This window comes from Anguilla anguilla, chromosome 3 (assembly GCF_013347855.1).
Source record: "Anguilla anguilla isolate fAngAng1 chromosome 3, fAngAng1.pri, whole genome shotgun sequence".
NCBI lineage: Eukaryota > Metazoa > Chordata > Actinopteri > Anguilliformes > Anguillidae > Anguilla > Anguilla anguilla.
This window is the reverse complement of record NC_049203.1, coordinates 2,990,424-3,060,661: the sequence shown is the minus strand read 5'-3', so window position 1 is coordinate 3,060,661 and position 70,238 is coordinate 2,990,424. Positions and strand designations below refer to the sequence as shown.

General features: G+C 48.7%; 3 protein-coding genes and 1 long non-coding RNA gene across 5 annotated transcripts in view; all 4 read left to right on the top strand.

The window, feature by feature from the left end:
- LOC118224325 overlaps positions 1 to 7,719 on the top strand; it is a 26,067-nt gene extending 18,348 nt beyond the window's left edge. The window contains exons 1-3 of one of the 2 annotated variants that reach the window (XR_004764622.1): positions 2,661 to 2,696; positions 3,461 to 3,663; positions 4,712 to 7,719. This is a non-coding gene — a long non-coding RNA (uncharacterized LOC118224325). Of the gene's footprint in view, positions 1 to 2,660; positions 2,697 to 3,460; positions 3,664 to 4,711 lie in introns of those variants that run through there. The other variant, XR_004764623.1, reaches the window with a different exon arrangement.
- A 5,105-nt stretch (positions 7,720 to 12,824) lies between these two features.
- Positions 12,825 to 17,140, top strand: LOC118224370 (formin-like protein 5). Its single transcript, XM_035411849.1, has 2 exons — positions 12,825 to 13,205; positions 15,536 to 17,140. Exons 1-2 carry the CDS (start codon positions 13,065 to 13,067, stop codon positions 17,123 to 17,125), a joined length of 1,731 nt encoding a protein of 576 aa, XP_035267740.1. The 5' UTR covers positions 12,825 to 13,064; the 3' UTR covers positions 17,126 to 17,140.
- simc1 (SUMO interacting motifs containing 1) lies at positions 17,073 to 24,306 on the top strand. Its single transcript, XM_035411850.1, has 8 exons — positions 17,073 to 17,434; positions 18,353 to 18,422; positions 19,885 to 20,030; positions 21,593 to 21,703; positions 22,046 to 22,174; positions 22,917 to 23,073; positions 23,566 to 23,650; positions 24,031 to 24,306. Exons 1-8 carry the CDS (start codon positions 17,262 to 17,264, stop codon positions 24,240 to 24,242), a joined length of 1,083 nt encoding a protein of 360 aa, XP_035267741.1. The 5' UTR covers positions 17,073 to 17,261; the 3' UTR covers positions 24,243 to 24,306.
- A 2,838-nt stretch (positions 24,307 to 27,144) lies between these two features.
- cnot6a (CCR4-NOT transcription complex, subunit 6a) lies at positions 27,145 to 49,125 on the top strand. Its single transcript, XM_035409788.1, has 12 exons — positions 27,145 to 27,294; positions 40,028 to 40,149; positions 40,805 to 40,991; positions 42,776 to 42,861; positions 43,118 to 43,222; positions 43,747 to 43,815; positions 44,431 to 44,588; positions 44,988 to 45,142; positions 45,827 to 45,981; positions 46,202 to 46,435; positions 47,059 to 47,261; positions 47,721 to 49,125. Exons 2-12 carry the CDS (start codon positions 40,038 to 40,040, stop codon positions 47,931 to 47,933), a joined length of 1,677 nt encoding a protein of 558 aa, XP_035265679.1. The 5' UTR covers positions 27,145 to 27,294; positions 40,028 to 40,037; the 3' UTR covers positions 47,934 to 49,125.
- The last annotated feature ends 21,113 nt before the right edge of the window (positions 49,126 to 70,238 follow it).

Genomic DNA, 70,238 nt, shown 5'->3' with positions numbered 1-70,238 from the left:
GGCTTTTTTTTTTTTCTTTCTTTTTTTTCAAAAAAACTTTTCTGGAAAAAAACTAAATTAAATTTTTAAAAGCCAGAACGCAACAGGAATTAAAGCAAACATTCTTTCAGCTCAGCCAGAGAACAGATGTTGCATGAGTCAGATATTAGTACATTATTTTTGGAAAGTATAATTAATTACGGAAACCTTGTACAGTTATCATTCTTGTGCGTAGACTTCACCGGGCCCATTCTAGCACTGCGTCCCTGGATACATACTGAGCTTCAAAATATTGCCAACGTTCAGCCTGAACATTTTTTTTGGCTGCCTCTGAAGTGTTGATTTTTTGTTACTTTTTTGCATAACTAACAGAATAAACCATGGAAGAACACGTAGGCCTACTCCAGATGCTGTTGTTCATGGGAGAAATAACTCACAGATAGAAATGAGGGCACCCCATATAAAGAGTTATCCATTGTAACGATGATATGATCATTTTAGGAGACAATAAAGGTGGTTATGGTCACAGACTATAGATTCGTCATCTGGACACAGATTACATAGCATTATGGGTTCAGGACCTGGGATCGCAGCTCCACAGTTATACTGTAGGTTCAGTTCCCTAACTCCAATATTATGGGTTCTGTTGCCTGGTGGAGAACTACCACAGTACCCTTGAGCAAGGTAAACAAAAATTTGATTTTGGCCGTTATACTGTTATAAAGGGGATTATACTGTTTGAAAAAGAGTGTAGGCCAAATAGAACTGTTTGTGTTTCCAAAACGGTGATGTTACGAATGAATGTTGACATCGAAACTATGGTTGCCAGTCTGCAATCGAGATAAATTGCATGCTTGTGCAAGCGTTTTACCTGGCCAAGCAAGTCGAGTTTGCTCTGTTTTCCCCCGATGGCTCTGTCTCTCCATAAAATACCCGACTGAAGTCTTTCTGAGATCAGGGTGGCAAGGCAAGGGGAGTACCTGGCCGCTGTTTAGGAGGGGTCCCCAGAATCACCGAGACTGCCGTTGGGTGACACACCCCCCTCCCCCACCCCCCACCACCCCCCCCCCGGAGTGCCTTCAGGGCAGCAGCTAAGACACCTGCTGGGCTCTTCATTCCCTTCAGCATCCGAGTCAGCTTCTCCCTGTCAGCCTCCAGGTTTGAGGGGATTTTGCGTTTTAAGACCTGTCAGATGGCGCCAGTGCTCGCTGTACACCCTGCGGGAGGCAGAGGGGGGGTGGGGGGGTGGGGGGGCCTTTTGGGGGTTCTCACGGCATCTCCAGGATCGGCTTGTTAATGCAGCCAGATGCACGGGGTCCGTCTCCATGGTGACTCGATTACCGATCCAGCTCCTCCTTCCCGATATATACCTTTCCCAGGGGCTGTCACGTCCATACATGCATAAGCTCACTCTACCTGGCGGACAGGTGAGGGTACGGAGTGAGAGGAGCGAATAACGGTCCCACCCCCACACCCTTATAAACCCCCAATCCCCCCCACCCCCCAACCCCCGCTGTGGGGATTAATGCCGGCAAACACACGTGCAGCCTGGCTCTCAGCTTTAGCCAGCAGGATCTGTCCAAGCAGACGATAGTGTGCCTCACTCTTACGCCCCCCCCCCCCCCCCCCACCCTCTCAGGAGGGGCACCTGAAGGCTCAGGCACTCAGCTAGAGGGGGGGGCGAGGGAGGGAGGGGGGGGGACTTAAATTATTTCACAGGGAGGGAGGGGGGAGAGGGGAAGAGTAATCTCTGTCTCCGTGTGCTCACGCGAAAGGGAGACTCGGAATGCGTCCTTTTGTGCCGCTCTCTGCCGGCGCCCGGGTGCAAGTGGAGAGATATGGCGGGACAGGAAGCTGGGCGGGGGCGTCCCGGAGAGGCTGCCAGCTGGGCACTTCGGTACCCAGAGGCGGGGGGGAGGGGGGGGGGACGGGGGCAGAGGGGTAGCAGGTTCGGGAACAGGGTGCATCCTGGTCCCGCTCCCACCAGCTTTCACAGACGGCGCGGGCAGGAAGGGATGGGACGGGACGGGGCGGGGCGGGACGGGCCCGTCTGTCGTCTGCTCGCAAAACGAAACGCTGGCGCTGCGGACGCGGAGAGGCCCTGCTGCCGCTCTGACCGCACGCGAGCTCTGCCGCCGCACGCGAGCGCTTCCTGAACCGTCAGCGGCAGCGGTCTTATTTCTGCTCGGCGTGAGCGCCTGCCGCGTGCACGTGCGCAGTATGTGCACGTGCGCAGTACGTGCACGTGCGCAGTATGAGCGCGTTGACGCTCGTCTGAATGCTTCAGAGAACCGCAGCAGTAAAATCCATCAAATGCACTCGTGTGCCTCGTGTAGGGTAATTTCATACAGCGCCGGGGTGGGTTATGCAGCTGGATATCGACTGGAGCCGCTCAGATTACACAGCTGGCGGTCGCGAGGCAGTTATGGCGGCGGCAGGGGGGGCGACTGCGGCTCTGATCGTGAATTGCACGGGCACGGGCGGGGGGCAGGAGACCTGAATCAGACAGCGCGGTCAGATTGGGCAAAGCCCCGTTGACTGTGGTTACCAACAATGCCCTTGCGCTGCGGGGGGCGGGGGACGGGGGGCGGGGGGGTAGGTTGAAGGGGTACACCCGTTCGTGACCAACGTTCTTCTACCCGCAGGCTTCCATCCTGATGATGTTGGGCCCAAAGACATGTTGGGGAAACGCAGACTGGCGAACACCTGAAACCATGGTAACAGCTTCTGAATTGTGACCACAGGACTGAAGTGTGTGGCAGCGGGGCACAAGGCATTGTGGGAAAGCAGCAGGTGTTGTAGCAGTCAAGCTCAGGATCCGGAAAAGGACCTATCAGCTACTGGCCTTCCCTTTATATTTATAACTTTACCTTCCCCCCAACAAACACACACACACACACACTCACACAAACACACACACACACTCAGTTACGCACCGCCACCCTGACCCCACCTATCCAGTCCCCCAGCTCTGCATTAATTAGTGCAACAGTAAACACACGGGTGTGAATAAAGCTTGTTCTTTCGCGCCACTTAAGACTAAATCCATATTTGGCTCGGCCTTAGACAGAAACCGCGGGCGTTCGTTGGAAACTACTGCTTCTCCATAACCACTGGCTCTTTCAAAGCATGAAATACGATCGATAGTTGTTCAGCTTCGTCCCAGAGCAGTTCTCTCCTGATCAATGCAGACTTATAAACCTCCACGGTTTTCCCATCGATTGATCTGCTGCTGCCGCACTCTCTGGGTTCGAGCCCGTGTCCGCACGTTCCTCTCTGATCCATGAGGAGATCCTTCCACACAGAGACCTCTTCATCCCTTCTGCCGACAGTCTGCTCAAAGTGCACTAATTAATCACACAACTGCTTTACCTAATCCATTCATACAGCTCACTATGTACTGCAGCAGTGGAGGTTAAGTACCTTCCACAAGGGTACAACGGCAGTACTTGTAACTTTTTTTTTTTGTTCACACTCACAGAATCCAATCCGCTCGCAGGAGGATGACCAGGCCAAGATGGCCGAACGAAAGAAGAGCGACATCGATACAACCACGAAAGCATACAAAAAATTTTTTTTTTTTTTTTTTGCAAGAATAAAAGAAGAAAGCAACAAAAAAAAAAAAACACCAAAGGGGGCTATTGGGTAAACGGAACATTTAAATGTTCCGCTCTCTAGCAACAGGTAAGACACACTCACGGCTGAGGAACACAGTGTCTTTCCAGGTTTGCCCCGGGCTCATTATTTTTTTTACAAAGCGCACGGTGGTCTCCCCTGGGGGTGGGGGGGGCGGGGGGGGGCGGGGGGGGGGGGTGTTTGGGGTCTCACGCTGCCCCCGAAGCACTTCAGCTTCGGAGGCACAGATGTGTCTGTGCCGGGCGAGGTGAGAGAGCTCCGGCACTTTCCCATTTTCGCTCCGCGACGGACGGCGGACGGCGGACGCGGACGCGAGCCAAGCTGCCGGCTGTTCATCAGCGGCTTCATTAAGAGGCGATACTCCAGCGCGCAGCGCGGCTCGCTCCGTGCCTCCTCCTCCCATGTGACTTATGGGGGGGGGGGGGGGGGGGCAACGTTTCTTTTTCAGAGCAAGGAAATTAGTTTTTAGTTGTTTTTTTTTTTTTGTTTGTGTGTGTGTGTGTGTGAAACTGTGAAAGAAAAAGAAGAAAATCAGCCTGAAAATGAAAGAGGACGGGGAATTAAAATGAAATGATGAGAACGCTGGGAGAGAGGGGGTACCTCTCTGAATAAATTGTTGATATTCTTGCCTTCAGCCGGACTAATCTAATCCTGCGTTAACTCGGGGAGTCTTCATGCAAGGTTGCCTGGCCAAAGTTAATGAGCAAATGAATTAGTGAGAACAGTGCAACGTAATAGGGTCAAATTGCTCCGGTCTGTTTGAGATTCTGAACGCTGCTGTGTAATCGAAGGCCGCAGTCCACACAATATTAAGTCATTTTAGGGTTCATGATATGGAATAACTATCGCTGGCTATTAAGTTGATGAAGATTTCACAGACAGGGGCAGGGGGACAGGGTGGGTTCTGGGTAATGGCCATCTGTCTGTTGATGATTTTTGTTTGTTTGTTTGTTTTGGTTTTTTTTTTATTAATTGGCCCCCCTCCCTCCTTGACAGAGGACATCTTTATTTATTTTATGCAATTACAATACATGGAAATCATAGTGGCGATGTCACTGAGTCACCCCTCTCACTCGCCCTTGTGTTTATTTTTCAGTCGGAGAACAGATCTGGAAATTACAGTCTCGCCGAACTTTCCAAGCAGCTGCACAATGTGATTACAGTCGAATAAATGCATTAACCGTAGTGACAAACATTCAGGTAAGGTTATCCATCCTGCGATTCACCCGTCTGTCTATTTCCGTCCCAGATTAAACCCTACAGGTGCCAAATGACACACAGATTCATCGCCCTCGCACTGTTGCCCTGGATATACAAAACAGCCTTCGCAAATCAGGCGAGGCATCATCCAATGGCATCTCCCGATTTGCGACGACATCCTTCAAGTACCCATTACTGGCCTATGGAAGGAGAACGGAACTGTGAGCCTCGTGCAGTGATGGAGAGAGACAGAACGTTACTGCTACTGTTACATCATAATCCTGAAATGTTTAGGAATTTAACTTCCATTGTGATGTCATCAAACAGGGACACAGTCAGGGTGGTGCTACTCCTCTGATGTCCTCACACCGCGCCATTCCGAAGAGAGGGATGTGTCGATTTATGAACGAATCCTTTATATTGTGCGGCAAAGATAACAGGCACATCAGTCCTGAGTCATTTTTAAGCGTTAACTACACGTGGAGGGTGCTGTGGGTGTGACCTATCTGGTCCGTCAATCACTTTTGTGATTCCGTTGCCCTACAGGGAGCACTTCAGTGGAAAGTTGCACAGTCTGACAAAAATACTCCCAAAGTTTTATTAGAGATCAAATCTCTCCCAGAGAAAGTTTCAGTCACACTAAAGTAATACCAGAATTCTTAAAAAACCAACCCCAATGATATCTTTTAACTTAATTATGTCTCAATTAGGCATAATTGGAAGGAAGCTCCACAAACAACACAGCAAAGACCTGTCTGTCATCTGGGTGGATACTGTCTGAGGTTCTTGCCAGTGAAGTTTATAAATAAACACGTCTGATTTTTTTCAGTTTAGTACCTCACAGGTCCAGGCTGGTTTGCCTTTTTTGTGCATAACATTTCCAAGAAACTGGCAAGTGTACATGTTTTTCATAACTGCCTTAAAAAAGAACTAGCTCTGGCCCTCTTTCAACATCCTTACTTTTCATCGGAGATATTGATGATAATCAGCGCAATTACTCAATGACTAATGGGCCCACTTAAAAAATTTCGGGGATAAAACAAGAGAAAACTGCATCGCAGTGTGTGTGTATTCAATTAGTCGCGACTCTCTTGTCTGTCCAACTGCTGGGTGATTGCCATTGCCCTCAGTGCTCTGCAGAGCTGGGAGTGCATCTGAGGTTTACAGAGAAAGAAAGAGAGCGGAGTTCTGTTGTACAATTTGACTTCGGTGAACCCAGCTCAACCCGTAAAGAGGCTTTTATTGCCAGGTTTGGGTGGGTGTGTGTGTGTGTGCGATGAAAGAGCAGGTGGAGGAAAAGTTATAATGACACACTGACGCCCAAAGCGGCGTTCGGTCTACCGTTTCCACCCTCCCTGTTTTCCTACTTTGATGCCGTATTTGGACTTAGAATACCATGCCTGGCAGAGTCAGAGTCTTTCTCTGTCAGCTGTATATGTGCGAATGTGTCTGACGCTAGGCTTTAACCCTTTTGAGCTCAGAGCGGTCTCACACCTGATCCTGGAGGCCCCCTGTGTTTTTATTCAAACCGCACGTACATCCCCTGAGTAGTAGTGAGCTGTTAATTCTTCCTAATTAGACACTTCTGATGTCTGTTGAGGGCGTGGCCAGAGAAATGGCCGACACCCACATGCCACTGGCCCCACCCACCCGTGAAGGAGAAGAGCAAACTGTGAACTGTTTTTTTTTTTTTTTAAATGCTGTACGTCACGCTCGTTACTATGGAAACGCAAATATGGCCCTTTGATCCATATCAGTGACGTTCATTTATTATTTTTTCTTTTTTAAAAAAAGAAATTGTGTTACTGTGCGCTCGGAGAAAAAAAAATCAGAGTTTCATTCTCGTGGTTGAAAAACGAAGCGATAATTCCGCCAATGTGGCTGAAGAGAACAAACTTGTGCTTGCAGGCTGGGGAGGGACACTGTGATGGCTGAGGAGGCTCTCTCAGGTCAGCAGACAGACCTCAGACTCTCTTTACTCCTGTCTCCGGCGAGGGAGGGGGGCGGGAGGGAGGGTGCGCGGGGGGATGATCAGCTCAGCTTCTGGCAACACGGGAAGCTGCAAACTGCGGAAGGAGGGAGACCCACCTAAAAACCAATAAGGTGATAATGGTCCTGTTCCCGTTTTCTGCCATTAGGAAGCTCAGCAGGCTCACTCCTCGCATACGTTTCCTGTTCCTGTACTGCTGTACCATCACAACACCTCTGTGTCCATCCAACCGACAGACTTTCAGAAAAAGCAATGAGAAACTACACATACCCACAAGTGTACAATGCAACACAATAATCAGATGAAGTATTGATACTTAATTTATGGAATTTCATATTTCTAATTTGGCCTGAAATTGATATCAACAGAACAGAAAAAGTGCGGACAAGACACATTAGACACAGTCAAGGAGAAACAAAATCCACTGAAAAGGGGGATTCTGAATATTCTGGCATGCTTGTTAACCTTTTTAGTTGTCCTTGGGTCAAAAATCCCCCTTTTCAGAGTTTAACAGCTGTGTAAACCCCCCAAATTTAAATTTTTGTTAGCGTGAAATTTGATTACTTTTCCTGGAGTGACCCTATAATTAGAAAAAGTTCAACATCGCTCTATTTAAATATTTTCTATGAAAGAAGTACACCATCAGGGCACAAAGATTGTCTTAAAAGTCTTTTTTTTTTAATCGTGCAGTTAATGAAATCAGAAGTCATAATTAAAGTTGAGCGCCCACACGTCTATTACAGCAAAAAAAAAAAAAATCAAATTAATTATGTGTGCTTTGTAGTAAAAACGAGTGGTGCAGACTGAAGGAATACAGTCTCTCTGGACTGGGAAGCGGGAAGACACTGATATATTAATGAGTGACAGGTTTGTTTCTACATTTTAAAATATTGCAGTTCAATTAAGAGGCTTTATCACCGGGGGGGGGGGGGGGGGGGGGTCCGGCGAGGGCGGGTCATTTTGGACCCCGTGGGCATGTGGCGCGTGCGTAATGTGAGGACAGCACGAGGGGTTAATCGGGTGGATGCCATGGGAAACAGGTGGCCAGAACGAGAATGAGCCCCTCTGCCATCCATGGCTGTCGATCACCAGCCTACCAGCTTGACTCCAAATCAACAGTGTGCCACCGCAATCACAATCTCGGACATCTCCCAGCTTTTGGATAAAAAAAAAAAAAAGACGATGATTTCTGGGGGTGGGGGTGGGGGGAATCTTCAGAGCTTGGTTTAACAGCTGTGAAAAAAAAAAACATTTTTTCAGCATGAAATTTGATTACTTTTCCTGGAAGTGACCCTATAATTAGAAAAAGTTAAACATCACCCTATTTGAATATTTTCTATAAAAGCGGTACACCATCAGGGTTCACAGATTGTCTTAAAAGTCAATCTTTAAAAAGGGGGGGGGGGGGATCTTCAGAGCTTGGTTTACCGTTCTTTGCCTTTGATTTGAGAGCTGGTTCGCAGACGTGGCCAGGAGCCGCCGCCAGCTAGCGGGGTCAATCGCGGCGCAGATGGCGGGTGCGTCGGCGCGGACCTGACAGCTGCACCTTCAGACGTCTCTGGAAAGCAGCGTGGCGCGTCTTCAGAAGCGCGCGTTCCTGCGGTGGGGAAAGGAGTTACGGGGTCTGAAGAGGAGGATTTCGGGTAGGGATTAAAGCGCTCTCCGTGCCGTAAATCATCGGTTCGCCGTTTTCTCTCTGACGGGCGCGACCTCCTGCCTCTGTGGTCTCGGCCCGGGAGCTGGAGCTGTGGAGCTGCATACAGGGCAAGAACACTCCGCCGCTGATTTCTTCAGAAAAGCAGGAGCAATCTGCAAAAGCCATTGGCCAATGTGGGCGGCAGCGTAGCGTAATGGGTAAAGAACCTGGTCTCGTAACCGAAAGGGTCACAGGTTCGATTCCCGGGTAGGACACTGCCGCTGTACCCTTGAGCAAGGTACTGAACCTGCATTGCTTCAGTATATATATCCAGCTGTATAAATGGACGCAATGTAAATGCTGTGTAAAATGTTGTGTATGGCGCTCTGGATAAACACCTGTAATGTAATGTCCAAATCAGCACACTTGCCTGCTAATGAGTATACATTGCAAGTGGATGAGAACAATGGATGAGAAGGTTGTTGAGCAGGTGGAATTTTTCCATAAATTTAGTGTACTCAAAATCCCAGGATGATACGCTTATGTCTGGTGTTTCACTGAGTACATATTTGGGAGCACACTTTTCAGGAAGTAAACAACCAATTTGGTCCCATAAATGTGAGGCACTGCTTCCCTGCATTATTAAGAGGCTGAACAAACAGGCTTACACAGCCTAATTTGCATTTTATCCAGGAATTACCGCTGAATAATATCATTACTGGTTAATTATCTTGATCAGAGATGGTGCTTCTGAAAATCAAACCTGCAACTTTTAGCTTGCAGGCACAGATTCATAAGAATGTTGGCGCACTTAAAGTTTGTTTTGAAAACCTTTGTCTGAACTTTTACTTGGCCAAGCTCCTTCTGCAGGTTAACTTGCATATCATGGAATTTACTTAGCTATTTTTACAGCCTGATATTTGCAGAAAGCAGAAAAAAAGGCACCGCAGTAAGCTTGGTTATAAATACTGTTACAGATCTTTACAAATAAATCACAATCAGAAAATGAAGTTGCGTGTTTGTGTGATGCTGAGAAGAGAGAGGGCCAGGGACATGTGAATTTAGTTTTAACCGTTATTTTTAAAATATATTTTTCTATTTTTGGGGGGGTGGGTTAGAGACCTATCACAGTGGCACAAACACTTTTTTGACTCTGAATTTTGCCTGATTTCTTTCATTCGGTTTTATTCTGTAGTTTCCTCTGATCATTGACTGTTTGTTATTATTTTGTCTCGTTTTTACCTCACCACAAAGCACAAGGATTTTATTTGATTGACAGTGAGCGGTTTGTAACAATGCATCACAAGGCTCGTTTCTTACAGTGAAAAGGTCAGCTTCTGTCTCTTGTTACTGGTGCATGAGGCATTGGAGCACAGCACAGGGTGGCTCATACATTTCATGTCAAAATGGTGAGTGTCACATTCAGCGTGTAAATTTGGCTTGTCATCTTAGCTCATTATCATCACTTGGTGACTATTTCCCTTTCCACAGCCAGAAATATAAAATTTGCTGTTTTTTTTGTTTGTTTTTTTTAATATTTTTATCGGGTATATACAGTAGGAGTGTTGTCATGGCGCTGTATCAGGGAGGAGCAGCCCCTTCGTGCTGCACTGTCAGTGTGTCACTGTGGCGACCGTGCATCTCTCCTCTGGGTTTGACAACTGTTGCCTTGTCTTGTGAGGTCACCTGACCTGACAGGACCATCTGCACCATGGTGATGACAGCCGTTTCCTGCAACACCCAGCCGCCCCCCCCATGCCCCACTTCCTCCACCACCCACAACACACACACACCCAGTGAGTCTGCACGCATGTCAATATGAGCTCAGTCTTTGAATGTCACTCATAATTAAGGCCTCTAATCATGTCCTGTGTGGTGTGTGGGGGGGGAGGTGCGGCCTGGTGACACAGGGACTCTTTCTCCACATGGGTGCCCCCCCCCACCCCCCACCCCCTAAGATCATTACCTCCATGTCCCCACAGGCTTCTGGCCTTTTCAACACACCAGCAACCTTTTCAGAAGCCAGTGATGACTGCCTAGCTGATGAATGAGATCACTCGTTGCTCACATCGTTTTGAGGTTTGTAATTCATTATTTATTTATCTTAAATCTATTTATTTGTCGCTTGCAATCTGACTTGATCTAATTTTGGGCTTCTGTTTTTAATTTTTTCCCTTCAAAGGCTTCGCCAGGGCAGCCATACCACTCTGGACCATTTTGATGGTTGACTGCTCACGCTAAGCAGACGTGGGTTTGAGGTCAGCACACAGGCATCCAGTCCTATCCGAAAAAGGGCCGGTGTGGGTCCAGGTTTTTGTTTTAGCCCAGCACTAAGACACCTGATTTTACACATCAATGTCTTGACAGAAGACCATGTTAGTTAACCAGTTGAATCAGGTGTTGAGGGTATTGGGCTAAAAGAAAAAGGTTTTATTAGGTACACCACAGGTGAACAGGATACAGGGGTGTACAGAAAAGCCAGAAACAATGAGGTTTTGAGATAAACTGTGCACATATGAAATTTATGTATCAACATGTCAGCCTGTAAATATAACTTGAGGCGCTGTCTATAGAAATCTCTTTCATCAGTTAAATCGTCTGTCCAAGGTATTTAATCTCATGTCATACGTACCTTAAGTGCATTGTCACTCAAAAGAAAATCCAGGAAATGCTAATCTCCTGTCCTCTTTACATCTAACAATCATCATAATGCCCCTTGCTTTTAGCATTACGTTTGATGTCAAAATGTTCACCATACTGACAACATATCTTCAGTAACTGTTGAGGACCAGCACTATAAGGGCAAAAAACAACCAGATCATCTGCATTCATAAGGTGGTTCATAACTACATTACTTATAATACAGACAGTTTTAAACCCGTTCAGCTGCTTGGATAAATCATTCATGTACACGCAGGGGCGTCGTAGTGGAGGGAAAAGTGGGGCTGACCCAGGGCCCAAATGGGGGGGAGGGCCCTCGAAAAGCCTGGAATGATGCGTGAGAGACATGGATCAAGAGAGGAAGGGGGCCCACAGAGACTGCTTGTGTATAGGGCCCAGAATTTTGTGCTACACCCCTGTGTACACGTTAAACAAAAAAAAAAGAGGGGGGGGGGGGGGGGGGGGGGGGGTAAAAACCGTCATATCAGCAAATGAAGATGTACTTAATGATAATGTCTGGTGAACTCACAAATCATAAAACGCGCAGGAACCAGCCTGTAATATGTGCAATATGCCCTACTGCGTAATTCAAAAATAAATATTAATCAGCTATGACTACTGTCCCTTAAGCGACCAGGAGATCTTTCTTTCAACGTTGACAGGGAAATAAGATAATGTATGCCTATCAGAAACTAACTGTCAAAAAAACTAGATGTACTCTAGTTTTTTTTTTTTTTTTACATCGCTTACGCAAAAATTTCCCATGTGTAGTTTTCTGTTATGCCGTACTGCCCTCTACTGGCTAGTTTTCGTGAGGAAGTGAGTTCTGTCGGCACGTCGTTCTTTCTGAGAGAATGTTGGAAAAAATATATGGAATTCTGATGGATTGTGAATTCTGGTCCCGCTTTATTTCATGCACGAAAATGGAGGTCGATGGAGATAATAAAAGTGAGCAGAAGAGTCCAGTCGATGACATAAACAGTTGTTATACACTTTCATGCACAGAAGTAGCTTTTGTTTCTTGTTGTGCATTCCGAAACATGCCACCCGTGTCAGTATTAAACTGCAGATCGGCTAGTTATTCGCTTCTAGAAGTCGTAGTCTGACTGTTCTTTCCTCTCATGTACAGGCACGCAGCAGCAGAGTGCACGTTCGTATAGCCTATCCTGTGAGATTACTTTTATTTGGCAAGGGAAATGTCAACTAGCCACCAACGTGAAGCTCGTTGCTTCGGAACATTTTCAAGCATAGTAAATCAATGAATTCAGTTTCTTGAAAAGTAAGCGACTGAACATCATTATACGCATCTTTGCAGAGTTTGTTCGTGTAAAGTTTCCGTCGGCTGCACGCCTGCAGTACACCCTCATAGAAGAGGTGGGAAATGAATTTCTGTTGTGTTTGTCCTTAACTTACATGTGATTTCCCTATTATAATTTTTGGCTAGCCTATTTTTATGCTTTTGGACACAGTTGCTCAGGATGCTTCCACATTAGACCGTCAAACGTTTTCTGCAACCTCTAGGAATAGTCCCCAGTGTCTCCACGACGAGTGTACTTCCTCGATGAACATCTTTTTGTGGTTGTATTGCAGACACTCAACGCAATCGACTACGATTAGCCACCGCTCCCCACCACACCTTCGGGGTCCAAACAGAATCGAATACGCTGAACGCATGGGCGCGGAAGAGTAACGCCCCACCACGTGAAAGCGGGTACGGGAACTCATCACGTGACTGCAAGACGACCGACATGATGCACCGTTGCACCACGAGTATGGACTGTTTACAAGTTCAGGGCAGGGTTTTTGGGATGATCCAACAATCTAAGAATTTTCAAAAATATCTTGAGAAATAGGAAACAGTGCAATGGGGAGCTATGTCATATTTAATTTTACGTAAGCAATAAATGCCTAGCTAAAATGGTTATACAGCCACGCTGTTGCTCGTAGTGTCTGTGGAATTTCATGACATCGCATAGTAAAATGGATGTTATTTCTATAAGCTCTGGGAGTGAGGATGATTCCGATATTGAGATTGTCAGCGTTTACAATGACACCAAACTCGAACCAAAGGAATTCGTCAGGGAATGGGCAAGCTTTCCATCGGTAAGTAAGAAACTTGCTACCCATTTAATCTTTCGTTTGACGTTTCATTATTTTCCGTATGTAAAGTTGTGCGCCGTTTCACAACTAATCGTTTCATAATCACGACTAATCACAACTAGCCTAACTGTTTAATGACCAATCGCGAATCGCGCGGGGAGAGATAAGCTCTGCTGTTGTGACAGTTAAAGCAACCGGCCTCCTGCCACATCGTTGCTTAGCTTCAAGTTTTAGCTAGGCTACCCCACGCTTTCTTAAAAAAATAATAATAATAAAATAATAAAAGCGGATGTTGATTGCAGGCCTGCGCTCGTCTTCAACAGAACAAGTGCTTTGAAAATAAACAAAGTGAAAGTTAGCCGAAGGATGTTTGCTTATTTACTTTTTTATGTATTTTTGGTAGCCTAGTCTGAAGCTCACTTGTTTGTTGTCGCTTTAGTTCTTATCAGCTAGACAGCATTGATTTGTGCGAAGGCTAGGATACATCTAAGCTGTAGGCCAAGCTGTAGCACAAAAAATAAGACCAGACAACCTACATTACTGGCCGTGTTAGCTACAGTATATGTTAGTTATATACGACACCTGTCAACATCGACGAACACAAAGCCGGGAGTTCAAGTAATAGAGAAAGTAGCATAAAAAGAAGCAACTTTGGCTCAGATTGTATGCCATCGTTCCTTAAACAGTGCAGGCACTATCTTAACCTAGGTTAAAATAATGTAAGTTCTTAAATGTTAGCAAATGTTATTGAAGTCATATTAATCAAGCATCTCCAGGGGCGCTGCCAGTGATTTTGCTGCCCCATGACATGATCTCACATCGGGTCCCAACACCGTTGACTGAAGCTATACACACCTTGAACTGGGCTAGCTAGTTTTATCAGTAGTCTTTTCGTTGCTTTGTCTGAGTTTGAAGTAGTTTACAGTACCAGCTCGGTGCCACGCAGATTTCAGTTCTGTATCGGCTTGCACTTTGTGTATGACAAACAGACCAACTGATAAGAACACATTCAAAGAGCAATGGATCTTTTCCGAAGTTGTTAAATAACTTAAAACTGACTTTTCTGTCATGGCGATGTGTTCGTGCGTGTGCGCGCGCGAGATAATTGCAAGCCATTTTAGAGCAGTAGGAGGTGTCGAGGGCGCGGGAGCGCCGCCAATATCACTCACCTGTCGAGTTTATATCCGGTCGGTTTATTTTCCTCCGCAGAGATCCTCAGGTGAGATTTTGTTTATGCTCTGGAAATAACTCGACCTGGACCTTGTGTCGCGTGTTAGAAATGTAGGCTAAATATACAAAATGTCATTAGGATGTGTAAATAGTTAATCTGGCTAAGTACACGTTTATCGTTATTTTATCACGCGAGTGTATTTAAGTAACGTTAGCCAGTATTCACAAGCTATAAACATAAACAGATAGCACAAGGTTCAACATAGGCCTGCAGCACAGTAGTTTATTGATAAAGCCGGTTTGATATAACTTTACGATATGTGAACAAGTTAGTAGCTACCAAGTGAGCTAGACAGGTAATGTTAACCTACCAGCAGCTATGGTTAGGTCAGGTAGCTTTATATCCGGATTCCTAAATGACAGATAAAACCCTAGATAAAATCCAAGATGGACATCGTAAATTAACGTCATTAAACATCTAGTAAAAATGTAATCAAACAAATGCACACTCATAAATGTGAAAATACTCAAATAAACAGGTGTTTTTCTTGTGTATGTTACACCTGTAAGGATTGGCGTATTTCTAATTATGAAGAACCTGGAGTTTAATATGCTGTCAGGTTACATGTGATGGGCCTACATGTAAACGAATAAGTTTAATATGGCTTGCTACATAGTTGTTTGTGAAATAACGTCAGTTTTTGGCTATTGTAAAAATGGATTGAATGCCATTATAGTTACTTGAAATAATAAACTGGTAATCAACCCTGTTCCTGGACATCTACCGTCCTGTAGGTTTTAATTTCAACTTTAATTTGGCACACCCGATTCTACAAATTTGCAGCTTAACTAGATCTCTGGCTGTTGTGTGCTTTGTTAGGGTTGGAATGAAAACCTTCAGGATGGCCAATCCACAGGAACAGGGTTGGGCAGCCCTGCTCTAGCTGCTGAATGAGGTGTGCTTTGTTAGAGTTGAAATGAAGACCTATAGGACAATAGATCTCCAGGGACAGGGCTGGTTACCACTGAAATATTGTGTTCAAGTTAGCCAATATTGCTAATATTATGTGGTTGTAGCCTGTATAAGTAAGTGGAATATAGATGCTTAAGATTGTGTCTTAATGGGGTTTTATTGAATTATCATCTCTCTTTCTTTGTCCCAGCCTTACATTGACCTTACCGATTCTTGCTGGGAGCCACAAAAGAGGCGGAACCGAAGGAGGGGAAATGACTCCCTATTGGTTGCAGTGGCCGTGAGTGATAACAGCCTATCAGAAGGAGAGGTGGAACCACTGACCTCGGCAGTGGAACTTGCAACGCCGGAGGTCGAGCGAAAGACACTGTGTCACTCTCCGACCAAGTCCCCCGGAAAGCGGGAAAGGACTCCTGACTTTCTGGACAACCTCATTTTGGAAAATTGGGAATGTTCTCATCGTCACCCTTTACCGGAACCGAAGGAAGAGCGTCGGGACGGCAAGTCGTGGAGTTTCCCCTGGGAGTCTGACCGCCGCTCTCCCGCCGAGAGTCCGTCAGAGGAAGAGGGAATTCCCGGATCTCCACTCTCTGGCATTCCGGAACCTGCGCGGATTCCCCGGACTACCAAAACCGAGCAGGAGACTCCGGGATCTCCGCGACCCGTGACTGTCGCCCCCGGCGTTTCGGACGGAATACCAGCTCTGACTGCGGCAGGATCGCGGCTGGAATGCGAAACCGATAACGCAGTCCGGGACGCGGGGGCGAAGGCGAGCCCTCTGCCCACAGGAGGAAGTGTGGGCGAGTCGGAGGGAGAGGAGGACAAGGAGCCGGGAGACCAGGGGAACGACTTCCCAGACTACCCCGAGGCCGCCTCTCCCCTGAGCCCCTTCAGCCCGTACTACTGCCCCAGTGAGATCGACTCCCGGCTGTACTCCGACGGCTCCAGCATGCACTGCTCGCGGGACGGCGAGGACCTGGACAGCCCGCCCCCGACCCCGACCACCCCGCCGCAGGGCCCAATCAGGGACCTGCTCCTGGAGGACCTGGCCTACGCAGCCTCGCCTCCCCACCGGCCGCCTGACGCGGACTTCTTGAGTGACAGGGAGCTCCAGGACCCGCCCCCACCCACACCCTCACCCGGACCACCCCCTTTCTCTCCGGGGTTCGATCAGTCCCCCCCCCGGCTCTCCCCCGCTCTCCGGCCCAGCGTGAGGTCCGTGTCCCCCACCTCTACAGAGATACTCGCCAGCGACTCGCCTGATTGGCTGGGGGACGATGCTGAGCCGACCGGTCGCAGCCCTGCCAGCCTCCTCAGCAGCGGGGAGATGGGCAGCGATCCCCGTTGGTCCAGCCCTGGAGCCGAGAGCCCTGCACACAGCTCGGGGCCTGGGGACAGCGAGGGGGAGGAGCTATCAGAAACGGAGGCGGGGTCTGGCTCCAGGGAGGCCAGTCGGAAAGACAGACAGTATGTGTCGCGAACCCAGTTAAACAGGCTGAAGCGTTTAATGGGGAGGCCTCTACAAGAGTCGGTATGGAGAACTGCGCAATACACACACACACGCACACACACACACATGCTCATATACATTCCCAAACCTTGTACACATACTAATATACTCACTAATATATTACACATAAGCATTAGACACTCCTTTTTCCACACACTCTCAAACCATACATACTCACGTGTACATGCACAGTTTTCACACCCGCAATCATGTTTAGATTTGCATAGATCACATCCTGGCCCGGTTTATCCGTCACCCTGCTACAGCTAGCCTCTTTGTCCCTCTGCAGGGTGGAGACGACAGCCCAGGATCCCTGGCTGATGATGATGTTGATGATGAAGAGGAGGAAGACTCAGGCCCCGGGGAGCCTCTCTGCCGACAGGGCCTGAGCCTGGTCCACAGCTCCATGGAAGAGCGTTGCCATGACAGCACGCTGCAGCTGCTCTCGGACTTCCTGCGCCCCCGCCGCCACCCCCCGCCCGACGTGGTGTCCCACTTAATCAGAGACATCCTGCTGGGCTCAGAGACCCCCCCTGCCCAGGTCCTCCAGGCCTACAGCCTCCTCATGAGGATACAGAAGTGAGCACTTGCATTTTTTAAGAAAAAAAAAAAACATTTTTAATGCAAAAAAAGCCATTAGTATTCCTGGCTTTGACCCCGCTGGTGTGCACTGAAACAAAAGGCCATGAAGACCTCTTTAAATCTGGTATCCGCAGACAACCGACTGAAAATTCCATTTTGGAAAAGTAATATTTAAGAAACAATTTAAAATGCCTTTTTTTTTGTTTGTTTGGTTTGGCACTGCCCCCATTTAAGCTCAGAGGGCGACGAGGCGCTCCGGAAATTAGCCAGCGAGCGAGTAAGATCTGAAAAAGCCCCAGGGGGCTGACGTGCTCTTGTAAAGTCTGTTTCTCACCCTGTAAATTAAGGTAAATTAGGGTGTAAATGCAGCTTTCCAGCGTCATCTCTAAGATGCCTCACAGGTCCAGTTCAGTGTGGCTCTGTTTTGCAGAGTAAACGCTCTGGTTCTCCCAACTTTCTTTTTTTTAAATGCTTTTCAAGCTCAAGTGCATATTCACATTCTTTTCCTTTTCATTTTCTCAACATTGCCATGCAAGTGTTGCACATTTGGTCTTTTATTGCTATTTTTTAATGCTATTTTATTGCCATTTTCTTTTGGCATCTATGCAAATGTTTTGTATTCAGTGGATAACCAACACATGTAATTGCATGGCCCATTCCCAGTTCATCCAGTAGAGGGCACTGTTTGGTGGCCAAACAGTTTTTTCCCCACTGAACCTCAGAAAGCTAAATTGTATATATAGTGCAGTGGGATATATATATATAATTCTTTTAAAAACAAAAAAAAACCATAGGCAGTTGGCCTGACCTGCAGGCAGTCATCGCGTAGTGTCTGGCAGTGATGTCAGCGCTGAGTGATGTCAGAGGCCGTTTTCTCCGTGATGTTTGCTGATTGGTGCTCGTCTCTGACTGCAGGAGCCTCCCTGCCACGGTGTCTACGGTGCAGTGGGACTGGGAGCTCCTGGCCTCGGCCATGCAGGAGCGGGTAAGACAGAGAGCCTTAAAATCGCTGAGACCCATGAAGGGTCCCCAGGGCCCCGCCTGAGGAGAGTGTGTGTCTGTCTGTCTGTCTGTCTGTCCAAGAAGTAAGAGAGGCTGGATAATTAAGTTTACACACACACACACACACACGCACATGCACACACACACACACACGCACACGCGCACACGCACACACACACACACACACACACACACACACACACAGACAAACTATCTCACTGTCTGTCTCACACACATACACACACACACACACATACTACCTCTCTCACATTCACATACACACACACACACACACACAGACAAACTATCTCTCTCACATTCACACACACACATACTACCTCTCTCACATTCACACACACACACACACACACACACTAACTACCTCTCTCTCACACACACACACACACACACACACAAACTATCTCTCTCACATTCACACACACACACACACACACAGACAAACTATCTCACTGTCTCTCTCACGCACATACACACACACACACACACACATACTACCTCTCTCTCACACACACACACACAGACAAACTGTCTCTCACACACACACACAAACTATCCTCTCTCACACACACACACACACGTGTATATGTTTCTGTGCAGATTTGTTTGTGAGTTCTTTTAGTTGAAATGGTTTATTAAAGGATGTCTTTCTCTCGCTCTGGAAGACAATAACATTGTATTTAAATTTCAAATGACAAAATAGCGTTTGTAATCAAATTCCATTATGTTATTGCACACATGTATACAACAGTTAAATTGGTAAAAGTTAATAAAAAACATGCATGCGTTCATGCTGAGAACAGCACAGCAGCGCAGTGCATATTAAAAACAATGACATTTCATAGAAACAAACACGCAGAGATGTGTGACTCAATTTCATCCAGGGCTTCCCTGCTCGTCCGTTTGCTTCTCTGCCTTGGTAAACTGGCGAATGCGCACTCTCAAATCATCTGCATTGTATGAGGTCTCAGCAGAATGAACTTTATAACGCTGACTCTGCACTGAGTGCGGCTTTTATGATACAATGCGATGATTCATGCCAATTTATCTCTGATAATTATTCTGTAATTAGCAGGCCATTGATTAAGGCTGTGCTTTTTTTACACGTCTTCATCGACATGACCTTATATAATAGTCCTCAAAAGGCATTTTTCTGATCATTTTGATGGGACATTTCTTCAAGTCAGTTATACAACGGTTACCAACAATGAGCATATGAGTTACTTTTATCATTATTGATTCATTTTAAATCTTAATCAGCTGAAATTTAAAGGTTTAAACCTCCTGGCCAGACAGTACAGGCTGTGAAATTTCGTAAGAGCTGCTTGAGCCGCATGGAGGAAAATGGTGAGCATGTGCCCTAAAAAAACGTGAGGAGCGCTGACGGGTGTCACTCCCCTGCCCCCTGCCCCCCCCCCACCCCCCAGGGAGCAGAGCGGCGGCCAGTCCTCCGCCTCCTCCTGCAGTACGTCCTGCAGACGCTGCACGACGACGTCCACCTGGACCACCGGGCGCGGCAGGGCTCCATCGCCAAGGCGACGCTGTCCTGCTACCAGGCCATGGCGCACGTCAGGTAAGGGGCGGGGCCTTACCGCGGGGTCAGGAAAGGGGCGGGGCCTCATAGCGGGTTTATGTTACGGCTACTCTGTGTCTTTGTGACAGTTCTCTGTAAAAAAAGTGCTGTACAAAAATTAATTGAATTCAGTTGAATGTTTGTTGAAAGCATTGTCCCAGTCACAGTCGGCAGACTGCGTGTTAAATTATTTCACGCTCGTCCCAGGCTCAAGTCCACGCCCGTTGTGTCAGCTGAATGAGTATTTTGCGTGTCAGTACCGCTCCATGGCGTGCGCTTCTTCGCCTCAGCCCTTGTGCTGTGTGCTGTAATGAACGCACAGCGCCACACCCTAATCTTGGCTGAGCAGGGCCAGTTCCGTTTCAGTTCAGTCCATCCAAAAGAAGAACTGAAATTCCATCAAGTTGCTGGAAACGTCCCCGTAGAACAAAATATTTCAGATTTCAGTCCGTGAGTTGAATTACGGTTCATTTCGGGCCTAAACCTGCGTGCGTGTGTGTCTGTGTGTATATGTGTAATGTAATGTGTCTGTGTGTGCATGCGTGCGTGTGTCTGTATGTGTGTGTGTGTAATGTAATGTTTGTGTCTGTGTGTGCATGCGTGCGTGTGTCTGTGTGTGTGTGTGTGTGTGTAATGTAATGTGTGTCTGTGTGTGCATGCGTGCGTGTGTCTGTGTGTGTGTGTGTAATGTAATGTGTGTCTGTGTGTGCATGCGTGCGTGTGTCTGTGTGTGTGTGTGTGTGTGTGTGTGTAATGTAATGTGTGTCTGTGTGTGCATGCGTGCATGTGTCTGTGTGTGTGTGTGTGTGTGTGTAATGTAATGTTTGTGTGTGCGTGTGTGTGTGTGTGTGCATGTATCCATGAGTTACATTGCTCATAATTAAATTAGCTTGTCCCAGCCCAGCTCCACAGACGGATAAAGTGAATTTTCCAGGGGCTTCCGTTATATTGCTTTTCCTTAATAAAAACCCCACTATTCAGTGTAACATGGCATGCAGAACTTTAATTATAATATACTCTGCAGTTTATACATACAAAGGGAGTTTATTACTGTATCTCAGTCTCTCTAATCACCGAATGACTGCGGCTGGTGAGAAGCAACAATTCGCATTTTCATTTGGAAATATAGGGTATGGAAACAAATCTGTATGAAGTGATCTGCCTGAGTCTCTGGCTTAGGCTTGTGGGACTAATCGCGCAATAAAAATGCAAATTCGAAGAGTGCTCTCTTTGTACTGATTGCATTTTTGTCTCAGTTCAGTTGAAATGATTGTGACTTGAGCACAGAGAGTGGTACTGCGTGAGATGGAAATCTCTGGAATATCTGGCTAGTTATTCTGAAGGTGGACAGACTGTAAGTCGGGCAACGGAAACAAACATTCTGACAACTTTCATTCTCTATTCTTCATATTGTTAATACTTTTAAGTTTGTACTGACCCTTTCTTTCTCTCTCTCTTTGATAGTCACTTTTTGTCCTTGCCGCAGGTATAATTCACCTTTTGTTAAGTGTGCTCGCCCAACCTCAGTTGCCCGGTCAGTAAGGAAGATCGCTGTGTTGCAGAGATGTGATCGGTTGGCTGGTTGCCGCGGTGATGAATTCGACCTGTGACCCCGGGGGGCGTGACTGTGAAACTGAGATGGAGACGCAGAAGGAGAGAGACGAGAATCTCAGGTGAGACAAAACGCCACTGTGCTGCCTCATTCTTTATTTATACTCTTCACCTGAACACACCGCTCGGGAGGTACTGGAGTGTGGCTTTACTACTACTATTATTATTATTACTATTATTATTATTATTATTATTCCTATTATTATTGTTATTTTTATTATTATTCCTAACCTATGCAGTCACTCTGGAAAAGTGCATCAGGTAAGTACCTGAATGGGAACGTTAGAAGCACAACGTTGTTTTTCGTTGTTTTGTTTTTGTTTTTTTGGGGGGTTTTTTTTTTTTGTATTTTTTTGAGGTTTGAGCCTCCTCCCGTTGTGCTTTCTAACCCCCCCTGGCTGCAGGATAGTGCTGGTCCTGCAGAAGATGCTGGCCCTGGCCATGGAGGTGGACTCCCCCACCACCAGCTCCAACAAGATTTGCGAGGACCTCCACCTGATACTGATCGGCCCCCACCTGCACAGACACCACAGGTGAGGGGGGCGGGCCGAGTTTGGGGGGTCGAAAGGATGGTGGATGAGTACCAGTTTGGGTGGAAGTGGGACTGGCGGGTTACAAGAATCGAAAGGCCACCGGGGTTTGGTGTCCGTTCCGTTTCAGTTCGACCAGCGTGTGACGTCTGTCCTCGCTCTCTGTCTGTCTGTCTGTCCTCCCTGTCTGTCTGTCTGTCCCTCTCTCTCTGTCTGTCTGTCTGTCCCTCTCTGTCTGTCTGTCTGTCTGTCTGTCCTCACTCTCTGTCTGTCTGTCTGTCTGTCCCTCTCTCTCTGCCTGTCTGTCCTCCCTCTCTGTCTGTCCCTCACTCTCTGTCTGTCTGTCTGTCCGTCCCTCTCTCTCTGTCTGTCTGTCTGTCTGTCCTCACTCTCTGTCTGTCTGTCTGTCTGTCTGTCCTCCCTCTCTGTCTGTCTGTCTGTCTGTCTGTCTGTCCTCCCTCTCTGTCTGTCTGTCTGTCCTCCCTCTCTGTCTGTCTGTCTGTCTGTCTGTCTGTCCTCACTCTCTGTCTGTCTGTCTGTCTGTCCTCCCTCTCTGTCTGTCTTTCTGTCTGTCTGTCCTCGCTCTCGGACTGTCTGTCTGTCCTCCCTGTCTGTCTGTCCGTCCCTCACTCTCTGTCTGTCTGTCTGTCTGTCTGTCTGTCCTCCCTCTCTGTCTGTCTGTCTGTCCCTCACTCTCTGTCTGTCTGTCTGTCCCTCTCTTTCTGTCTGTCTGTCTGTCGGTCAGGCTGCTGCTCCTGCAGACCCTGGAGAGCAGTCTGCTGCAGTGCAAGCTGGTGGAGCTGCTGCTTCAGCATGTCTGCGCAGACAAGACTAAGCTGCCCATGTCTCTGAGTCTGATCCTGCACTTCCTGCGCAGTGCCACACTGCCACCTGACCCCACGGTGACTACCCACAACCCCCTGCTCCTACCCACAACTCTCTGCTTCTACCCACAACCCCCTGCTCCTACCCACAAGCAGCTGCTTCTACACACAACCTCCTGCTCCTACCCACAACCCCCTGCTTCTACCCACAACTCCCTGCTCCTCCCCACATCCTACTGCTTCTACCCACAACCCCCTGCTCCTACACACAACTCGCTGCTTCTACCCACAACCCCCTGCTCCTACACACACCCTACTGCTCCTATAGATACTGTACCACACAAACGCACCACAGATCCTACATATATTGTACCACACACCCTGTGGCTCCTACAGAAAAATACTTGTAATGCTCAACTGACTGGGCCATCGGCCAACAGTGTACGGTTTCTCCAGCTTTAGATCCCAAAGGCGCACACCCACACTCACACCGCAAGTCCCAGCATGCACCACACCTCCTCCCGTCTCCACAGGGGACAGAATGAAAGTCTTACTATCCTCCTGTTCCAGGACGGTGTGGAGACCTGGAGGAGGTGGAGGGAGCTGGTGCAGCTCCTGTGGATGCTGCTCCTCAGCTATGAGGAGGTGACAGAAGGTAGGGTTCTGAGTATACCCTCCTGAGACCTAGCAGGAAAAAAAAGTTTTGTTTTTTAAATTTTTTCACATGATAATAAGTGTCTTGGATTCCAAAAACATGTTGCGGTGAAAATAATTATTTCAAAAATAATCTTATTTTATTTTTAGCGAATGTCCCTTTTTTTTTACTACACTTCCGCAGAAAAATATTACATATTACAGAGGATATTTTCATATTACTGAAAATATTACAGACTATATTTTTCCCATACTGCCCTTCGCATACTAAACAGTATGCGCTAAACAGTAGGCAGTATGTTTAGTAGACAGTACATATTTTGAGGACACAGTAGTTAGGAGGCTGTTTGGGACACGGCCTCTGACCTTCCTCTTCCCAAGGTCACCTTCGCCGACCCATTACCCAGCGAGCCCAGTTCGGCCACGCCCCCATCTGGACCGCCAATGATGACATCACGCGAGCGGAGCTGCAGGAAGCTGCAGACTGCTTCCTGTCCCGGGTGTCAGCTGACCTAGGCCACGCCCTCCCGCCGCAGGTTCAGGAGCTGTTCTCTTACCTGCGGGATCACCTGCTCTGTTTCTGTCGACACTGATCTGCGCACCTTATGTTTCGAGAGCGTTGTGACATTTTAAATAAATATTTATTTTATTCTATAAGCACTGGTATGTTAACTTATGAGCATTATTTCAAGTTTATTGAGCGGCTCTTAACAGAGATGGAGTTTGTCATGGGTACACAGGATTTAATAAGCACAGTGCGTGTGTGCACACGTGTGTGAGTGTGTGTGCTTGCGTGCATGCCTGTGCGTGCTTGCGTGTTTAAGAGTGCAAGTGTGTGTGAGCATGTGTAGAGGGATGTGCATGCATGGAGAGGTGTATGTGTGTAGAGGGGTGTGTGTTGTATGAAGGTGAGTGCATAAAACACTACAGTTGATATTAAATGCAGTTAAATATAAATGTTAAGTGCATACCCTTGTTAAAAAGATCCTTGTCAGATTTCCCATCAAACTCACTGTAAAAGACCCCTGAGGTATTACCATCTACAGACATGTGGGAGTGTAATCAGTTATCTAACAAGCGTGTGGGCTGCACTACTGCTCCATGCCACCAGGGGGCACTGTCAGACATCTGCCTGCCTGATGAGGTATGTATGACTGCGTCACAGAGCCATTCCACTGGGGCAGTTGTGCTAGACGTATTACAGACTTCAAACCTGAGAGAGCTTGGGGATTTCTGAGAGGACATTAGGCTGTTAAACAGTCTCTCACTTCGAATCCACCTGTTCCCGAGGGCTGTCTGCCTGTCAGCACCAGTCATTTTGAAGCAGTCTCCACTGAGAACCACCCATCCCAGAGGTGGGCAATGGGAGCCGTGTCCGTTTCTGGTTTACATGCAAACTTAATTAATTAATTAGCCCATTTATTAGCAACGTAGCCCATATATCAGCACCCCCACGAGCCTGCCCAGGATAAGTGGGTATAGATGATGGATGGATGGATAATCTATGAGCAAATCAGTGTTGGTGTGTACTGCCAGTTAGCTCATTTAGCCAGGGTAACTGGTGGAAACGCAAACCTGCAGACACACCGGCCCTCCAGGACCAGAATCGCACCACCCTGATCTAGCCCACATTCACGCACCAGAAACACAGTCGTACACAGACAAGCATTTGGTAGCCTAATGACGTCATTTTGTAGTCCTTTGCTCTGGTACCCAAAGCTCCGCCGGGCTCATTTTCGAACACGAGCCCCGTGTTGATGTGTGAATGCGTATGCGGGGGGCGGGGGGGCGGAGGAGAGGGGCGTGCGTGTCAGACGGGCTGCGAACATCTCGTCTCGCATTTGGGATGAGCCTGTCAGGTCCCATTTTGCACGGCGCAGTTGGCGCTGCCGCACTTACGACTCCGCGGGGATAATTCCCTTCACGCTTTCTGCAATTTTAATGCGATGTGAGCTTTTCGCTGGAAACCGTCGCTCCCTCGCACTTCGCTCGCTCTCCGAGTCTCCGGGTCCGTTGGTCGGGTCCGGTTTCATTTTAAAGTGGGTCACCCGCTTTGGAGGGGCACAAATGGCAGTCCGGCATCTGGCTGTTTCACATGTTTATGTACTTGTGGGGACATGTTGGAACAAGGTGGGGGGGGGGGGGGGGGGGGGGGGGGGGGGGGGGGGGGGGGCTTTGAAGGATGGTGCTGTTGGTGTCAGTGAATACACTTACCTAGAGTCAGGGGTTTTCACGCTTTTCTCATCCAGGGATCCACCCAAACCCAGACTAAAAAGTATCCAGTGCATCCGATCATAAATTCAAATGTTATATTAAAAAAAAAAAAAAAAAAAAGTTTTCTATTTTGAAATATTTTCCAAAATCTATATATAGTCAACTAGTCATTTCATTTTTCCATTAGCCATTGCATTCTGAAATATGTTGGATCCATAACTCCGAGACAGCTTGGCAAACTCCACGCCGGGATCGAGACTATTGCTTGGACCATTTCTTCCATGCTGATGAGGAAGCCAGCTTGACACAAAATGGCATTCCACGAAAAGCACAACAGCTGCACTCAGCCATCTCTGCCAAAGAGCATTCCTTTGTTCTCTAAGGTCAAACCACACTTGTTTTCGCATACCTAATGAAGCCAAACGAATACCTAATGAGCACCTTCACCTATACACCTACACAGCATTAACCCTAGAAGACGTGTTTTCTTCATGCGTGTGGTACAAGGAGTCTTGAATTTACCCAAACTCTTCTCAGTAGCCTATAGCCCTGATTATCTCTATACATTTACATTTGAGGGCATGTCTGGTACCCAATAATGGTTTTTAAAGTAACTCCAATGTCACCCATGACACATTTGCTCAAAATGTTTATTGTTGATTGGCTTAAATGGATTTAAAAATGTAACCCGAACAGAAATACATACTGGGTAATGGGAAAATGTAGAGGAGCGAAGGAAAAGGTTGCTTATACTGGAGTTTTTTTAATTATTATTGTAACTGTCCCTTAAACACACGATTGCTTTGAAGAAATGTTCATTCATATCAGAAACGTTAATTGAATCAAAATGTAAATATCTTCCAAATGAATGGCTACAGTAGCCTACAGAATAACTATGGGATGTTCATTCCAAGAAATGGACCGAATAAAGGATAAAAGCAAACTATGTATATTGTATTGTGATTTGTTGATATTTGTTGATATGTACTGATTAGAACAGCTAGAGGGAAAATTGTATCTGGTTTGCAAGTCCAGTTAGCCTTGTTCTTCAAAACTATCGCGACAGTGTTGTTTTTTTCAGGGTTGGTACCTTCGTTGCTTTTCTCTTCGCGTACAAAGCGCACGTTTTTTAATAGGCTCACACCATACACGCGACAAGTGTAGACTAATAATAGTCCAGCGTGAGGAGTACGAGGGAAAAAACAACACCTATTGTGCGTGAAAGATTTGTGGAGGCGTTGTGCGTGAGCGACTACTCATGGTCCGGGCCGTCCCTCTCCCAGCCAATGGCGTCCAGCGCTCTTATCACAGAGCGAAAAATATCGCGGCCGCCATGATGCTTGTTTGCTCTCGGTGAGACAGCAGCGGATACGAGTGAACCAGAAACAAAGAGATCAACTCGGGTCTTCGTCAACTGGTATGCGTTTGCAGGTAAAACATAAAAAAATAAAATCTTATAATTCTCCAAGCTTAAACATATCTCCACGTGTGTATATATAAAACACAAGCGTATTTTTTTGTATTCCTTGTCCCCTTTTTGTGATGGGAGTTCACGGAAAACCGAAACAATAAGGAGCGCAAATGCGCTGTTCAGGTGGCAATGTTGTTACTGTCTTATCGAGCAGTAATACAGCTAACGTTATCGTTAGCTCATAGTCCCTACAGTCTATGCAACCAACAATTACGTCAGAGGAGAACGATATTAGCAATTAAGGTTGCTGCGTTTAAAAATAAATAAATATACGACCACGATAGTATTGAATATTCTCTATCTTTTAAAATTCATGCACATTCAGAACTGGCTAAGCAGCTAACGTGTTATAACGTTACTTAGCCCTAGCTTGGCGATATGCTAATTGGTAGCTTGCTAACGCTGGTTATCGCTTGCATAACATGGGAAACTAGCGAATCCTGCACGGTAATAAATACTTTATTGAAATTCTTGACCGTAACTTAACGCGTTATGTGCATGTCTAACAGTGGTGTAGTATGCTAACATCACAAACTTTCACTTTTGTTATTCGGTTGATATTACGGAGCTAGGTACTATGTTTGCTACCTTTCCAGCAGGTCGGTAGACATTAGCCGTCTTGAATAGTTGCCAGTTTGTTCGTCGAAAAAAATGTTCAACTCTCCACCGCAGGTAGATGTTATGGGACCTAAGTTGCATGCTGTGAAATCTAGCTTACAAGCAGGCTAAAGCTAGCTGGGTAGCTAGCTACACGCTTGCTGGCTGTGCGTTTGTTGATGTTCAGGAATACGAATGTTTTGAATGATGTCGTTGTGGTTCTGCACTGTTTGTTTTCATTAAACTTGCTAGCACCAACGTTGGCTAATTCAGACGTGGACATGTTTCTTGTTACTCCACATGTATGATGCACAGCGTAGTGCTTCCTCTTTGTGTAATTTCATAAATAACTAGTCATATCTAAACATTTTTTTTTTGCTTTTGCGGCCTGTCTTCCATTGAAAGCGTTCTACTAACGCTGGCTATCCAGCTAGCTCTAACGAGGTCTGAGGAAGAAAGACAGCTCTGATTGATACATGTCAGCTACAGTACAGAACTGTCAACCTCGTTCTTTGGATATGAACATAGTTGCATAGCGTTTAGTGTATTTTATCAGTTATGTTTGGCTTGCACTTGTCCGGCGACTACTTGGCTTGGGGGTATTCATTCAAATAAAGGACTGTACGGGCATGTTTTTTTGAAAACCCGGGGTTAAAATTCTCAAACTTTAATTGAACTGTATTTGCCTGATATAGTGGACGGGGTGTTTATGTAACGAAGTGGTAAACAAGGCCTTGGTCAGTCTAGTGTGGGCTGCATCCAAATCGACCAGTCCTTGGTTTCCTAACTTTATGTACGAAATGCTTCATGCTAAAAACTTTGACAGAGATCCACGATTTTGTCAAACCAAGCTAGGGTCGAAACTGTGGTGCATCAGCCCCATGTGTGAACAATAACTGTAATATTTCTTTTTTAAAATTATTGTCATTTTATGTCCAGACGTTGTCTGAGTGTGAGAGGCTGCATCTGTTTTGCTGACTAAGGGGAATCCTCAACTTTCAAGGTTAGTTAGGGGGGACAGGCAGTTGGCTATCCCAAGCTTGCAACACCTTGTACAGGCTTGTAAGTTTGCAGACTCCCATGTGCTAATTCCTGTTGTTATAGTAATGGTCAGTTATAGCCTTTTTTCATTTTTGTTTCAGTGAATAATAATCTGTGAAGTAAACTTAAAGCCCAGTTTGGTCTTGAAAATGTGATCGTGGGGCGACATAGCTCAGGAGGTAAGACCGATTGTCTGGCAGTCGGAGGTTTGCCGGTTCAAACCCCGCCCTGGGCATGTCGAAGTGTCCTTGAGCAAGACACCTAACTCCTAACTGCTCTGGCGAATGAGAGGCATCAATTGTAAAGCGCTTTGGATAAAAGCGCTATATAAATGCAGTCCATTTACCATTTTACCATTGATCGTGGCAACACAGAAGTTGCTTACTCTGAACTTTAAAAAGGCAGGCTGTAGTGTGTTTAAAGCAGGCATTTTCATGACGTGGAGGGTCACAGATAAGAGAAGTGGACAAATTTGACCCAACAGATAATGCTGGAATGATAGATGTCAACAGTGTAGTATAATTGATTGGGAACTGGATGAGCTGTGTGTAAACGCAGATAGTCTGGATCGTAGTGGGCTGAGCTGTGTGTGAACGCAGATACTCTGGACCGTAGTGGGTTGAGCTGTGTGTGAACGCAGATACTCTGGACCGTAGTGGGTTGAGCTGTGTGTAAATGCGGGTACCCTGCATGTGTTGTGGTCAGTTTAACGGCTCTGGCTGTAGCAGCTGTCCCACACCCCCCTGCGTCCGCTCTTCCTGAGGAGCGTTTGCTGTAAGAGCTGCTGGAACTGTTGCTCTGCTTTTTCTCCCTGTCGTTTTTTTTTTACCAGCAGCCTCCTTGTATTACCTTAAAAAGCCCCCTTTTTTCCCTTCCCAATTCAGAAATATCATGTGCTGTTCTTCAGTTACTGCTGGGCTGCATTTCAGTTTGAAAAGTCCCCCCCCCCCCCCTTTTTTTTATATGACAGAGACCCCCCCCCCCTTATAGAAAAGTGACCCCACTGATACATTTTCATAACTCACAGTGGTTTTTATCCTGTGGGAACCTGACCCCACCAGTATCCCAAGAGCCTACCTTATAGGCTAATACCTGGGTAATAAGGTAAGGGGTGGGGGGGGGTCACTTCTCTGTACTAGAAGAATGACCTGGGGGCCAGGCCATTTATAGAAAAGTTTTCCGTGAGGTCAGATTTCTGTATGACACTGGCCCTGGGGTTCTGGTGGCCCTTTACAAGGGCTGTTGCTGTGGCCCCGAAGTGCTTCAACATAAATCACACCCAGCGCTCAGCAGCCAAACTGTGGCCCTAAACGGCTGCGAAGAGCTTTTTATGCCAGAGGCCATTCCTACCTGCGGCTGAGGCACGTCGTCTCCTCGTGCACTGGCCAGTCAGCGTTTAACCCTTTACTGGCCTCGTGGCACCACAGGGACACAAGCTCTGATTGGTGGAGAGACGCACCTCTTCCTGACTACAGCTGGTGGCCGAGAGGTTCCTGGTGAGCTGTCAGTCAGGAGGGCAGCGGTTACTTAGGGAGTGAACGCTTGCCCGGGTGCTGACATGTTGGAACGCAGTTCACACTCCAGAGGAGCTCCCTTAAATATAGCAACTAAGAAGAGTAAAGAGCATCTCGCCTCTGTTAAACGGTACTGCTGGTTAATGACCTGGCATGGGTTTGGGCCTGTTACCACAGAAGCTTGGCTTGTTCTTGCAGCGGGCGGGTTTATCAGCTGATCCTCTCGAGAGCCTGGGAGATTGCCTGTCAGTTAATCACGAGCCGTGGCAGAAAAACCTGGGGGCGTGTTACAGTCGGTAGCTCTCGATCTTGTTGCCAGGAAATGCCAACCGGTCTTTGCTGATTGTTGCTTTTAACCCTTTGGACAGTTTTTTTTTTTTTTTTTTAAGTGCGAGTGTTCCAGAACTCCGTTGCTCTTGGTCACCAGTAGTGATTGTGACATCAGCATTGGAATGTTCGGCTAAGAGCATTCTAATCCCAGGCCTGTGATCTTCCACCTCAGAGCTTTAATGCTCTGTGAAGGCTCTGTGGAAGCTTGCCAGAGGCCGTGCACGAAGGTAACCTGTATCATGTCTCACTTCCTCTTTTTGTTTCTAAACTTCCCCCCCACCGCAGTGAGACTTCTGTGCAGGTGTTATGAGCGGCCAACACTGCCTCCTGCTCTGGCTGCTCTCTCTGCTCACTGGTCCGATCCTCAGCTCCAACCAGAACACGGACACACTTTTCTTTTTGTTGTTGTTTGATCTTGATTTGTAGGGATGCAATGCAACCAGTGAATCAAATCTCTTTTTAAAAATTTTATACGTATCTTCATTTACGTACGTTCAGACGAAAGATGACAGAACTACAGTACAAACCCTGTTACGGTACACGGTTTGTCACCCAGTGCAAAATTGTGTAGTGGATGTGGTGTAATTTACTGGATTTGTTGCTTAGAAAAGCTGCGTGTATATTAGCTGCATGTCACATGCATGTTTAAACTCCCATCATGCTGTGACTTCTCACCTCAATAGACCATGCGCATTCGTGTCTGTCATTCTGTGGTTGAGCAGCGATTGGCAGCGTGGTGTAGGGGGGCTAGCCTCATTGCTAAACATGCGTGTTGCTGCTGAGACCCTTCACTGCGTTGGTTAGGGGAAATCTCTGCTGCTGAGACCCTTCACTGCGTTGGTTAGGGGAAATCTCTGCTGCTGAGACCCTTCACTGCGTTGGTTAGGGGAAATCTCTGCTGCTGAGACCCTTCACTGCGTTGGTTAGGGGAAATCTCTGCTGCTGAGACCCTTCACTGCGTTGGTTAGGGGAAATCTCTGCTGCTGAGACCCTTCACTGCGTTGGTTAGGGGAAATCTCAGCCTTGCTAATTCTCCCGACTTCCTTCTGTTGCTATGGCATCCTCGGGGCTCAGTGAACACCGGGCTCCACAGAGTCATCCACCCATCTGTCCTGCTAGTATTGCACGTCCGTCCGTCCGTCCGTCTTTCTGTTTGTCTGAGGGTCCCCCCCCCCTCACTGGGCTGGAAAAAGCTGAATTATGAATCCACCATTTTCCATCTCATTCATCCGTCCATCCGTCCATCAGTGCATGGTGTAGGCAGACAGTGTTTCGGTGCTCTACCAAACCCCCACCCCCCACCCCCCCCCCCCCCCCCCCCCACGCGGCACCTGCTCCACCCGGCTCTCCGTCCCGGGGAAGGATGGAGCACGGGGTGCGGGGCAGCACACGGGTTTACAGTACAGAGGGGGTTTTTGCCGGTTTTGGGGGGGGGGGGGGGGGGTTTTGCAGGGCTGTGACTCCCTGCGGCTGTGTAATCTCTCCCCGGACGCTACCTGGAACAACCCGCCCTGCTTCTGTCACCGTTCGCTGCGGGTCCGCTAGGCTCCGCCCACAAACAGCCCCCACAACTGCTTCTGACTTCACGTTCTCCTCCAGACTGCGAGCGCTTTGAGTTCGCCTGACGGAGCTGGAGAGCGGATGCCTTACGCGCTCATCAGAGGTCAGGGACACGCAGAATGGAAAATCACCAGCAATTGTATGAGCCTACGAGGTGGGGGGGGGGGGGGGTGAGAGAGAGAGGAGGAAGGAAACACAAATATAAGCACAAATTGCACATTTCATTTCCGAGGCCAGATGTTGCCATGACATTGCGCAAGGCCGTCGCTGTCTCGCGCGCATCGAGCACCGTCAGCACAGCAGCGTCACCGCGGGAGCTCGCCGCCGTTTCTCCTTCTTCTTCCTTCTTTGTTTTTAGAGGAGCGTGAGGCTGTGACGCGCTGACGGTTCCTCACGGCGAACGCGCGGGGGTCTGCCGGACTGTCCGCCGCCAGGCGGGTGCCCGGGCATTAAGCCCGCCCCCACCGCCCCCCCGTCTGCAGCGCGGGGTGCGACAGACACTCCCGATGGATGCGTAGTGAAACAGGAAGTGGAGACGGCGGAGGGCGAGCGAGGCGCTCGTAAACAAACAGTGTGTGCGTTTGAATGGAGGCTCATGGGAAGGTTTATTTTTGGTGCGCGGCGCGTGCGTTAGCGGTTAGCCGTGCTGATGCGCTCGGCCCGTGTGTTGTGTAGTGGGGCGGCAGCGTGGTGTAGGGGTTAGGGCAGGGGGTCTGCTGCCTGGGTGCTGGAGAGCCACAGGCACACTGCTGGGCTCTATTTTCATATTAAAATCAGCGCCCAGCCCAGACCCAGGCAACCAGGTGAAGTGAGTTAACCGTGTAAACAACTGCTCTGATTGATTAAACAAGTGCAGAGTGACAGCTCTCTAGGACCAGGGCTGCAGATCCCCGGGTTAGGGAAATGGGCTCATAACTTAAAGGTTGCAGGTTCGATTCCCAGGTAGGACACTGCCTTTGTATCCTTGAGCAAGGTACTTATCCTGCATTGCTTCAGTGTGTATCCAGCTGCATGAAGGGAAACGATGTAGAAATGCAAATATTTGTGCAAGTCGCTCTGGATAAGAGCGTCTCATAAAAGGCAGTAACGAGGCGTAATATAATTTTTGTATTGAGAAACTTTGATCCATATAACCCCCCTGGCACACGGGCACACATAACCACCATGCTTCCACTCAGTGCCCCTGGCACAGCCTTTAATAAGCTCTTCTGCTGCTGCCAGCCAGGCCTGGATTTATTCATTTGCACACAAAAGCTTCCCTCTGGTGTGTAGATTCCCCCCCCCCCCCCCGCCTCGGAGTGTGGGTGTGTCGGCACCCCCCCCCCCACCAGCTGAACATGTATATGCTGGAGTATATATGCAGCCCCCCCCCAGCTGAACATGTATATGCTGGAGTATATATGCAGCCCCCCCCCAGCTGCTGCTCTAATAAATGTGCTTAATATGAGCTGCCTGTTGCACTTGTGTGGGTGCCAGTGTGTTTTTAATCGCTGTTTATTCGCATCGTAAATTCTCACTGCTGAAAACCCGGGGGGGGGGGGGCGGTGGCTGCTTGGTTGCCCTGAAATAGCAGCAGCAGCAGCACGCAATTAAACGTCTGATACGTGTTCAGCTTCTGATTGGGTGAGAGACTGAGACTGAGACGAGGCTGGTCTGCGGTCCTGAAGGCCCTTCACTACGGTCCTTCACAGTGACTGTGAAGCTTACGCTCACGAGTCTGCAGAAAGCGCACCGAGACGTGCGCTGCGTGCTTCATCACGAGCCAATAAACAACCATTAAAAGCGGCACATGACCAGCCACGCTCTGGCTCATCGGCCAGCTGATGCTGTGTTTGTGTGCGTGCGCGTGTGAGTGTGCACGTGTGTTTTATACACACACACACATTTATGTACATTATGTAATTCGGTACGGAGCAGAGAGTACGTGGCCTTTATGGAAAGTTTTTCTGGCACATTCCGTTCCTTACCTCTAACTCTGCTTTGTTTCGGCTGTTCTTGCTTTTGTTTTTTCAGCTTTAAGTTGGCTGCAGGTTTTTTTTAAATCACGATCATAAATGGGAACAATAAGAGGAAGGCTGGAGGGAGACTCGAATGTGGGCACGGGGCCTCCTCAAGAGGAGCAGGGGTGCGAGGGGTACCCCTAATTCGGGGGGCTTTAGCTCGAGTCCCGTCTGCACGCTCTGACTTCACACCTGATGCTTTTTTTGTTTTAAGTTTCAGTACGTCGATGGTATCGCTTGGCGGCCTGTCCGGGGGGGTGTTCCTGCCTCTCGCCCCAATGCATGCTGGGATAGAACCCCCAGCGACCCTGCCCAGATTAAGGGGGTATAGATAATGGATGGATGGATGTATGGATATGTCGATAGTTTAGTAGAAAAATTGGGATCATCATTTGATACAGCTATTAAATATGCACAGTTAACCCTTACAGATGAAAATAATAAGGTGTTGAAAGGCCCAATTTAAGGCATATCAGCACACACACACACACACACACAGTCATGCATGCAAAGCGTTCGCCAAATGTGGGTGACCTTTTGGTGCTCAGTGTGTTAATCATTAGCGGCTAAATGAGAGCCTTTTAAATGTAAATGCAGCTCATTATTAACCACGGCTGACATTAACTCCCCTCCAGCTTCAGTCCAGTCTGCCTTAAAGGGGCGGGTCACCTTTTCTGCTGGTTTGCACAGACGTGCCGCAGATTGCCTCTTGCTGTGTGGCGATCATTCCCTTTAAGAGCCCCTTGATCGCTGTGTTTGTTTGTTTTTTATTCTGGAAATGCAAACAGCGGGAACACGGTGAGATAACCCGTTTCACAAGATGTCGCCCCGGGACGATCTGTCCATTTTTCGGCTGGACAGCTTGACGTGTCAAGATGACGTTCCTGTCTTCCAGTATCGTTTCTGTGGTACCCTTTCCTCAGAATCCCATAGTTCATTGCAGATTCGTTGTCTATGGTGTCTGGGGGGTGGGGGGGAAGAAGCAACATTTGGTTGGATGAATACATGATAAACATAAGAGCTGATGTATTTCCCTGAGCTGAATATTTCCATTATGTTTAATGAGCCACTGTTTTAGTTTTCATTTAATTGCCGGTTTTGCCAGTTGACACTGTGGTAGCATGCCGTTTGTTTTTAGGCCTATCGTTTGGAATATTCCAGTGTGTCTGGATTGTGTACAAGGGACAGAAGTATGCCTGTACGTTACATATTTACTGTGTTTGTTTGTCTTAAGATACACGGAAGAGCATTTTCTGAATAGCATTGTATCAGCTGCCGGTGGTGTTGTACAGGGAAAGGATGTGTACTGCTGTCAAGTGGAAATGTAAAGTCTGTACTTATAGATCCATTTAAGAATCCTCCGTTTTAACTTTGGGCATTTTTGTGCTTTTTTCAACAGCCCCAGTTCATTTCTTAGAAAAATGTTGACGATGTTTTGCCAGATAAACACGCCGGTTTTATCTCAGCCTGTCTGCTGTTCATAGTGGGGGCCTAAATGCTGTAGTCAGCCTGGACTGTTTTGATGAAGTGAACCGTATGAGTTTTTTAGACACTTGTCTTTTGTGTGTTGTCTTTATGCCATGCTGCAAACTGTCGTGCCTGAAAGGGAGTTGGGGGGTGCTGTCTGTCCACCAGGGGGCAGCACCGGCCCCGCACACAGGTATAGCCACAGCCGCATTGCATTGTAATCACTGCAGCTGTGGCCTGTTACTGAATCACTGGGTCCAATACAAGGTCTGTTTCACAGGCCTAAAGAGAGAGAGCTTTGGGAAGCTGTGTGTGGGCGCAAGTTTTCATTTATGGGTCTTTGTTTATGGGTTTTGGTGGTACTTTCCCTGGGAGTTCTTTGGTTGCCAGATTAGACTTTTTTTTTCCTTGTCTGGTTGAGAAGTCTGTTGGGTTGTCATTTTTGGGCAGAAAGCCAAGCCACCCCCAGCCCTGCATCACAAAAGCATATCGCTCAGTCACACGCTTTCTGCTGTGATGCTAATGAAATGAAGAGGTGGTCCAGTGAGTCAGCACGGGGCCTCTTTTGATTTAGGTTTTTTGTTCAGCCATTTGTGAAATTCTAAAATTATAAAATGTCAGAACACTTTATGCGTTTAGCAGGTCACTGCGATCTTTTGCGGCAGAAACTCTTATTAAATTAGCGCTTGGCGTGTGTGTCAAAATCCAGACTGAACAATGTTTGTGAGCAAAAGGCTAAATGTAGGTTTTCCCTTGGTGTTTGCTTGTATTTGTAATTTTCACTTTCAGTTTTTGGAACGACTATAAAACAGATTAGCTCTGCTTTTAACCCTTTGGGTGTCTTTCTTTGTTGAAATTCATCATCAGTGGTCACATTGGTGATGCGTGAGCAGCACACACGGTGACTGTGGACTGTGTTGGATTAACTCGTTATGAAATTAAATATTTAACCCAGCCTGAATTGCTCTCTCCGCTCCAGAGACTCGGCAGCCAGCCGGGGTCGTTTCGGTCCTTGCGCTGTTCCCCAAACCTGTTGCCAGGTAACGGGATGGGCGTGGCGCTCCCCGACCGCATGACTGAGTTTGCCCCGCGGCGGTCAGCGCGAACGGTCGCCCCGCGCGACCTCGTTTAAAGAGGTCGTTCTGACACGTGCTCACTGAGGCAGCTCTGTGTACCGGCTGCTAAAAAGGTAAATAAACGACCAGATTGTCCGTCGGCCTGCCTGTGGGGCAGGGGGCGGGGGGGCAGGAGGGGGGCGGGGTGGGTTGTTGAGCTCTGCATGTGACTCTGATCTGTGCAGGTGAGCACTCCGGGTGACCTTTGACCTTTGTCCTGCGCGGTCTTTGCGGCTCTTTGATGTGGTAACCCTTCGACCTCACGCAGAGGTCAGGGGTCGTGGGTCAGAGTCTGGACGGCCAGCCCCAGGCGGGGTGGAGGACCATCTGTCCCGTGTGTTGAAGCCAGTCCCCCCCCCCCCCCCCCCCCCCCCCCCCCCCCCCCCCCCGCTGCAGGTGGGGTCGGTGAGTGAAACCTTGGCTGAGGGGACAGGTTGTGCGCTAGGCTTGGATTAATGCTTTGAGTTTGGCAGTTGTTGGCAGTTACGTCTCCCTGCCCTTGGCTGTGTGTGGGGTTGCGCTGCTTCACTGCGTGTGTGTGTGTGTGTGTGTTTGTGTTTGTGTGTGTGTGTGTGTGTGTGTGCGTGTGCATGTGCGTGCGTGTGTGTGCGTGTGCGCGTGCGTGTGTATGTGTGTGCGTGTGTGTGTGTATGTGTGCCCGCTTTCACGGGTGTGTGCATTTGTGTTCGTGCTTGTTTTGATCGCGGTCCGCGTCGCGCGTGTCTTTTAGGAACGCACAGTTTAAAATGTTGGCGGTGGCATTTTGCACTAATGCCACCCCCGCCCCTTGGCACCGTTGGCGGGCGAGACGCAGGACGCTTGGCTGTGGGCGTGGTGACGCGTCTGTGCCCGGGTCAGGATTATGCCCGTGACATCAGAGGGCACCCGCGGCTTCAGCGGCAGCTTATCCTGGGGGGGGGGGGGTGAGGGTGAGGAGGGGGCATTTTGCCACCTTTCCTAGCATAAAAAAATTAAAATAACCTCTTGGTCACTCCTTTCCTCTCTGCTCACGCGGTGGATTTCTGTTTTTAATTTGTATTTGTTATTTATTTATTCTTTAATTGAGAAATGTGGAGCCTGTCTCCATGACAATCTTTGGTTAATGTCTCACTCTGCCGGTAAACAAAAAAAAAATGTATTTTTGGGCTTCGGAACGAATCTCTTCCTCCCTGGGGAGACTGGTTTCTGGGCAGCGGGAGCATACCGGATGAAGAGATGTGTGTGTGCAGTTTGGACGGGTCCAGAGCGGATGTCCACCAGACTATGAGCAGGATGATTGTAAACCAGAGAAACCTTGAAAATGCCACGCTCTGTCGTTGTCTCAGTGTTCCAGGGCATGTGTAATCCTAACGCTGTCCTCTCCGTGTGGTCTCAGTGTTCCAGGGCGTGTGTAATCCTAACGCTGTCCTCTCTGTGTGGTCTCAGTGTTCCAGGGCGTGTGTAATCCTAACGCTGTCCTCTCCGTGTGGTCTCAGTGTTCCAGGGCGTGTGTAATCCTAACGCTGTCCTCTCCGTGTGGTCTCAGTGTTCCAGGGCGTGTGTAATCCTAACGCTGTCCTCTCCGTGTGGTCTCAGTGTTCCAGGGCGTGTGTAATCCTAACGCTGTCCTCTCTGTGTGGTCTCAGTGTTCCAGGGCGTGTGTAATCCTAACGCTGTCCTCTCCGTGTGGTCTCAGTGTTCCAGGGTGTGTGTATTCCTAACGCTGTCCTCTCTTTGTTGTCTCAGTGTTCCAGGGCATGTGTAATCCTAACGCTGTCCTCTCTGTGTGGTCTCAGTGTTCCAGGGCATGTGTAATCCTAACACTGTCCTCTCTGAGTGGTCTCAGTGTTCCAGGGCGTGTGTAATCCTAACGCTGTCCTCTCTGTGTGGTCTCAGTGTTCCAGGGCGTGTGTAATCCTAACGCTGTCCTCTCCGTGTGGTCTCAGTGTTCCAGGGCATGTGTAATCCTAACGCTGTCCTCTCTTTGTCTCAGTGTTCCAGGGCGTGTGTAATCCTAACGCTGTCCTCTCCGGGTGGTCTCAGTGTTCCAGGGCGTGTGTAATCCTAACGCTGTCCTCTCCGTGTGGTCTCAGTGTTCCAGGGCGTGTGTAATCCTAACGCTGTCCTCTCCGTGTGGTCTCAGTGTTCCAGGGCGTGTGTAATCCTAACGCTGTCCTCTCCGTGTGGTCTCAGTGTTCCAGGGCATGTGTAATCCTAACGCTGTCCTCTCTGTGTGGTCTCAGTGATCCAGGGCGTGTGTAATCCTAACGCTGTCCTCTCCGTGTGGTCTCAGTGTTCCAGGGCGTGTGTAATCCTAACGCTGTCCTCTCTTTGTCTCAGTGTTCCAGGGCGTGTGTAATCCTAACGCTGTCCTCTCCGTGTTGTCTCAGTGTTCCAGGGCGTGTGTAATCCTAACGCTGTCCTCTCCGTGTGGTCTCAGTGTTCCAGGGTGTGTGTAATCCTAACGCTGTCCTCTCTGTGTGGTCTCAGTGTTCCAGGGCGTGTGTAATCCTAACGCTGTCCTCTCTGTGTGGTCTCAGTGTTCCAGGGCGTGTGTAATCCTAACGCTGTCCTCTCCGTGTTGTCTCAGTGTTCCAGGGCGTGTGTAATCCTAACGCTGTCCTCTCCGTGTGGTCTCAGTGTTCCAGGGTGTGTGTAATCCTAACGCTGTCCTCTCCGTGTTGTCTCAGTGTTCCAGGGCGTGTGTAATCCTAACGCTGTCCTCTCCGTGTGGTCTCAGTGTTCCAGGGCGTGTGTAATCCTAACGCTGTCCTCTCCGTGTGGTCTCAGTGTTCCAGGGCGTGTGTAATCCTAACGCTGTCCTCTCTGTGTGGTCTCAGTGTTCCAGGGCGTGTGTAATCCTAACGCTGTCCTCTCCGTGTGGTCTCAGTGTTCCAGGGCGTGTGTAATCCTAACGCTGTCCTCTCCGTGTTGTCTCAGTGTTCCAGGGTGTGTGTAATCCTAACGCTGTCCTCTCCGTGTGGTCTCAGTGTTCCAGGGCGTGTGTAATCCTAACGCTGTCCTCTCCGTGTGGTCTCAGTGTTCCAGGGCGTGTGTAATCCTAACGCTGTCCTCTCTGTGTGGTCTCAGTGTTCCAGGGATGCCCAAGGAGAAATACGAGCCGCCTGATCCGAGGCGGATGTACACCATAATGTCCAGCGAGGAGGCGGCCAGTGGAAAGAAGTCGTACTGGCCGGAGCTCGAGATCAGCGGTCAGTGGGGGGAGGGGCCTCTGGAGGGAGGGGCCTGAGGAGGGCCGGGCGGGATCACAGCATTGTTAAATTTAGTACTGATGCCTTACTTTCTAAATCCTCCCATCGTCCCGTAGCTTCACGTGCGGTAGAGGTTTGGGGTAGAGGTCAGGGCTCTGGGCAGGCCAGTCAAGTTCTTCTACACTGATCTCGACAAAACCATTTATATATGGACCTCGCTGTGTGCCCAGGGGCCTTGTCATGCTGAAACAGGAAAGGGCCTTCCCCAAAGTGTTGGTCACGCACAGAATCATCTAGAATGTGACTGTATGCTGTAGCATTAAGATTTGCCATCACTGCTAGCCTAAACCATGTAAAACGGCCCCAGTCCAAGGGGTGTACAGATCATTTTGGTCATACAATGTATTAACTGCTGCTACTTGACATCAGCTCTGCTTACTTCCTAAACCTGTCTCTGTAGCTTTGTAATTCACACTGAGTTAGAGCCTTGGAAACAATATTTGCAGACCAATCATTTAATTAAATTAAGCACTCAAGTGCAGGAACAGAATGAAAACCAGCAAACATGCTGCATGTATCATCGGGTCTATGTGATGTATGTGTGTATGTACAGTATATAGTTGGGTGTAAGTGACGTGTTTGTCGCCACCTGCAGGTAAGGTGAGGAGTTTGAGCACTACCTTGTGGTCGCTGACTCACCTCACAGCTCTGCACCTCAGCGACAACTCCCTGTCCCGCATCCCGCCTGACATCGCGAAACTGCACAACCTGGTGTACCTGGACCTGTCGTCCAACAAGATCAGGAGCCTGCCGGCCGAGCTCGGCAACATGGTCTCTCTCAGGTGAGGACTGAGGACTACATCTCCCACGATCCCCCTCCCCGGCCGCAGTCTGAGAACCACGTCGGCGCGAACTGCGGAGCGGACTACATCTCCCACGATTCCCGTGATAGCACGAGAGCTGGATGAGGGGCATATGTGAGCCTAAGAGAACAGGGGTGGTGGTCGTTCGTCCTGATGGCAAAATGAGATGATGCCGATATAGTTGGTGTCTGTAATTCACAAAAGCCGAAACGCATTTGGTCGTTTCGTGTGAGTAGCGAGCGAGTGACCCATGCGTTCTGTCCTCAGCTGTCATCTGTGTATGACTGAGGCTAAATATAAACATGCTTCAATTTGTCCCTGACGTCATTCAGTTAAATAGATTTGGTTACCAGCACGCACAGCTAATAAAAAGGTCATTTAAACAAACGGCTCTTTACAACACAACTGGCAAAAAGCGTATTAAGTAATGATATCAGAACTCTCCACCATCAGGTTGTTTTTTTAAATGGATCTATTTCCTACGATCATTAGATATGTACCTTTAATTGTGCAGTTAGCCTGTTGGGCTTGTTCTCTGATGCAGAACCATTGACACAGGTGACTAGCAAACAACTGCTTCCTTAATAAATGCTTATGCACTTCAATACAAAAACACAATGGAAACGATTGTAAGTAGTTGTTTGATGTCTTCTGCAATTCAGTTCCTAAACTCGTTTTAAAACGGGCATTATGGGTATTTTTGAAATCATAAATTGATTTTAGATCATTTTTTGAATGGACTGAATGAAATTTGAATTGACCCCGACCCTGCTATAGGACGTTGGAGCACGGCAGTGATTATCTTTGAATCGCTCCTCACTGCTGCCTCCTGCTGGTAATAGAGTGGAACTGTGATGTCACTGAATCATGTCCCTTTTTGTTGGTTTTTTTGGAGGAACCTTGATTGAGTGAACAGACTGTCCTTGTGTAGCCCCATTTCCCTCTGATTCTCCTGCCCGTCTCCTAGCGATGGCAGAGAGCACAGAACACGGCTTGCTGTTCCCCTGTGCTCTGGGATCGATTGCTTCGGGCTTTATTGATCGGGCTAATTCGTCGAGCTTCTCGGAAGGCCTTAATACGCTCCCCGCTCGTCCGTGGTGTTGCCTGCAAGCTGTGTGTTTTAAAGAGGGGACAGTGGAGAGAACAGCCCTGCTATCCAAAACTGGGACGTTTTACACACCGATCAGAGAGTTTTATTATAGATCAGAGATGTAGACGCGCAGAGGGAGGGAGCAGTGTGCTGTAGACTGGACCGTTTCCTTTTATTGGAGAGCCTTACTGTTGAAGTGCGGAGCCTTAGACAAAACTGCACCCTGCGTGGAACGACACACACGTCGTACGGGTTCATGACTGAACGGCCCGGCCTTTTCCAGTTTCAGTGTCGTATGAGCAGAGCTTTTGACAGAGGCGCCATCACAAAGATGCTCTACAGTAAAGTGAGGACATTTGGGGAATGCATTTTGGCCCTTTTCCCCTTGCGCTTCATTTACAATCTTTCTTTTGTCACACACAAATGCATGGAAACGCCCACGGGCACACACACACACACACACACACGCGCACACACATTTCTAGATAAGTGCCTTTTGTGTTGTGTTAAATCTGGAGACAGAGGGGGATTATTTTTCCCGCTCTTTTCCTGGCTGGTGGTTTTCTGGGCCCACCGCGTATAAATCCGGCCGGAGAGAGCTGGAGCTCGGCTCTGTGGCGTTTTCCGCGCGGCTGGGGTTTCTAAAGGCTTGTGTCTCCCTGTCTCCCCTCAGGGAACTGCTGTTAAACAACAACCAGCTGCGGGTTCTGCCGTTCGAGCTGGGCAAGCTCTTTCAGTTACAGACGCTGGGGTTGAAAGGTGAGTGTTGCCGTGGAAGCGCTGAGCGTGCTCAGTCCCAAGACCGTTTCTGTGCCGCGGTGTTATTTCGGACTGTGTAATGAGCCTGCGCTCTCTCTCTCTCTCTTTCTTTCTCTCTCACTCTCTCTTTTTCTTTCTCTTCTCACTCGCTCTCTCTCTCTCTCTTGCTGTCTCTCGCTCGCTGTCGCTCTCCCTCCCTCTCTCTCTCTCTCACTACCTCTCGCTGTCTCTCGCTCCCTCGCTCGTCCCTCCACAGGAAACCCACTTGCACAGGAGATCTTGAATCTCTACCAGGAACCGGACGGGACCCGGCGGCTGCTCAACTACCTGCTGGACAACCTGGCGGGCACCATCAAACGCAGTGAGTGCGGTCTCCGCCCACTTCCTGTCTGTGGCCACGCCCACTTCCTGTCTGTGGTCCGCCCTTCTCCGGGCCTCCCCCACCCCCACACCTCGGTCCGCTGACATGTCAGACACACAGGCAGGTGTACGCCCACCCCCCCCCCCCACCCCCACTTTGCACCTGCAGCCAAAACGGCCTTGGTTTGGAGCCCTGAAATCTCTCCCTCCATTCATCTTCCTCTTTCTGGGAACATATTTTTCCTGTTATTTTATGTTTTTGGAAACAGAAGCTGGAGAGATCCTAGCGTGGGTTTGTGATTTAGGGTCTGTTTTTGCAGGATGTCAGTTGAAGTGTAGCCCTTTTTTAAAATCGGAGCCTGTCGGTTTCTGGTGGTGTAGATTCCGACGCTACTCCCCCTCTGTTCCCTCAGACTGATGTCAGTTTGTCTGAATGTACTGAGCAGTTCCTTTTTGCGTGGAACAGTAGCCCTGATGATAGGAAATCATTTCAACACCCGCCCCTGTGCTACCCCCCCCCCACAGTTCCCACAGAGCAGCCCCCCTCCAGGTCCTGGATCATTCTGCAGGAGCCCGACAGGACACACCCGGCAGGTGAGCTCACACACACACACACACACACACATACGCGCACACCCTCATACACACACACACACACACACACATACGCGCACACCCTCATACACACACACACACTCACACATACGCGCGCACACACACACACCTCCTCATACGCACACGCACACACACACAAACGCACACACACCTCCTCATACGCACACACACACACACACACACACACACACCTCCTCATACGCACACACACACACACACACACACACACACACATACGCGCGCACACACACACACACCTCCTCATACGCACACACACACACACACGCGCGCGCACACACACACACGCACCTCCTCATACGCACACACACGCACACCAACATACAACCGCACACCCTCATACACACACACACACACATACAGACACACACACACACCTCCTCATACGCACACACACACACACCAACACGCACACATGCACAAAACACTTCTCCTTTTTATAGAGAAATATAAGATACCCCTTTCTGCTGCTGAGAACTCTCTCCCCCTCCCTCTCTCGCCATCTCTCTGTCTTTCCCTCCTTTCCCTCCCTCTCTGTCTTCCCCCCCCTCTCCTCCTCCCCTCCCCCCCCCCCAGCCCTGTTCTCGGTGATGTGCTACAACGTGCTGTGCGATAAGTACGCCACGCGGCAGCTCTACGGCTACTGCCCGTCCTGGGCGCTGAACTGGGAGTACAGGAAGAAGTCCATCATGCAGGAGATCCTCAGCTGCAACGCTGACATCATCAGCCTGCAGGTCAGCCAGACTCCGCCCCCGAATTTGTTCACCTGTTTATTTAGCCAAATACGGATTTTTTAATTAACCCATTTAAGCCTGCTGGCAATTGAAGTTGCCAAAGTCTCTACCACTCTTTTTTCATCTGTGAATATTTTTTTGGATGACTGTCGATGCTTGTGTAAGAAATCTCTGGGAAAAATCTGGGCATTAATGGGTTAACTAAAATTTATATCACTATCCTGGCAACTATTACTTTTTACCCTATGCCTTATAAGTAAAACTAAAAGTTGATCACAAAAACACAAGTACAGTACTAAAACTTTAGACAAGTGGTGTAGTTTCATGCATGTTTATGTATGTGGTTTCAGTGCATCTGCAAAGTAGTATTTGTATTTTGTTTTTTGTTTGTTTGAGCAGGAAGTGGAGACGGAACAGTACTTCAAGTTCTTCCTGGTGGAGCTGAAGGAGCAGGGCTACGACGGGTTCTTCAGCCCCAAGTCTCGCGCCCGGACCATGTCCGAGTCGGACCGCAAGCACGTGGACGGCTGCGCCATCTTCTACAGGACGGAGAAGTGAGTTCGGCCGAGTCCCGATTGGAGCCGTCGCTCGAAGCGGACCGACGACGCGCTTTCCTGCGAGGGCGGCGGCTAATGCTAACGGTTTCCCACAGAACGGAAAGATTTTGATTTTGATCAATGATGATGTTGATCTAATTAGGATGGATGGTAACGAGAGCGAGTGTTCACCTCGGATTACCCACAGATGTTTTGTTTTGGCAGATATTACATTTATTATTTTGATTTTTTACTGGCCGGATGAACAGTGTTGACTTCCTCAGTCTCCTGGCTCCCTCCCCAGTAGCAGCCGTTGGTGTTTATAGTGCACGACCTTTTCAGATTGCTGGCTAGCAGGAGAACAGGAGATAATTTGTTCGCTGTTTGCTGACGTTAGCCAATGTTTACCTTGTGAAGCATGTGTCTTGTGTCACACAAAGTGCTTTGTGGCATTAAGATCATTCTCTGTCTTTTTATTTTTATTTTTTGGATTAAGCAGGTTTTTTGGAATGTTTCTTCAAAATTCGGAGTCAGTGTTCTAGAACCCCACTGCTTACCGCAGTCACCAGCAGCGATTGTGACATCGGCATTAGAATGTTCAGTGAAGAACATTCCAGTCAGATGTTTGTGATCTCACCCCTTAATGGTTTGAACGGCATTGGTGGAAGTATGAACTGCTCTCTCCCCCCCTCCCCCTTGCAGGTTCAGCCTGGTACAGAAGCACACGGTGGAGTTTAACCAGCTGGCCATGGCTAACTCTGAGGGCTCGGAGGCCATGCTGAACAGAGTCATGACCAAGGACAACATCGGCGTGGCTGTGCTGCTGGAGATACACAAGGACATGATGGAGATGTCCTGTGAGTGTGTATATGTTTATACACACACGATGCTCACATGCACACGCACACACACACACACACACACACACACACACACTCATACACAAACACACACACGCACATGCACTTGCTAGGGCAGCTGTTCATTGGTACAGAAGAGCGCCCCCTGCAGGGCATAGAGAAACAGCACACAGCCGTCGGCTGCTCTGATTGGCCCGGTTTCCCCTTCTCCTCGCAGCCGGGAAGTCCCTGCAGGGCATGGAGAAACAGCTCCTCCTGGTGGCCAACGCGCACATGCACTGGGACCCCGAGTACTCGGACGTGAAGCTGGTGCAGACCATGATGTTCCTGTCGGAGGTGAAGAGCATCGTGGACAAGGCCACGCGCAGCCTCAAGCTGTCCTCCGTCTCCGGGGAGACCAACGCCATCCCGCTCGTCCTGTGCGCCGACCTCAACTCGCTGCCCGACTCCGGTGAGGGGGGTGGGGGGGTGAGGGGGGGTCCCAGAGGGTGGGGGGGGGGGATCAGCACCAGTCATAACTAAGCTTTCAGTTGGATCTCCATATTTCAGCTCTGTTTAAGGATTTAAATGCCATAACGTGGAAGTGTGCTACATCACTCAGTGCACTAGTTAAATTAACTATGAATAGGATAGTAAACTGTTTGCAACAGGGTTGCCTGACCCTGTTCCTGGAGATCTACCACCCTCCAAGTTTTCATTCCAACCCTAATTTGGCATACCTGATTTTAGCAATTAGCAGCTCAATGAGATCTTTCACCAGCTTGTTTCCCAGAGACACAGTTGTCCACAGGGGGGCAGTAGAGAGGCTACAGCTGGAGCACTCAGATATCCCTTCGTATCATGAGGTCATCATTACGGTCTGTTTTCATAAGAGCTGCTAAAAACAGGAGTAATCAGATTCCCTCTTTGCCCCTCTGTTTAATGGCACATAGTTCACAGAGAAAAGTGATAAGGTGATGAAGGGTTTCACCTCTGAGAGCTTGTCTGACTGAACCAGGGCTATAGGTGGCAGCAGAGGCTCTGTGTGGAATGAAATATTAAAGAACGTGGTGTGTGTGCGCGCGTGTGGCGCAGGTGTGGTGGAGTACCTGAGCACGGGCGGGGTGGACTGCACACACAAGGACTTCAAGGAGCTGCGCTACATCGACAGCCTGACCAACTTCAACTGCAACGGCAAGAACAGCACGTCCAACGGCCGCATCACGCACGCCTTCAAGCTGAAGAGCGCCTACGACAACGGCGTCATGCCTTACACCAACTACACCTTCGACTTCAAGGTGAGCTCCATAGGGGCGTCATGCCTTACACCAACTACACCTTCGACTTCAAGGTGAGCTCCATAGGGGCGTCATGCCTTACACCAACTACACCTTCGACTTCAAGGTGAGCTCCATAGGGGCGTCATGCCTTACAACAACTACACCTTCGACTTCAAGGTGAGCTCCATAGGGGCGTCATGCCTTACACCAACTACACCTTCGACTTCAAGGTGAGCTCCATAAGGGCGTCATGCCTTACACCAACTACACCTTCGACTTCAAGGTCAGCCTCAGCACCTGCCGCGCCCTTTAGTGTGTGAAGACTCTCTTACAGCCGGTACCACAGCGACCCGTGATGTTATTTTATTTTATTTTATTTTATTTCTACAGTCCTCTCTGGTCAGTGGGTGGAAAAAAGTAAATGACTATGATGGGTTTGTCTCATCACAAGTTCTGCCCTTTTCTCTCTGTTCACAGGGAGTCATCGACTACATCTTCTACTCCAAGCCCATGCTGAATGTGTTGGGGATCCTGGGGCCCCTGGATCCCCACTGGCTCCTAGAGAACAATATCAGCGGCTGCCCACACCCCCACGTCCCCTCCGATCACTTCTCCCTGTTTGCACAACTGGAGCTGGTCCTGCCTTACCCTCCGCCCGTCAACGGAGTCCACCTGCCCGGCCGCAGGTAGTCCCCCGAGCCACCGGGGGGCGCTGCTGCTTCTCCCTCAAGGTCTTTTTTTTCTGTAAACTTAAAGAAAAAAAAAATGTATAAAATTCGGAAGTCCTACAGTAAGAGGAGTGAGGTATGGCCAACAGGGATATATATATTTTTGTTTTGTTTTTTTTTTGTTTTTTTTAAATAATCATTTTCATCCATTTAAAACGAAAGTCAAAACTCTGTGGTAAGTCTGCTGTTTATCTGTTTGGTCCCCCCTCCCGCCCACCCTACCTGTTGTGCTTTCGGCTTTGTTTTTACGGACCACCCAAACATTCCTCGCCTCCCCTCTGTGTTGATTTTTTTTTCCGTTTTTGTTTTGTTTTTTTTTTTTAATTAGACCAGTCATTCAGTTTTAATCAGGGGTTAGATTAGGGGTTAGATCTGGGGGTTCACATGCACGCGTTCATACCCAGAGAGGACCGCAGAGCTTGCACACTGCCCCACTCCAGCCTGCAGGGGGCGCTCTGATCCTCATGGGGGGAGGCACGGACTGAGTAACCGTGGGTGAGGCGGTGGGGCACGGTTACACCCCCCCCCCGGCCTGCTTCTGACACCCTCAGAACGCCACACCACTGGTTCCAGCCCGGCGTCCATTTTACAACTACCAGCTAAGCGGCCGGCCTCCCCCGTCCCCCCCCCCCCGTGTGAGCACAGGAATGGTACGTTCCACACTGTACTCCTCTCTATGGTGCTGAGTCCAGCCCTGTGGGTGCTACCGTCGGGTCCTCATGTCCCACCTTTTCTGCCAAATGGTGCAATTTTTAATGTAAATTTGGTGCGTGGCAGTGCTTAGGCAACAGCAGCGTTATTGGCTATGGAGAAACACTGCTGTTGTTTTTTTTTTGTTTGTTTGTTTTTTTTTGTATTTTAATATGTTACGATACACTGTTTGTAAAGTAGGTTAGTAATGTGGAGTGTCGGCAGAGGGCGGTGAATTTAGATGCACTTGTTTAATCGGCTCATACAGGTTCGCGGATTTTAGCGCTTCGTCTCGGCGGGTGGGGCTGCTTCTCCGAGCGCCCGCTTGCTCGCAGAAGAAGATCGATGTTGTGCTTTGAAGGAAGTTTAATCGCAGGGGGGAAAAATGTAACTTGACGTAACCAAATGATTATTTTAAATAAATAGGGGCTTGGGGAAGAAATTGTGTTATTTGAATAGGTCAGATTCCACCTCCCTATAGTGTCCTTCAGTTCGGAGTTCAGGCAGGAGGAAGTCACCCACTTCCATCTATCTATCATCGCAGTTTCATTATCTTTAAAGTTTTTAAGTGTAACCAGAACATGTGACCTCATTTGGAACGTACCACCACTTGGAATGGGGCGGGGGGGGGATTCGGCTGAGGGGGGTTGGCTTTGGGGAGGGAGACACTTGTGTGTGCCATTTTCAGGGTTTTTTTTTGTCATTTGTTTGTTTTTGGTAGCTATAACTGATATGAACGAGCAGTAGTTTGAATGGGAGCACCTGCAACCCTCTCCAGTTTGAGGGGTTGGGGGGGGTTGGGGGGGGGGGGAGGAGTGGTGGGCTGGCTCCTCAAATCAGTGGAGAGATTAGGGTCCAGGGCAAAATCTAAGTTAATTTCTGTCTCTGTCAGAGAGGGACAAACAATCTTTGGAACTCTGTAATAGGCACCAGCACACACACACACACACACACACACACACACACACACACTTATCGAGCACTGTCTTAGAGGCCAGTAGTGACCTTCCTTAGCCGTATATTCCATACTTCACTCCAGGGGTTTTTTCACGCAAGTGTTTGTATAAAATATAAATTTGGATTTAGCCTTCACTTGATTGTATATGAACCACAAAAGACCTGATGTATGGCATTTTTTGTACTTAAAATAAATTATGATCAGATTTGGGGGAAAATATGATTGTATTGTAAATTAAGGCTAAATTTTTATCCATTTAATGTTATTAAATGAGAAATTTAAATGACCAGCTTGTAAAAAAGACAAGAAGAGGTTGTTCCAGGCTTTCGCCCTCACTGTTTTGCACTCCTGTTTTTTTTTTTTATGTAAAAGTGTTTTTATTTTTCCTCTTTTGTACAATTTACTGAGAGCGGTGCACTTGAAATTTAAATTCTGGCAAATTGAGATTTTTTTTTTTGGATTTTTTTTTCTAACCTATAACCCATCTCCGCGGAGACTGCACACGCCAGCCACGTCCTCGCGCGCTGGTCGGCACATTAAGACACTGAACTGGTCATTTGCCGCTCTGTCCAATCCGGATCCTTTTCAGCAGCGAGGCTGAAGCGAACCTGACCTCGCAAGATGGCCGCTCCTTTTGAGCTCCTGCGCAGGTGGAAGGGGTGGGACGGACATCGCGGTCGCTGGCTTCGCTCTCGTGTCGCTGCTGTCTCGGATCCGTGGTCAGCGTGGTGAGCGCTCGACAACAGAGCGCTCGGCGACCAGGTAGACACGCCCTTCCTCAGACGAAGCTCCGCCCCTTCTTGGGGGGACTGCCGTTTGGGTTTTCCAACAGTGCGTTTGACCCTCAAAGGGCGGGGGGGGCGGGGGTGGGGGGGGGGGGAGCGTCTTCCCGCTCCGACAGCCGTCACTACCGCTTAAAGCCCTCTAGACTGTTAGCGCTCCGCTCCAAAGCTAACCCCCCCAACCCAGTCCTCTGGAAGAGCAGCTTCCCGCCTCCCCCGTCTGCGTTTGAACCGCACTGCCCGTGCTGTGGGGGAACGCCTGCACAACCTCTTTTTGATTTTATAAAACACTGTTAAAACAATTGTGAAGATTTTATGAAGTCTTTTTATGTTTTCTTTTTGTATCAGCTGTGATTTATTTCCTTTCTTCTCCTGGCAGTAGGAAGTCTCAAGTAATCAGTGGCTCGTAGCTGACGGAACAATTTAGTCTTTCTTTTTTCCTTTCATATATATTTTTTTCTTTTCGACTGTTCTGAGGTCTGTTTTATTCTCTGTCCTTTGTCACTCAAGGGAAAAGGCTTAGGAAACGCCTCTCGGAAGCCCCGCCCCACCCCTCTCTCATTGGTCAGAATTAAAGTCTGTTTTAAGGACAGCCCCCAATAGCCCCACCCACTTACCTAACTCAGGCAACACAAGTAATTTTGATGATCGCATTTTGTTTAGTTGTTTTTTTTCCAATTCCTGTGTTTCCCCGGCTTGGAACAATATTCTCCCTGTTAAATGGTGCCATTTTAAATATTTCCCTGAAGCCAAGTTTAAGGACAGAATTCCACTTTTTGCGTAACTCGCGAATTTGGGATGTTTTTAAGGGGGTAAGGGGGCGTATTTCTCCTGGAGCTCGTCCTTCCAATGACCTTTGATTGAGCAGGATATGTAGCACAGATTCGCTCCATTGATCCAGCTTTTTGTGGACCGCAGAGGTTCTTTAAAAATCCACGCAGAAATGTGAAACGTTCCCTTTCTACTCTACAAAAGCCCACATTAAATTTCAGGATTGTCTTGTTTTAATTAATAATTGGCCTTCAAAGCACTTAAGAGATACCAGTAGTGCAGCTACCCCCCAGATAATTGGATCTTATGACCTTTTTAAAAAAACAAAAACAAAATAAACAATTTGAACCCAGCAGGTTTTCAAGAATTTTAATCTTTTTTTTTGTTTGTTTTTAAACAAAGGAAGAGAAAAATCAGGGCAAGGTTTATTTCATCCTTGTGTAGGACCTGTTCCTTTCTGTACCTTTGTTCTCTCCTGTCATTTTCTGCCATTTTGTTTTGAACGAAAAGCAAATGTCCCGTTTCTAAAGACCTTGAATTTTGCTGATTTAGTATTGTAGTAGAATTAAAAATAGCTTTTTTGTAAAGTGTGAATAAAAGGTGTATCTCATGTTTTCTTTCTTAAAAAATCAATTGTGTTTGACATGTATATCATGAATTATCCAATAGTATTATGATTGCTTGGTTGTTTTTCTTTTCATCCATTTTTTCTCTTTTTTTTTGTCATGCTTCTCAAACCAAATTATTTCTGTTGTAGAAATTGGATTGATGTGGTTCCTAAGTGGGATTCTAACGGTTGGTAATCGGAACGTGATGGAGGCTGTGTCCGTTTTAAAAATGGAAACACGATAGCGCGCGATGGATAGTCGTTGGTGTCCCCAAAACCGGAAATCTGAGACCTGTCGTCTTTAGCTTTATTCAGAACGTCACATTAGGCTAACTGATTTGTGAAAAAGATAAATGCATAAATAAAACGGGGGGCGGGCCTGGACGGCCCTTGCTTTATCATTGGTCAACGCTTACGTAGAGAGAGAGCACTTTGCTACAGTGGTGTGAAACGTGTTCGTTATAAACACAGCAGCCGCAGGTAGAAGATGTCGTAACGTGAGTCTACTGTTGCACCCTCTCGCTATCTTTGTTCCCGTGCTTCTCAGTGGTGAATTAAGTTTCTAAAGTGATGTTCTCTGCTATTTTTAGAGTTAATTGAAGGACGCTCCCGAACACCCCCCGACCCGACCCGACCGCTGTCTCTGTCCTTCGGAGGGGGGTACAGGGGACAGGCCTAGGAAGAGTAACCCTGAACTTCACTCGCCATCAGTCCCTTCTCAACATGCGCATTTTTGCTCCGCCCTTTCCTCCTTTTTCCTCCTTCATCCCTCTTCCCCTCATCCGCTTTTCATTTCTTAGTCCATCTCCGATTGTTCTCCAGGCGTCTGCCTGCTCTCTCTCGTATTTCTGGATCGTGATTACGGCTCAGAACGGTAGCGGGCGATAGCGGAGGCTGAAGCTTCGCCTTCGGTTTCAGATTAGCAAAAAAATAAATTAATTAAAAAAGAAAAAAACGCAGTGAGATCATGTCCTCGTTTGACGGCTTGCGATGTCGGAACAATCACCTTTCATTCCAGACCACGGAGAAACTCCGGAATCTTGGCAATAATAGTCTCTGATTTGGGGAAACTTTATTTTTGTATAATATCTGAGAGCGTTTCCTCGATGCCACGCCCCTCGCCGATGTCACACTCATCTCGCGAGGGGCGTGTTCACCACCACAGCTTTTTTCTACTTCTCACCTCCATCCATCCATCATCCATCCATCCTGCCCTGCTCTTCACCCCTCCCATCTTGTAAATTTCCCCCTGATTTTATCCTCTCTGCCAGTAGTGATAGTCGTTGGAAGATCAGGAGTGTCTGTCTGTAGCCGACCGAGTACATATATCAATATATATGTGTCACTATGTAATGCACTGGACCAACGTCTTGTTTACCATTTGTGGAATACCAGCAAAACACTCGCACAAAGTTTAAAAAGAATGTTGAGTTGATTATTTTAAAAAATAAAAATTATATATATATACACATATATACGTGTGTGTGCATGTATGTATGTGTATATAAAAAGGCAGCTGTTTTTAAAATCAATATTAGAAAATGAATATGGGCCGAATGGTAAACAAGGCATTTCTGTTTTATCTTTAACTGTCTTCTTGGTTATCTTTGAACTAGTTTATGTTTATAACAGGGTCAGCTTGTTTTACTTTACACCTATGTATTTTCCTACTTATGGTTGAAAATAAATTCTATATCTGTTTCACGTTCTGTGTGCTGTCCTTCCTTCCCGCTTTGAATTCTGGGTAATTACATGGTGTCCAAGAAGTTGGAGACCCCCCCCACCACCACCACCACCCCCACCCCCACCCCCTTCATAAATTACTTATAAGCTAGTCTAATTTTTCATTTATTGTCTCTGCTATGTGACAGGCTTGGATAGCTGGTTTTATGTGATGCTAATTTGCTCATCATTTGATCTGTCATGTAATATGTATTGGAACATGTTGACAGTGCTCTGCGACTGATTGAGTGCTGTATACTGCTCGTGCTCATGACCCGTTTTGAGCAGCTGTAATCTCTATGGAGTTTTCGCCAGCACATTCTTAATTATTTTTGAATTGTCTGCAATTGCCGGTTTCTAATAACTCATTTCATTTGAGAATGCAATATGTAGTAGGAGTCTAGAGTCATTTAGTTTATGATTGCGTAACATGATGCGCAATATTGTTTGTTACATAGCTCGCGTCTGTGTAATTATGCATTTTCTCATGCCGGCCACTAGGTGGAGCTAGCTGAACAGCATTCCAAGCGTTTCTGAGGCATCCAGTCGGCCTCCAAGGGTAGAAGTAGCAGTTCCAGCGGACAGCTTCAGTCTGTGCTTGGGCACCAGAGCAGACTGAGACATCAAGTCGAAATAATCGATACGTAATCAGCCATGTAAGGCACGTCGGTCAGAGCGCTGTTCACCAGCAGAAACGGTCATTATAAGAGATTGTGTTTTGTGCTTTTTGGTCACAAGCCCAATATTTTAGTAGATGGCGATGAATGCATGGAAGTGTGTTGTTTTTAGTGCACAAGGTTGTGGTGTTTCTTCTGAGGGAGTGACGGGGTGAAAATGTGGCGGTACCGTACAGTCTTAATGCGCCGCCAGTACCCCCACACTGTCTGTGGCACCATACGGGTTTATATTGGCCTGGGCAGTATAAAATACTCAGATTAACACACATTAATGACACATTTCTGAGTGTGTCAGCTTGTCTGTGCACGGCGATAAATTGCAGGGCAGACCAGACGGGGAGGATTGTGGGATTGAATGAACACAGTAGGCGTAGGCCAGAGTAGCCTGTGAACTCCGGTGTCTCTGTAGCTTGGCATCAGATCTGACGCGGCTTCCTCAGCCAGCGGATTCACCTCGCGCGTGACGCTCTGCGTGCTTGCCCTGATTCTCCGTGCCCTGCGCGACACACGGCACGCTGCGGCGCTCTCTCTTGGCGGTTCCGTACCAGCGCTGGGGGGGGCCCGACGCAAGGAAACATCAAATGAAAGTGCGGAAAAGGCTCAAAGGTAAAACCAGGCCTGAACCCTAAAAAAAAAAAAAATATATATTATAGTGATGATTTTTGGGAGTTCAGGGCTGTGTTTTTTTTTGCCCAGTTTCTCTGTTACACCGTCGTTTTCACAGCGCGTCTGTAAAAAAAATCTCCAGTAGAGTTAGGCTACTTCCTTTCGGCTGACGGGGATGTAACGGGGTTCGCGTTTGTTCACGCTGCCGTTCGCGTGTTGGGGGGGGGGGGGGGGGGGGGGGGGGGGGTTGTTTTTCATACGCATGTCAAATTAACAGCTGGATATTAATTCAGATGTAGACGGTGCCGATTCACACTTGCTATTTCGGTGTCGGCTCCGTTTTAAAGAGCGCGCTTAACTGCACTGAACATATGGAGGCAGCAAAAAAATATAAACCGAGTGGCAATGTGCAAAATAAGCTGCCATCGTATAGGCTACAAACCGTAAAACAAATGAGCTGCGACGTTATATATATTTGACGCTTTTAAAAGGTCGCTCGCTTTTGGCCAAAGATGTATTGCCGTTACATAAATCTTAGTGATCCTGCACGTCGGGGTAAATCGGGTCATGGTTTTTTTTTTTTTTTTTTTTAGCTGTGGTACTAGCTGTAAAAGCGATCGTCTTTTGAGGAACGTTCGCAAACACTGTCTCGTGCTGTTCGTTGCTCGCAGACCGTTTCTCTGTTGACGTGGCAGTGAGCGGTCGGGAACCAGTAAAGCGCTTGCAGATGTGTGGCGTCTCTCTCTCTCCCTCTCTCTCTCTCTCTCTCAGTTAAGTTGACTCCCTTTTTCTGACTGGTAGCAGGAATTACAATATGCCATGGTTGTGGTTAGCTTTGGTCGGAATATGATCTTCCTGCACGATTTTGACTGTGTAAATGTTATTCAGGCCTTTCCTGCTTACAGTGTAAGGACTTTAAAAAAGGAGGAAGCGTGTTTGAGACAATTGCATGTTACTCGAGGAGTTTTTAGATTCTGTATTTGCAAATGCACAAACTGAGCTGCTTTCATTTTGCGCACAAGCATTGGTGCAAATGGATCTAATTGAAATAATGAAGCACACACTCTGGCTGGGTCCAGAAATGTTTGTCATACACACACACACTCAGTCATCACGTTCCAAATCTCAGCACTCTCTTCTCATCTGTCAAACTCACGTGGAAGACGTTAGTGATGTTATTTTTTTCCTGTCAGGTTTGGCAGCGGAGCGCCTTGCGTGTCCTCTCTGCGCGAGCCGTGACGCAGGAATCAGATGAAGCCGACGTTACATATCGGCTCTTTGACCGAAAAATATGTAAACAGATGAAGGAATTGATTTATGGGGAATTTACGGCGGCGTTTCTCCTTTGTGAAAACGAGCCAAAACGCGTAAAACTCAGAAAAATACAGCTCTGACATGAAATGTGGAACAGATGACACCGGACACCGCATATTAACCACAGGGGTTTCTAATTTGAGGTCATCTTTGGCGTTCGGCATATTCAGGTGCGGACGTTTGCGTTGCGGGGTATTCATATTGGCAATATGCCAGCACTTGTTCTTGGTTGCTTTGTGACATGGATAGCCTATCGTCCTCATCCCTTGTCATAGCACTGATTTGATTTTTGTTGCACTTGTCTTGTTCCAGCAGCTTTATAGCCATGTTGAGTACACCTTCTCTACGTCACTTTGACTGAAAGGATCTCTTAAATTTGAAAGCCCCCCCCCCCCCCCGCCCGTAATAATTCCAGTTCTCAGCGCACCTGAAATTGGTTTATAGCGTGAGGCACATTTGATCTTTGACCCTGCTCTCTTGCCATGGAGAATAACCTGCCTAAAGCAGCTTCCAGTCGGAACAGGTGCTGCCCTGGTGTTGTGGAGATTGCCAGCGCAGACACAGTGAATGAAACTGGACCATTATCCCCTTACCTCATATTCACAGTTATCAGTTTAATATTAAAACTTTGGAGACTTTAGGACACAGTACATTCACACACTCACTCCCTTGTGTTCATTGCACTTCTTTATTTACCAGTTAGGGGGCGGTAGTGTCTTCTCACTGCCTTAAAAGGAATGAAGAGATCTTAGCTGGTTCAACAACAACAAAAAAAAAGAAAAGCTAAATGCATACACAGTGCCCTCTGAAAGTATGGTAATGGTAGAGTGAGCAATGTTTACTAAGCATTTAGATTTGAGATCAAAAGGTGACTGTGAGACAAAAGTACAGACAATCAGCTTCTGTTTTATGGAATTTGCATCCATAAGTTTTTTCCCATTTTACAGAAACTGTTGTTTTTGTGTTGAGTCTCCTCATTTTCAGCTGTGCCAGAGTAAGTTAACAGATGACTGACAGCTGTTGACCATTGCTCAGGAATTTTGTTTTGCGTGGAGTGTTCACACGTAAAACAGCAGTGAGTGTCTAGTCTTGGATTTAGAATTTGTGGAGGCTGCATTTGCAGTCAGACGGCATGCGCCATCATGAAGATCAGGGAACAAGCTATGGCTAAAAAAAAAAAAACAATTAATCTGTAAAGTTGAGAGAACTGGAGAATTCATTAAGAAGGATTGCAGAGAAACTGCGCAGTGCGGCTGATTGGACGGTCCTGAAAACAAACAAAACCACTGGTGGACTCAGAAATAAATACCATGCAGGGTGACCAAGGAAGGCAACTGCAGTTGATGACAGACAGATCCTAAGTGCTGTGAAGAAAAACGCGAAAACAACGGTCAGTGACATCACCAGCGGTCTCCAGAGGAGAGGGGAGAATATTCCACAAGCCACTGTATGCAAAATACTTTGAGAGCAGAAGTATACAGACTCCACTGCAACTACCTCTCATCAGCAGCAAGAATAGAAAGGAAGGCCAGATTGGAATTCACCAAAAACTACGGACAAACCAGAAGAGTTTGTTTTTTTTATTTTAAAAAATTGTATTTTTCTATCGTATTGTTGAGCTCAAATTCAAACACTTTAAGTATATAGCACAATTTGGCCATACTTTTTGTATTTTTTGTATTCATAGACAGGTTTTCGGTCCATATGTTTTTCATTCCCACGGACAGCCACGGGAAACTCCGCGCTGGATGCAGGGCGCTGAACAGCAAATTAAGTGTTTCGATACTTAATCAGTTCCCATTAAACGGCATTTAAACGCACCGAACCGAACTAAAGCAAGTGGGCAGTCCCTCGCCCCCCCCCCCCCCCCCCCTGCCCCCCCTCCCACTGCTCTTAACGGAACAGTGCACACGCCGTGTCCTGCCTGGGTGCTGCAGTAAGTCTCTGCTCTACACTGGGGGGGTGGGGGGGGGGGGGCTCTGCTCTCGAACCCGAGCTCCTTACGAACGTGGGAGTGGAGAGAGGGGCGCCGGCAGGTAATAATGGCTAATTATCGGCGGCTTGGCGGAGCGGCGGAAAGATCGGCGCCCGTGACGACGGGTCTGGCACGTCGCCGGCTCTGAGCCGGAGGATTACTCGTTGTCAAGGACGGGCGCAAAATTGGGGGGGGGGGGGGGGGGGGCGGGCGGAGGAAAATCCACTTCTCTCCACGGAGACGGTGAAATTAGCCTGGAGATGTTCGAGGAGCTCAGACAGAGAGGAGTGGCTGTCCTGGAGGGGGCGGTTGAGGTGGGGGGTGCGGTGGGGGGGATGTCTGGTTTGGTGACCACAACCACCCAAGGAGGAACGGGAAAGGGGGGGGGGGTCAGGTTGGGGGTATACCGCATTTCCATGGCGACTGACCAGCAGCAGTAGACCTCGATCCCGCCATTGGCCTGCCCCCCCCCCCCCCCCCCTCCCCCTAATTGGGGATTGGGGGTCTCCCCTGGGTGTCTGCATGGCCACAGCCTTCAGGACGCTGTAGCCAAGACGATCAGACCCTCACCTTTCTCTCCAGGTGTAATAGGTGTTATCAGAGATGGAGGTGAGTGGAATGGAGAGAGAGTGGAATGAAATATTGAGTGGAATGGAAAATAAATGGTAACTTTGCCACCATGTTTGCATGGATTAAGGGGATGAGCATTGCATTACGGTTTATTTGGGGGGGGGGAGGGCATGGGCCTGGAATTGTATAAGCATGCCATCCCTCCCTGGTTTCCTCTTTCCTCTCTTCACTTCCTTCTTGCTCCCAGCTTGTTTCCACGGAAACCGTAAGCTTGCGCTGTAGAACCCTCCCCAAACCCACTGCATTCAATCCCAGAAGCACCAGGGAGAGTCGCCGAGCAGTGGTGCTTTGAGCTGAAGAGATTGCATCTGCTCGAACTAACACACTCACTCACTCACTCACACTAACCTGGACAGTGCTGTCTTACCTGGCTGCTACCACCTTCACCTGTTTAATGATGGGTCAGGTAAAAATAGCACAAACGTTTTTGCATTCTGAAATATTTTCCCAAATCTGTATATAGTCATTGCATATCAAGTCTAGCTATGGAACCCCTACAGCAGTGTTAACCAACCCTGTTCCTGGTGATCTGCCATCCTGTAGGTTTTTCATTTCAACCCGAATCTGGCACACCTGATTCTACTAATTCACAGCTCAACAAGCCCTTCAGCTGTTGAGTGAGGTGTAGCTTTGTTACTGTTGGACTGAAAACATACAGGACGGGAGCTCTCCAAGAACAGGGTTGGGCGGCCCTGCTCTAGTTGTTGAATGAGGTGTAGCTTTGTTAGGGTTTGACTGAACCTGCAGGACGGTAGATCTCCAAGAACAGGGTTGGGCAGCCCTGCTCTAGCTGTTGAGTGAGGTGTGCTTTGTTAGGGTTTAGTGAAAACCTACAGGACTGCAGATGTCCAGGAGCAGGGTTGGTTGCCACTGCCCTGCAGTACCTTCAGGGACCCCCAGGGGTCCACAGACCCGCTGTTTGAAAATCCTGGCCACTGAAAGAATTCCTCATCTTACGACCCAGTTCTCCCGCTGGACCCTTCCCAGGGTCCTCAGAGAAACCCCAAACTGCTCTCCTCTGGGTGGATTGTGGGAGCCAAGCTGTGGTTGGCCGGCGTGCAGCTGTTGTTTCCCAGCCTTCTGCTAAGTATAGGTGCCGGGATATCCCAGCATGCAGTTCTGCATGGCAGTCTGAGCTCGGGAGAGGCCATTGTTTACGGCGGCCCAGTCGCTTGTATTTATAGGCGCGTTCGGAGAGCCGGTCGGTAATTACTCCGCGCCGATACACACGATTGCTTTAATTGCCGGGTTTTGGCTTCGCGAAACACGCCGAGTATTTCACTCTGTCTGCGTTGGGCCCAAAGTGCCAGCTCACGAAAAAAAGGGTGGAGAGAGAGAGAGAGAGAGAGAGAGAGAGAGAGAGGCCTGGTCTTTATGCGACTCTGTATTTGATGGGGTTTCCTGTTGACCGGTCACAAGTGGACACGCCCATTCCCGGCCCAGAGTGTGCTTGTAGGGTCACGCCGAGTCCGTTTACCTAAAAATGAAACCCCCCCGCTGTCGACGTTCGAACGAAACCAGTCCAGCGTCTATCGCTTTAAAGACCTGTCAATCTTACAGGTAATATTATGACCGCTGGAGATCTCTCCTCTGCCAAAATCCTCGACCCGTCTTTTATGGCCTATCGGTGCGCTTATGTGTGCTCCATTATGACATTTACCTCCAGACGCCTCTTCCATCACTTTTATAATTAGACGCGATTCCCTCGGCCAAATAATTCCCAAAAATGCTTTCATTACGCGTCTGGTCTGCAAGTCCCACGCGAAAAACAGATCGTTTTACTCATTATCATAGTAATTGATAATTAAGCCGGTTGTGATCTGTCAGTCACTCCTTGTTCATTTTTTCCATGCGGTGTCTGCGTTAGAAAAGTACAGATGAAAAACGCGTGTCGTCTTTTTTCTGAGGAAGGTGCGCCGTCCCTCTCCAAACCTCCCCCTCACTACCCATCTTCCGCCATGGTCTGAAGACTCATCTCTTCAGACTATACCTAGACTAACCACCACCACACTGTATATTTCACGCTAAATCCACACCCCCGCCTTTTCATGACACTTGTTACATGTTGCCCCATCCCAGCACTTTTTGGTAAATTGTATTTGTCCTAATACTGTAGCTTATTCTTCTGCCTTTTATCCAAAGCGCTTTACAATTGATGCCTCTCATTCACCAGAGCAGTTAGGGGTTAGGTGTCTTGCTCAAGGACACTTCGACATGCCCAGGGCGGGGTTTGAACCGGCAACCCTCTGACTGCCAGACAATCGGTCTTACCTCCTGAGCTATGTCGCCCACTAACTAAACTGTGCTCTTGGCTAGAAATAGCTGTACAAAATAAGTATTGTACCTTACTGAACCTGTGTTTAGTAGTTGTTCATGACCATGAAATGCACTTTTTGTACGTCGCTTTGGATAAAAGCGTCTGCCAAATAAATGTAATGTAATGTAATATGCGCGGCTAGCTGGCTGGCTGGCTGGCTGTCTGTCTGTCTGTCTGTCTGTCCGGCTGGCTGGTGAGGAGGGGATTTGGCGGTTTCAGCGGCGCGGTGTTCTGAGTTATTGCCGTACGTGTGTAAACACTGCGATGATCTGATCCGATCCGACCGGCAGAGGCGCGGAGAGAGGGCCCCGGTCTGTGGAAAAATTAATACTCCAAAGGCCCGAGCCTCACGCTCGCCATGCGCGTGTTATTAATGCACCTTAAAACCCGGCTCCGATTCCTGCCACTACCACAACAAAAACAAAGTGCGTTTTTTTTCCCAAAGGGAAACCGTCTATCAAAATGCAAAACACAAAAAGAAAAGAAGGAGCACAAATCCGCACATTTCCCCAGATTACGAGATTGTGTTTGCCCAGGCTGCCGCTCTCCGGTGGAATTTTAATTTTGACGAGCCGCAGCTACCCTTCCCCCACGGGCTGACGGGAGGCCTTCTGCAGTCGCTTTGATGATTTCGAGGTTTTTAAAAAATAAAAATAAAAATAAAAAGTTTTTCAGGGGCCGACGTGCTGCCTGCAGTGTGCTCCTGCCTGTGCGTTTCCTGGATACAGACCGGGTGTGTGGTGGTGCGGTGGTGTAGAGGCAGTTTTATCAGTTTATCAGAGCAGAGCTATAGGAGGGTATAGGAGACTGGGATTGGGGCGGATAGTGAGTTTCAGGGCCTCCCCCCCCCCCCAGTTCCAGCCGAAATCCTCCCCGGGTGAAGCATCCAATCCATCATCTAACCTGCTTATCCTGGGCAGGGTCGTGGGGGGGGCTGGAGTCTGTCCCAGCATGCACTGGGCGAGAGGCAGGAATACACCCTGGACAGGCCGTCAGTCTATCGCGGGGCACACACACACACCATTCACTCACACGCTCACACCTTTGGGCACATTAGAGTCTCCGATTACATTACATTACAGGCATTTGGCAGACGCTCTTATCCAGAGCGACGTAGCCTCCCGCCTGGACTTCGGACTGTGGGGAAAAAACCGGGGTGCTCGGAGGAAAGCCCACGCGGACACGGATAGAACATGCAGCCCCCCCAGAGGCCCGGGACGGGATTCAAACCCGGGACCTTCTGTGCTGTGAAGTGACGGCGCTGCCCATCGGAGACCAGCCCGTGTCCAGAGCAGGGCCGTCACCCTGGCGATGATGGCCGACATATTGCCGCCTGCGCGGAACACGTTAGCAGGAGCAGCCGGTGGCACGGCAACAGACCGCCGCGTGACACGTGGCTGATGGGAGCGTGACGGGTGCGCGATGGGGGGGGGGGGGGGGGGGGGGGACACGACAGGTGCGCGATGGGGGGGGGGGGAGAGAACGCGACAGGTGCGCGATGGGGGGGCGGGAGAACGCGACAGGTGCGCAGCCGAAAGGAAGCTAGCTAGCGTGCGAACCAGGCTGCCTGACACGGAGTCAGGGATCAGATGGCGTCTGCTCATGAATATTCATGAGGGCGGCTTGTACGCGCTCGCGTGTGTTTGTGCTCACACGGGGGGGGGGGGGGGGGGGGGGGGTTTGACGGTGAGGTGGCCACCGTTAGCGTACACCGCTGCGTACGTCGTTTTTCTGTGCGTTGTCACCATGACGACCGCCTGTCTCTGTCCAGTCGCTCAGGTGGTGGGTCGGGGACCAGATGGGGATGTGGCGGGGGGGGGTGGGGTGGGGGGGGTTATTTTCCATAAGCTAATCACAAACCTGCCACAACCAACACCGACCTTAACACGCATCAGAGGAGCTTTGAGTCGTGTGTTGCGAACAGTGAAGTTTGACGGAGGATCACACTTTTTTTTTTTTTTTTACTCATGCCACTGTTCTCCACAGTATGTTAGATTGCTAACGTGCACAACCAACACTTTTTTTTTTTTTACTCTTAGGGTTGGATAATTCTGTCTGTCAATCGAAGGCTTATGTTAGCAAAGTTTTCAAACGCTGAAAAGAAAGTAAGGATGTTTAGCGAGGTTCTGTCAACACGAACGAGCTCTTAGTTTATTTTTTTTTACTCTTGTCACTCATTTGCACTGCTGGGTGTTTACAGTAGCAGCTGAGGCTGCAGTACGTACGTGGCTATCGGGCGCTGCTACGGCAGTGCCACACCGGAAGTGAACCCGCAGCCAAATAAAGAGTTTGGGTCCATTTTTGTTTGTGTGTCTCAGGGCGACTCAGCTGCCAGGCAAATTAAATGGAATTGTAAATGGACTGCATTTATATAGCGCTTTTATCCAAAGCGCTTTACAATTGATGCCTCTCATTTGCCAAAGCAGTTAGGGGTTAGGTGTCTTGCTCAAGGACACTTCGACATGCCCAGGGCGGGGTTTGAACCGGCAACCCTCCGACTGCCAGACAATCAGTCTTACCTCCTGAGCTATGATTAAGAGTCAGAAACTTTGGCTTCGCCTGCTCGTCTGGTTGTCGGGGGGAACGGAGGTCGCTCGTTTGTGCGATTAGAGAACGCCCGTTTTTAATAAATCCTGCTTGCCGCGGCCCCCCCACCCCCCTCCCCCAGGCTGTTAATATCGTTTAGCCCCTCCCCCCTCACACGGCCCGCGGGACGGCCTCCCCGCTCCGGGTGCACCCCGAGTTTGGGAGGTGCGCCTCACGCCAGACGCGCGGACTGCAGCCGCAGGTCAGTCCCGCGTTTATTTTTAATTTCTTTACTTTCTTACTAATCAGAAATTACCGCGTATTCCTATCCTATGGTTTTGTTATGGTCCCTTTCCTCCTTGCCCTTCCATTGGTCAACCTGCCTGCCAATCACCTTGCTGCACGTTCGGAAACAGGACACACTGTCCAGATGCCCATCGCTGCCTGGAGAAGATCTGATTGGTCGAAACAAGTTGCTGCATACCTTGTGATGCCAACAGAACAGAACAGAACCGCACTGGACTCTGGAAGGGAGATCGTCTGTTCTGCCCATGAGGACTGCCAAACCCTGAACTCCAGGCACAGTCCAGCGGTCTTCGCCTAATGTAGCAAACATACGCTTTACCTCAGAGCTGCACAGTGCATAAAACTATAAACAGTTGCATTTTTTAAAATGTTTTTTTTTAAAAACTTTTTTTATTGCCGTGACAATTATATGTGTGCCCAAAATGTATTTACCATAAGGCCCCCGGGCTCTGCGTCCCGTATTATCATACTCCTGTGAATTATGGTTATTGTCAGGACAGGCTTTACAGCCGAGGTATGCTGTAGGGCTGGCCCGTGGTCACGGGGATTTTTCGGTTACGCGGTACGGAAGCGCGGGACGATTTTAGCCTGGCTCACGCACAGCTGCGTGCGGTCGGCCGGCCGCTGGGACTGTCCGCCGATTCACTGGATTGGCCCGGGCCGTGTGCCTCTGCTTAGAAGAGCGATCCCAAACGCGGATGTGACCCAGACAGCCCGGGGGCAGCCAATCCACCCAAAAAAAAAGAATGGTTTTTAGCCTACCTTTCCAAAAAAATCCAGGGATGCGCAAAAACAACAGGCCTGTATCGCTATCGACTGAAAACAGCTTAACGTTAATTTATCGACATGCTATCAACATATTAGCAACGCGCTAAGAGCAAGCCGATTGGGTGATGCAACGTACATGCGCCAGACGGACGCCCTCCAGCTCCAGGCTAAAAGACGCGGGTTTAAAATGGACTCCAGCGTCAGCGCAGATTTGATCTCGGCTTTGAGCGAGGCACACAGCTGAACCAGCGCTCACACGGTCAAACGCCGAGTCTCACGAGCGTAAGCCAGCCTGGCAATTAATTCTGTAGGAAATATTTGGGGTGACATGTCTGCCTGTCTACCCCCCCCTCACCCCCCCCACCCCCGAAAACATATGTGTTTGAACTCCAGCAAACTCCAGCTCTTGCAGGTTATTTGTGTTACCCGAGGGGTGTCATCCCCCCCCCCCCCCTACTGGCCCTGCATTGATGTGTGCTGTGGGGGAATGGCTATAGGTTCTCTTCTCCGTTGAGAAATGTCAGTGAACAATGCAATCTGTCGCGCTCTCATTCAGTAATTACCTCCTCAAAGGGCTTCAGACGCAGTCTGACCCCAGCCCTACTGATGAGTGATATTAGGCCAGGTGAAGGGAACACTGAGCTCTTTGCCGAAAAAGACGGACGGATGAACGGATGGATATATAGATAAACAGACAAACAGATACGTAGATAGATAGATAGATAGATAGGCACGGTCTGGAACATCTCCTGTTGCTGTCTCAGCTTCTAATACATAAATCCCAGTTCTACTCCAGAACTGACTTGAACTTAGAACATTAAAACAGCATCACACTTTGCCCTTTGTACCACAGGGTCTTTTCGGCCAGACAGACAAACGGACGGACAGACAGACAGACGGACGGACCAACACAGACAGAATAAAGGACAGATGGACAGATGGACAGATCAAGGACAGGACCACATAAGTGTCTTTCATAGCCCACAAACACTTGTTAATATCCAGCCAATCGCATTGCCCGCTTTTCAACAGCCCAATTTGTCGGTTTTAAAAGCGGCGGCCCCCCCAGCGAGACGGATCTGAGGGCTCTCCTGCTGGCGCCTGGAGCCGCGGGCACAGGCGTCCCACCGCGCCGTTCTCATGGGAACACCCCCCCCCCCCCCCGGCTGAAATAAAGCAAGGCTTCACCTTGCCTGTCACACAGCCTTCACTTGCCTAATTAATTTCTACAAACCCCCCCCCCCCCCCCTTCCGAGTCCTGCTCTCTGGTGGAGCTCAGGATAAGTGCTGCTATTTATTTTTAATTTATTTTATTTTTTCTTTCTTCTGCTTGTTGTCGCTCAAGCGAGAATCTGTAAAGTGGGAGGGTGGGGCGTGGTTGGGGGGGGGGGGGGGCAGGAAAGGGGGTGTCCAGCCTGTTGTCACGCTCAGAATAACGCCGGCAGGTTCACGGCACCCCCATACAAACCACCGCGCCGGGGAACCGCTTGTTTAATTATTATTTTATTTTTTTTACGGCGTTCGCCTCAGCAGCCCCCCGTCTGCCTTGCGTAACTCCGTCACGGGGAGCGGAGAGAGAGAGAGAGAGAGAGAGAGAGTCTGCGCTCGCTTCAAGGTCGAGACGACGGATGGATCGCGCTCGGATGAAAAAACAACCCGTGCCGTGGCGTTTAAAGAAATGCCTCCTAACCCCGCGTTTGTCTCCTTCGCGGATCGGGGGAATAATACTCGCCTCGGCTATGGATTCGCAGACGCCGTGATTCTGCGAAACCCGCATTGTGCGCTGCTCTCTGAAGGAATGTAGCGTCTATTGATGCTCTGTCACTTCCAAGGGCCGGGAATTTAAATAGATACGCACAATTAGTCGGGGCTGACCTTCAAAATCAGAGCCCTCTTTAGAATTTGAAAAGGTTGGAAAAAAAAAAAAAAAGATTTGAGGAGTGCTCACGAGCTGTTGTTGTTCTGTGTGTGTGTGTGTGTGTGTGTGTGTGAAATATATGTTATCTTCCCTGGCTTGCTTTCAAAGGGACCTCAGTCTGAACTTCCCCTTCTGAATTTCAAAAAAAAAAAAAGAGCCCATTTCAATAGGCCCGTTCTCGTCTGGTTAAAGAGGGTCGTCTCTGAATCACGACGCCAGGGATCATGGGAGAACTTTTGGTCTCCGTCTCGCTGATATGTCACGATGTTTACCAGCCCGTCAAAGGCACGCCACGCAGGTGCCACGCCTCTTCTCTGCCGAGAGTACTATTCAGAACTTATGGTGGTCAAAAGAAATGGGGGGAAGATGAGGAAGGATAATAAGGAGAGGAAGAGCGCGTGATGAGGTCGGGGCGGGGTCTCCGTGGAGATAAGGCACAGCCAGGAAGGAAAGTCCTCCAGGGTGGTGTCCGTTTTTATTTTTTTCTCCTTCCTTCCCGCGGGATGCGCTATAAATAGCGGGGTCTTTGCGTTTGCTCGTTAAGTCGCGCGGGCGAGCGAGCGCCCTCCCGTCGTGCCTCGCGGCTTAGGGGGCGGAGCCGGCTCCCTGACAGACGCGCGGCTCGTCAGTCTACTCCCGGCCATCTTTTTCCATTTACGCTAACGGCCTCCATTTTTTGTCAGAACAGCGGTGGGTACGCGCAGCAGCGGCACCTTTTGATCTGTCTCCCCACAAACCCCCCCCCCCCACCACCCCACGCCCCTCCCCATCCCCCACCACCCCTCTTCGTTTTTCGGTGGTGGGTAAGCCTTTTCCAGCGCCGTTAGAAATTTCCGGAAGATTCAGCCGTGCCCTGGCGGACACGCCCACGTACCCCCCATGCATCCCGAATACCTGGCATCGCGCGCCAGCTGTTTTATGAAACGGGGGCCGCGGTCTTCCCCTGGGAACGATTTGGGGGGGGGGGGGGGAGAGAGAGAGAGAGAGAGAAAAACGGAGGCTTTGTCTCACGGGAGACGCCTTAAAAGATGTCAGGTGGGAGCACGTCGGCGCGTTCCGTTGCCGACGGCGATGCCTGGCTGTTTAAGTTCCGAATTGAACTCTGTAAAAAAAATTTTTTTTAAAGAAATAAAAAAGAGAAAAAGGAAAGAAACGCTTGTGCTCTAAAATCAGAAATAAACAGTTTGTTGGCAGAATTCCATCAGGGGCTGTAGGCTTACCTGTGTTGATGTCTGTTAGCCAGGTAGACTATTTGCCTCTAGACATAGGCTCCTCTGCCCCCCCCCCCCCCCCCAACAACCAACTAGCTCTTCCTGTTAAGTCTCTGTTCCAGTGCATGGACGGGCACCACGGTCTAGTATCAGATCTGGACTGTCCCGGTAATGACTGTGGCTGTAAAATTGCCCGGTCATTACCGCTGGCCGAGATGACGGGGTCACTTAGCGCACTTAGCGTTGGTCATTCCTGCAGCCGCCAGCGTGTCTGCCGAGCTGCACGTTAAGCGCCTTCCTCCACCTCGCGTCTGTGCGAGCCTGACATCCAGAACCCCCGCAGCGTGACGACAAGCGATGAGGAGAAGTTCTGGAACGTTCCGTAGCCGTACGGGAGTTCCAGCGGCCGCCCGTGGAGCTGGGTGCAGGGATTTCAGATTCCAAGGAATCGTAGGAGTCAGGCCGTCCAAAAGTGAGAAATAAATTTTACAAATTTAAACAAATAAATGGCTCTCAGGCTCTGCCCCAGAAAGGCAAACTTTACTCAAAGGGGCAAGAGACGATTTCAGTGGGACAGGGTCAGAAATAGGCACAGGCCAAGTGCAACTGCTTCTGTTACTATAGAGGAGCTACAATGCTCCTCCTGGTAGGAAAGGCTGTTTAAGTGATCTTTACGGCTTCTCTAACTCTGTGTGTGTGCGTGTGTCTGCAGGCGCGCGCGTGTGTGTGTGAGTGTGCATGCATGTGTATGCATGTGTGTGTGTGTGTGTGTGCGTGCATGTGTGAGTGAGTACGTGTGTGTGTGTGTACTCTGTACATCTGTGTACGTGCTGACAGCTGTGGCTAGTCTGTAGCTAAGGGAGCAGTTCATCTTCATGAGGAGACGTACGTCTACACGGACGCCCTGTGCTGTTCTGGACACTGCGTTCAGCTTGAAGGTAGAACGCCTGTCCGACCAATCACAGGCCTCTGTTTGAACATGCAACACGTGTTCCGCCTATCACTGGCCTTTATTCTAAATAGCATACAGATGAACCCTGCTCCTCTCCTGCTTCACGTTTCATGCATATATCATAGCATAATATGCTGAGTATATACTTTTATTTAACGTAGCTTGAGATCTCTTTTACACAATTTATTTTTACGCGAGGTCAAGCAGGTATTTGATTCGGACTGTGGTATTTATAGGTTACCTGACTAAAAGGTTAGATAGAAAGCTGGTTTCAGTGGTCACTCAGTAGTCCTGCTTCGTGAAATACCCCCCAGGTCTGACACCTGACACAACATCTTCCAGGTAGAAGTGCGTATGTTCTCTCACACTGCTGAATGAGTGGAATGTAATGTACTGTAATCCTCTAATTTTAATAGTCTTGTCTTTTTCCTCTCTTTTTCTTTTTTTGGAGGGGCGGTGGGGGGTAGTGAAACGGCCCCTGTCCCTCTCTTTAAATGTACAGTATGTGTGCTTTAGGCCTTTGGGTACTGTCCCGTATGAAGTGAGGGTCTGGTCAGCAGCTGGCTGCTTGTGAGGGCACTCTGTCTTTTCCAGTGAATGGAGACCAGGAAAGGGATTTGATTGAGGTTTTAAAAAAATAAATAAATAAAATTTATTCGTAAAACAAAAAGATTTTTCCGGCTGCATTCTGTCAGTAGAACAAGGGTACGTTCGCCTGCTTTTCCAGTCTCCCTACATGCACGCCCTGGTTCATCAGTGGGGTCAGAGTTCAGGGTCAGCCGCAGTGCAGCGCCCCCGTGTGGCAGTTACAGGGTACAGCGCCTGGGAGCTGTAGCGTGTCATTACTAAACCGTATCTGACGGACGGTGTTGGCGGGCACCGTATAGATGTAAAACACCAGCCACCCCTCCGGTTGCTTGCCCACAACCGGAGTACACGCATCTGACCGGGGAATCGGGGAATCGAGCCGGCAACCTTCCGGTTGTCGGTCAACCTCTGTGCCTCTCGGTTTTTTTTTTTTAGTTCCACCTGAGCTTGACCCGGCGGGTTCTGACGGCTCATTAGACGGCTGAGCCTGGGTGTTCCCACTCTGAACGGGGAGACGCTGAGAGCCTCCCACACACGCTCACCTGTGGCCATTAGACCCGATCATTAGCGCATGTTCGGCTGGAGCGGAAGCCTCCGGAACACCTCCAGCACACCAGGACCCGGGTTACCTGAGCTGGTACTAGGGCTGCCGGTGAAGGTGGGTACTTCTACAGACTGACCGTGTGATGTGACTGCAGGGGCTAACAGGCCTGGGTCACATGATCTCATCGTTATGCGTTCTTTTCATCTGTCTTTCTGCTCCCTCTTTCCTTCACTCCTCCTGTGCTTCTCGTCTCATTCTCTCCTGTTTACTCTAGCCTTTTATGAAAAAGTCAAGTCTCTCCCTCTCTCGCTGTCTCCCTCCCCCTCCCTCCCTCCCTCCCTCCCTCCTTCTCTCTCTCTCCCCCCTCCCTCCCTTTCTCTCCTCTCTCCTCTCTCCCCTCTCCCC

What these genes read in the sequence shown, in the direction of transcription:
- LOC118224370 (XM_035411849.1), top strand. Translation starts at nt 13,065, where the DNA reads ATGACATCGCATAGTAAAATGGATGTTATTTCTATAAGCTCTGGGAGT. An exon ending in AATGGGCAAGCTTTCCATCG is followed by an intron (nt 13,206 to 15,535) that starts GTAAGTAAGAAA and finishes TCTTTGTCCCAG; the next exon opens with CCTTACATTGACCTTACCGA.
- simc1 (XM_035411850.1), top strand. Translation starts at nt 17,262, where the DNA reads ATGGAAGAGCGTTGCCATGACAGCACGCTGCAGCTGCTCTCGGACTTC. An exon ending in GAGAGAGACGAGAATCTCAG is followed by an intron (nt 21,704 to 22,045) that starts GTGAGACAAAAC and finishes CCCTGGCTGCAG; the next exon opens with GATAGTGCTGGTCCTGCAGA. An exon ending in CACTGCCACCTGACCCCACG is followed by an intron (nt 23,074 to 23,565) that starts GTGACTACCCAC and finishes CTCCTGTTCCAG; the next exon opens with GACGGTGTGGAGACCTGGAG.
- cnot6a (XM_035409788.1), top strand. Translation starts at nt 40,038, where the DNA reads ATGCCCAAGGAGAAATACGAGCCGCCTGATCCGAGGCGGATGTACACC. An exon ending in GGCGGGCACCATCAAACGCA is followed by an intron (nt 43,223 to 43,746) that starts GTGAGTGCGGTC and finishes CCCCCCCCACAG; the next exon opens with TTCCCACAGAGCAGCCCCCC. An exon ending in ACTACACCTTCGACTTCAAG is followed by an intron (nt 47,262 to 47,720) that starts GTGAGCTCCATA and finishes CTCTGTTCACAG; the next exon opens with GGAGTCATCGACTACATCTT.